Here is a 72,089-nt window from a genome sequence, read left to right as displayed (position 1 = left end):
AAAAGTTAATAGCGGGTGTTATGTATGTATTGTTAATGTCCAGTATTATTCAGTAGTATGTATCTTGTGTCTTTTTATACATGGAATTCCACTGCATATTAATGCTTTGGAACCATGAACCGCGTTATAAATATTTCTTGTTTTTAGAAAGCGAGAGCTCTGTAGAAGCTTTTAGATTTCACTGATAATGTATCTATTACAAATAGAAGTAACATATTTAACTGTTGTGTTTCTGATACAGGAGGCTGACAGTGGAGAGGAAGAGTGCCGGTCTCAGCCCAGAAGGTAAGATGAGTATTTGGAGCGTTAAGGCATGGCCTTATGTGTGGTATATGTTTGTTTTTGTTTTTAATAGGTGGTTAATGTATAACTCCTAATAGAGGTTTGGCTGCCAGGACTTGGCACGCTGCTTCGAACTGCCCCGATTTAAGATTAGTTTTCCTCAGTGTCCTCTCTTTGCCCTGTTGCTGTAAGAACCTCCTTCACCATACGTGGAACCTTCCCATGGGGTGGCTCTCCTCTCGTGGGGAAGAGACATGTGAAGGGGTAGGAGAAGTTTCTCATAGGGGCAGCGCTATCCCCAGATGGCCTTTAATGGCTGGGAAGTCCAGAGGAAGTGAGTGAGGAGTAGGCAGGAAGTGAGCAGGGACCGGATGTGAGGAAATGCAGCTCTCCTGCCCAGAAAAGTCACCCATGGAAGCAGTGCTTCACTCGGAGACTCGGGGTCAAACCCAGAGACTTCCCGGTATGAGTCTCACGATGATATAGAATGCCTTGAACAAGCCCTGCCTCCAGTGTGCGTCGCCCCTGTTCATGTAATGGGACTCCAAATACATGGAGGATGTATACAGCTGCTAAAGTTATTTATCAAACAAAGGAGCAAGACAAAAAAAAGCAAAACTCATAACTTCTAACACAAATCCCGTGAGTTTGTGTTTCACTCACGTGCTGTCGTATTGAGCATACGTCACCTTATATTTATTTTTCATGTCGTTAATGGTTACTCCACCTTTAAGTACTCATGATATATATTTACTATGAGGAACTAGTGATAAAAAGTATAGTAATCCAAGGAATTGCTGATTCAATGAGTGTGTTATCAGACTGGGTGTGAGTTATCTTGTCTGGTTAATATTTCCCTGCTCTTGTCTGGGAGTTTTGGAGCCGGCAGTACCGCGTAGTGATTTAGTTCATGGACTGTCCTCTCCTGACCACCAGAAGCTTTGCGCAGTTTCCGGTTTCGTAACGCCCAGACATCACCCGTCCGTGTTATTCCTGTCCTGTTTATTATCACTTTTTTTGTTCGTGATTCCATGCCAGGTGATAAAGGTGCTTCTCAGAAATCCAGAGGCTGCGTTTGTACTCTTTTTTCCGTGTTGTAATAGAAAGGAAACAATGGAAGTTCAGTTTAGGAGAAACACCCAATCCATTTTATCAACCCCGTTCATATGCAGTAATTTCAACTATATATTTCATGATAAATGGAGGGCTGCCGAATGTTTGTAAAGGTAGTCGATCCTCAGGTTAAATTCTAAATATGCTCTAATGACCACAACAACCAATGAATTCCGCTGGTTGCTATGGCAATAGCACCACTTTATCAAATTTGGGATTAAAGTCGCCTTTTTCTGCTTAATCCCCAGATGATTTGAATTGTTTGTCTCAGAAGAGTATAGTTTATAGACATATTAAAAAGAACAGCATTAAGAAAGTTAACTATTTTTTACAGAAATTTAGGCTGTAATTAACATTCAGTGGAATAATAATAAAAAAACATATTTTATTTCTATTATTTATAAGACTAGCACAATAGCTGCACTATATATTGTGTTCTACATGAGTTAACTATGTAATATCTGGATGGTATGTTAGCACCAGTAAAATAGCAAAAAATAGCTACATTTAAATTTAACTTGAGGTTGTCGGGAGTTTTGGACACCTTTGTACCCATTGTGTCGTAGTCTTGGCAGATCTGCTTCCTAGTTTCTTTAGCCCAGAGGGACACGTACCCTTTGCCAGAGGTATCGCAGGTATCATGTTGCACAGTCAGGTGCGTAGGTCTTGTCTGGGCTCCTTGGGGCAGGGTGGGGGAACCTTGAACCCTTCTTCTGTTGTTTAGCTACAGGTTCACATAATTCAGCTTGAACAGCCGTGCATGAAGGAGATCAATCATTTACCCAAAATCTTACATTTTATACTCTTTTATAAAACTTCACACTGGGTTTTATTCTCTATATAGACCCCCGTAGCTGTGTCCAGCGGCCGTGCGTGGATATCTCTTTGCATGAAGGTGATCTCTCCCCTTTAGTTAACTTGCTGATTGTTATTGATTGGGTCAGGCAGCCTTTCTAGGCTGGGGAGAAGAAAAAATTGATGAGATAATTCTGTCTCTGCTGTTCTGGGACAGTTTGTAGCTTTCAGGTTAACCTTTAGACTACAAACAAAAGTGCAAGCTATCGGTTCTTCTTTACATTGTTTTTTATTTTTATTATATTATCATTATTATTATTGTTTTATATAGCGCCATCAAATAACATTTGACAATTTGACTTACAGAGACAGCAGGTGAGGACGGCCCTAATGTTGAAAGCTATCACAGCGACAGCATTCAGTTAAAGAGACAATCCCTTTTCCTAGAAACCAGTGCTACTAAGTTTACGTCGCTATCCGTGACTTTCCTAGCAACGTTTCAGCGAGAAGTAATGATTGTTCAGATGCCTGCTGCCATTGTTCCTTGTGCGTCTTTATGTCCCTTTCATGAATTGGCTCCGCGCTCTATACGCTGACATTGGCCTTTAAGGAGCATATAAATATAAGTTTCATGTCAAATGTAATTATTTGATCATTGCGTTAAAAGCCATACAAGATGGCATGATTGTTTCATGTAGCCTGATGTAAACCTTTTGATGAGAGAATGCTGGCCAACACCCAGTGATGAAGGCCTTGCATACTTTACCAAATACTACTTTAATAAACTTTAATTAAAATAATATTAATATTTATTTCTAGGTTTCTGTTGAGCGGGCATGCTTAATTAGCGGTCACATCATTGTTTTTGGGTGTCTAGACATCCATTCCAGAGTCCTGGCTAGCATTTCTCCAACCTGTCCTTGAGGACCCCATAACAAACCTGGATTTAAGGAAATGCCTGATCGTGTGTGCTGTAGATAGGATGTGTGTATATATATGTATATGAGAGAGAAGAAAAAAGGAGGGATTTATCTGATATATGGAAGCAGTGGTTTTCCTGTTTCTCTGATAATTTTACTTGTGAAAAGATCATAGATGTTGCTGTAGATAGCGCTGAAACTATCCTCTACTTAGAAAGCAAGTTAACTGATTCCAGAGACTGTATCTAGAACAATGGGTATGAATCTACAGTATGAGGCACGTTATATCGATATTTATGCTTGAAATGTTCCCGTACCTTTTAGAGAGCATCTATTCACTAAGCAGTGTTTAGGATGAGATGAAAGATTCCATCATGATCTCCCCGGTATGACTTTGCATTATGAAGCACCAAACTTATAGAATGTCTCCTGTAAGAAGCTCAGAGCAAGTAACACATACGGAATATTCCACTTTAACGAGTGATCCTTACGTCTTCACACAAGAACGTCCTAAAAGTCTGAACTATTTAGCCAGTGTATGGAATTACCTTTAATATGTTCTAATATGAAAAAAACATTGGTGGTTGTTGTTGTTTATATTTACTTATTTTGTAAGTCGTATCAAACCGAGCAAAACAAAAAACTAATTCCAGTTGTCACACATGTCGGGTGTTCGAATATCATCATGTGAGCTCGTTATGTTGTTTGCCAAGGTATTACAACATAAAATCAGGAGTGTGTACCAAGAGGATTCACATTGTGTCCAGGAAATCAGGATTAGATTACATGTCAGCCTCAGATTATGTTTATTGCTTACTGCATTTGTAGTTTTTATCTTGCGTAGTAAATCCTTAATTTTTTGTAGAATTCTTTGTCTAGAGGGCTTTGTCTAGTTTTATCCAAAAGTGTCTGAAGGTTTGTTTGGGTGAAGCATAGGATCCATCAAACTTCAACTTGGTGAATAGGTTCCTATGTCTGCTCAGTTTGTGTGGCCATTAGCCCATCAGAGCCTTGTAACAGTTGAGTTGACAGCTTCCAGGTCTTAAGTGACCAGGTAGCCTCTTGGTGTACCTAGCAATTAACTGATATTTTTAGAGGATGATCATTAAAGAACCAATCTCCCTCAAAAAAAAAAAAATCAAGAACCTTCTGTACTTGGTCTGGCTTGAATAATTCCTCTTTTCATCTTGGTTCCTTTTTTGTGTGTTTTTGTTTTTAATGCTGAATAGATGTATGAAAACTATATGATTGGCCATTTTTGGGGTTATGGTCCATGGACCAGAAGTTAGTTTCTCTGAATGCAGATTATAATTCCAGGTTATCGTTAAATATAATTAAAAGCTGTTGTGGAGTTATGGTTTTCACAGGCCGTAATATAAGCCCATCCTGTGTTCCAACGAGCCTTAGGGGTTCCCAAATTTTTATTTTGCCCTTTGCGTACAATAAAGGGACCTTCACCTATTTTGTACATTGAACCCCTTTAATACTTCAACCAAAATGCAGGATTTTTTTAGGAAGGAAAAAGCTCATTTATAAGTCTTTATTTTCACTGTAAATTGCATCATGTATGGTGGTGAGGTGTACCAAACGAGACATGCCCGTAGCTCCATTAGAGTTAACGATGATGGTGCCAGGGTCTAGGAGTGCTTCACAAACTGTTCTGTGCCTTGTTGTATCAGCACAGTGGGGGATGGGGGGTGAGATAACATTTCTCTGATGTGTCAGCATTTCTGTTCCCCGGGTAAGTGAAGCTTGGGGAACCCTGAAAGGCAGCGGCATATGAATAAGAGTCTGGCACACCTATTAATGCTGCTGGCACCAGGCCCTGCCATGCTGTTCCATCTGTTAGGCTTGACTCAGCATGCTGGATTCCCACAGGAATGTTCCGCACCACGCTGGCCAAGCTAACTTTCCCATTCATTTTGGGTTAATTACAGTCTATCGGAGAGACGGTACATTTACTTCTTAGTGAAATCGCACCGCTCACCCTACACGTATTGATTGTTCTACGCTCTATATATCCGGATCTCTCTGCACGCGCCCCCTCCCAGTCAGTGACTCTGGTGTGACTTTATTTACCTGTTGCTAGTGGCCTTGCTGTGTGGGAGACGGAATGTAACTAAAGCAGACAGACTTGGTGCCAATAGCTAATACAGCCAGAAAATCGAATACTTTGTTTCCCTGGTGTTATGTGATTAGAAAAACGGCCACTCCATTTGCACAGCTGCAAAATGAGCTATAGTTTTTTGCCCCCTTTTGTTCCAATAAACTTCTTTTACCTACAGACCTGGATCATCCTGTAATCACACTGAGCTGATTATTAATGGCCATGCTAATGAAGTCCATTCCTCCTTAAACCTTCATCAGAGTGACAACGTGGGTGATTAAAACTGAGCTATACTATAGTATGATAAGGAGTCGTGGTGTTTATCTAGGACGCTCCCCTAAGGTAGCAGAGCTAAAACGTGGACAAATGTCTAATATGCAGCTGCCTGGAAACATTACACAAAAACTACAACTACACAGAAAAAAAAAGCATTTTAAATGCAGTACTAGTAATTAAGAAAAAGAAAAGGAAATTGTGAATTCCCCTGTAAAACGTTTGTCGGGGTGTTGGTTTTGTTTTACACAAATCTTCCTATTGGTCTCTCCAATCGCTAACTGTAATCAGAGGAGACCCTATGCATCTGCAATAATATCCAGTAACAATTTACTGAAGATGCAACGCGGCGTCACAAGCACGTGCTTATTATTTGCAATCAATAAGACATATATATATATATATATACTTCCCCCAAAATGTACATGCATTGCACTAAATCTAGATATTTATATAAAAGTACTTTAAAGTCAAGGCATCAGCGGTAACAAAGGATGTGATGGTCCTCCTTTTCCTTCCAGATGATCTGAGGAGCATTGTGTGCTTGTGTTGTTGACGCTAAGCGTTGGGTAAAGAGATGCACGAAAAAACGTTGTAACTTGAAGGTGAAATGTCCCACTGGCACCAGACACCAATATTTGTAACAAGTAGTAAAACAAATTACTTGAACATATTTCATCAGAACAATAATCTGCATTGTTGGAGGAACATGAAAGTACCCACTTTCCAAACACATGGCAAAGCTAATTGTCTTTTAAGTTATGTTTGTTTAAGTGTTGTGTAGCTTCCTCTTGGAAATTTGTCAAGTCTAGTATGTCTGGGAAGCACCAAAAGCTTCTGCAGTAACGGTAAAGAAGGCTTAAAATAATGAATTGAAAAATACATTTTAAAAAAAGTGGATGTTGCGCATACCACCCATATTTATTTACAGTATATTAAGAGAAAAGTCCCTGACCTCGGCCCTGAGGAGCCTGCAGTGGAAAATACTTCTGAGGGCATAGGGTGAAATGGTCAGATGTGAACACGTAAGATCGTGCACTCCTTCTGTCCATCTTTGTCAACCAAGCAGACATGCAAAAGAGATCTTTCTTCCCTTGGAGGATTTGAAGAATGTTCGTGAACTTCGTTTGACGCTGAACTGAACATTTCTTCCCAGGACCCTCACCGCGTCTGTTTTTATTTTGTTGTTGCTGACTCAGACCATCCAGCAACTTAACCCAACAAGGAGTGTCCAATTATTTCTGTAAGAGTTTGAACGTCCCGGGTTATTCGACTGTCTCCATCTGTAATCCTCATCGCCTCCTCAGATTCCATCTTGAGTCTAAAACAGTTTGCCCAAGGTTACTGGGACGCACCCCGGTGAGCCATACCGTATCTTTCAACCTTTATAAACCGACTCATGCCGAGGGAAACCTATTTAGCTTGAAATGAAAGCTGCCACGGACAAGTGCACCAAACCAAGTTTATCATTTCCAAAAAGGATCTCTGGCATCAAATTGCGTAATCTATTTACCATCGTGTACCTGACCTTGTGGCTTCTAAATTTGCATTTTTTTTTTTAAAGTATTTATATTCAGTCCTGAAATCTAAGTTTAGGAGATTAAAATTTGTATAAATCTTATGGTGTGTGATATGTATGTTGTATGTTTCTTCTACCACTAGTATGTTATGTAGATTGTGGGTGACCTTCTAACAGGTTGTAAATACAGCGTGTCCCACCATGTCCACTCCTAAATGATTTTTTAATGGACTTGCCTCTCCACTTGCTGATTGAGTGAATGCTTTGCCTCCACCTGTGTAAGTGTGCTGTTTAATGAAGAAGAAGCATATGATTTATGTCGCCATTACAGCACGGTGAGCTGTACTCTGTTGTCAATAGACCGTTCCTCTCCTGTCTAAGCCTTGTGACTACATGTGAGAGAACACTTATTATCTCTTCTCCAAAGCAAACTGCTGGAGATAAACCATTCAGTCAGGAGATGAAACCCCAAATCCACCACTAATTATATATTTCTCCAGTAAAGTACAGCCCGCAAGCAAGGTGATGTTCGGTAACTGCTTTTCAACAGGTGGAAACTCTCTCTATTTGTTATGCGTGGATTTCTTTTGCTTTGTCTTGCACGGGTTTATCGGAGAGCAGACAAGTGCATCGCTCACCATGACTTCCACGAGCCAACCCCCGGTGCCAATGTGCAGCGGCTACCTACAGATTGAAAGCTCTCGGAAGTTTGAGTCTGGTGTCTTGTAGGACATTTGTTGGCGTTTTATTAGTAATAGTGGAATACAGTTTCTAGGCCAGCATTCTACAGCTTTTTGTGAATGAAAGCAAATGATCTATTGGTCCTACAATTCCAACGAGGGGTAAAGGGTTCTCAAACCATCAGCTTCTTACCCGTGTCCTAGCTGAGGGATATTTGTGTGGGACATGTCCCTTATTATATGGAGATGATTAGCTAATTTGTATTTTGTTTTATGTTGCATTTGAGCAGAAAACTCTGTAGGGAACGTTATCTATACTACTATATTTTACCGGTTGCAAAATACGAGCTAATAATTAAACTCATTTACATTTCCTGTTTTGCACAAAGGGAGCAGACAGACGTCACGCGTTGTGTATATGGAATCAGAAAGAAGCTTGTGGTTAAGGTGAAACAGGAAGAAAAGTCCGATCTGCACATCTATCACAACATAAACACTGCTTTGAATATGCAAAGAGAGCGCATTGAGTTATGAAAGCACAAGCCGCGTGTGCATGACATTGTTAAGGTCTGTCGGGCGGCCTTGACTGTACTTTAGTATTCTCCCCCTGTTTGTGACGGCAAACAGCCAGACCCCGCTAACACTTGCTGTGCTCCTTCAAGGGAAGGCATGCCTTGGGAACTGGCATCGGCACAGAACCGGAGTTAGTACATAGCCTTCCTCTTGGCCATTTATTCCAAGAAGCGCGGATTACCAGCTGAGATAACACCAACAACTGCCACAGATCACGGCGCTACCCAAACCTTCTTCTTCTTAGACAATCAGCGGCTAAACGTATAGAGGACCAGAGGCATACATTATTCTTATACGTCACGATGAGCTTCACACCTGTACAATTTGTTTTCTGAAATTTTAGGAGCCGAGTTCCTACCCAAACTAAGGAACTTTTTTGCATGTTTTCCACACAGTGTGTTTAGGTTTTCTTTTTTTGTATTTTTTTGCTTCCTCTGTTGAAGGTCAGACATTCTCTCGGGAAAACCCCTTGTAGTGCAGGAAGTGCATTTTTGGCATGTTTTGCTTTTTTGACATGAAATTGACATATTTCCCGAGCTTTACCGTGTGCTATAGCACTGTGCAACCCCCTTGTTTGATTCTAGATAGGCCAGCAAATCATTTCTGTGCGTTCTGCTCCAGTGATGAAATGGTTAAACTCCCTGCCTGCTTTTCCTGCTGGTGTTTTGCTGGATTTCTGCTTTTTGCGTCCTGTACTGAATAAAATGCATCTCTCATTCCTTTATCTTATCAGCGGCTCACATGTGGTCTTCTAAGCCTACATTGCTGCATTCTGGAGTCACCTCCCATGTTCTGCGGCTCGGCCAGACCACAGATATCTGCAAATGAGGTTTGACACCGAGCGCTTCTCATTTCGCTTGTTTTTGCATAAATGTGATACTTTTCTCCTGCTCAGGGTACATCGTGCCTCTATTTACAAAAACCGAAGCTGCTGTTACAAGCAGGGTGTCTGACTTAAAAGCAGATGCGCTTCTGTAATTTCCAGAATGGGTTACGCTCTGGAAACGGCATCGAATAATTTCTATTCCCCCAAGGATACTGCTCTTAGTTTGCGGTATATCCAGACATATAGTTTCTCTCCACCCCATTGTGTTTCCGTACATAAAGAAGAAATTCCCTTACAGAATTTGCATCTGGAAAATGAAGTCATTCATTTGGTAAATAGGCTGTGCCGGCTTTAATTACACCAAGAAGCGTAGATCCAAACGGCACATAAGCAGCTTGTCTACACTATGTTGTTTCCAGAATATATACATTATGAATATAAATCAATAGGAGAATGGGTTAGTTAGTTTGTTTTTGGTTAATAAGAAGCAGCTTTCTACATTTGCCAGACTTGGGTTGGATTATATTACATTTATTGATGTAGCAATACAGATGCCATAGCACTAGTACAAGCGAGCTTACAGTCTATTACACGTTATTATACATCATTAATTGTACAGCTAATTTAATGACGTTTACTCTATTCTTTCCAATGGGTGGTAAAGTGGTACTGTATTTGCAAACCTCTGCGGCCTTTAGCATAACCTATATCTGGGGCAAATTTAGGGTGTTTTGTACCAATCATGTCTGGGAGAGATTCAAGGAGAAGGATGCATAATCCTCCAGGTTGTTTATGATTTTTCAGTGAATTGCCTTTCTGTATATTATAGGTGTTGGAAGGGACTGGACAGGTGTGTGTTGCTTGCCATGTAGGCTTTGGGCTATTTTATTACTGGGCCATTTGGCTGGACTTGCCCCGGGCGCTGGCCATTGCCGTCCTCCCCATGTCACATCTGAGAAAAGGTAACATGTTGTGACATCTTTGGGGCCACGATGGTGGCTGTACCTGGTACATTACAAAAGGTATGAATCCAAGGTAATAGTTGCACTGGTAAATGGGACATTGTGTGTTCTGTGATCAGCTTGTGAGTGTCGTATGCGACATTGATGATAAAAATCATCTATTCCTCCTTGATGAAGTTGGTATGTGTTTTGCGTTGTTTGAACATGTAAGCATTCAGTGACATGTGTCTGAGGGATCATGTAGAACATTGCATCATCTTAATATTAGACTAATACAGATGGGAAACCTTCTTCAGTGCTGGGCAAGTCCTCCATTACTGTAATTAAAGATCAATATTTAAGACCAGGGCTGGATTATAGTGTAAGTTAATACTGTAGCTGCCTTGACTAGGGCAAGTTTACCACTTCTGTGGCTTCCTCAGTGTCTAGTTAGGGCCAGTGTTTGACATTGTAGGAGAATAGGGTGGCACGCTGTAGCTTCTATAATCAGTTTTGTTGGTGCGTTAGTTGTGTGTCCTGGTTAACGCTCCTCCTGCTATAGTAATGGCCAGCCGATATCACGGCACTGGTTATATCACTGCAGTGGTATTTCGGCTGGGGCTTAAAATCCGGCCATGCTTTTGGCTTCTAATTCGGTTCAGTACTTCCAATATGAATAGTTGAGGCCACCACAGCTTTTTCCATTGTGGTATTCATAAATAAGTCTCTTTCCAAGTTATTTTTATCTTTGATATGTATCCGTGTGTCCCAACATGAAGCATCTGCAGAGCATTTGTAGTGCAGAGGTCCATCTGCATCTAGCAGGGCTTGTGCTCGGTGATAAAGTGTGGCAGATAACCTCCGTGAAACCCTTATTTCCTCTGGAACATGGAGCTTCCTCAAAGTCAGGACGGCTTGGTGGTTTTTATGGGTGTGGGTAACCAGACAGGATGCGACTTGATATTCCAGGGTCACAAGTTATTGTGTGTGTGTGTGGGAGAAGACACTGTTGCATCACAACAAGAATGTAGGGTCAATATTGAGGACACTTTCCAGATGTGCTAGATCTGTGTAAAATATTTTTATGGGTTGTAATCACTGGTTTTAGCAGCGCATTATAATATTAGGGATTGTGACATGGGGGAGCACTCTTTTTAGGAATTGTAAAGTCTTTCTGACTGTTGCCATCCTCCCAGCATTTTATTATCCTCCATGGAACGTAAAATCTGTCAAAGCGTGCACCGCTGACATCTGTTGTACAAAGTAAGTCCTGGTGTCTGTGGCCCAAGAGGATGGGATTCTGGCACCATAAGGAATACAAAACGTATAAAGACCTGTTCTGGCATTAAAGTCATTGAGGCATTTATTGATATTTGGAGGTCTAGAGAATTACGGGATATCATTTCTGCTGTTGATCTACTGTTAAGGTAGGAGAACTGTGGCGGGACCAGCTCTGTGCGATAATATCTCAGGTCCCACTTCCACGCTGAATTTGCCCACTCTCATGCCCATTGTTGATCTAGTCCACTGTTGAGAAAGAAGAGCCCAAAGTCCTCTGGGGCACTGATCTTTTCTGCCTGTATCGCCTCCTGCCAAGTCTGCTCATGTGTCTACCTCCCCGTTGTGAGAAGAAACAACAGAAATAAATTATTACAGACAAGGTAAATGTTGAGTTGTGGTTTTGCTTGTTCTTCCTGATTAAAGCAAAGATTTATCAAAGGCTTGTCGGAAAAATAATGTTTATTCAAACATTTAAAAGAAAAAAATGGCCTTTCGATATGTCTATAGGTTTCAAACCTCTCACGGTTGCAATTATTAAAACACGTTTATGTTCATTAGAGCTTGAAGGGCTACACGGGTATCTTTTCTCCTTCACTAATGAGGTTATCTGGCCAGATAGTTAAAACAGGACATGTGTGAGGAGAATAAGACCATTCCTAACGGTGCTGATCATGTATAGAATTCAGGGAACTTGGATTACAAAGTCAGGTGTCCGTCATCTCCTTGTTTAAATGTTACATCAATGCTAATACAATATTAGATAAGTTAATTAATAACTATAGCTAACCGATGCTGTGCATATACACGTTTAGCATGTGTATCTCACACTCTGCACATATGTTCTTTCCATCTTCCAAGTACATGTGTGTCTAATAAGATCAAGCTTTTAATTGTCGTTGAGACATCTGCAGCTCATTACTGGTAACGTGGAACAGCCAGAAGGGGGTTCTTATATGTTCACTGGTGTATGTTTGGATTGGATGCTTATCATTGTTAAAGGAACCCTTCAGCCATCATATTCACTTTAATGCGTACGATAGCTTCGTGGTCCCTTGTGGTACGTTTTACAAATGCATGGGTAGAGAGATTCTGCAGAATCCCCCAAAATGCATTGTTACATTACAATTGTTTATATAGCACCAGCAGATTCGGTAGCGTTTTATAGTCGGTAGGATAAATGTATTATCTTTCTGCAGGAGATGTGGTTATGTGATATACTCACCTCCAGCGATGGAGAACGATCCATGCACGTGGAAAGTGTCGCCATTGATTTCAATGAGTGTAGCTTCCTGCCACTGATTGACAGCTTCAAGCAGCCAATCGGTGGCAAGAATACACTGACTACTCACAAAAAAAACCACCGGAATCCGCATTCCCCGCCTCGTCGTGTTACGTGGCATAGTGACGTTGCATCATGCCTGCCCACATAGCATGCTATTTCTACACCTGCATCAAACATAGAACTGCGCGTGCGCCGCGTACTCGGGTAACGCACACACCTCACAATACAAAGCTAACACACCAGTAACAGTCCATCCTAATATCCCTTCAGCCTTTTTTAAGCTAAATAACAATCGTTCCAGCTAAGGGTGGTGGGCCAACATCGCTCAGATAAAAGACTGATAAGGATTCAGATTTTGTTTGTTGATCTTTCTGCCTTCCCTAGAAATAAAAAAAAAATAAAAAAATAGCAGTAATAAAGTTGGGTTTATTCGGCTTTTCTGTTTCCGTTTGCTGCCGATTTGCAAATGTTTAACTGCGTCGGCAGTTGGAGGCTTTGAATCTGCCGCTATCCAAAGTACTGCTTTTAGTTAAGAAAAACTGAATAATGTGGGGCTTGTGAGTGTATTGTGTAAATAGATATACAATTAGCATAGATAAAAGGACTTTGTAGATTAGCTGGAGGGTAGACGGGAGGTGTGGTGATTCAGTCATTACAGGGCCCCATTATCTTGGTTAATGTTCCCTGTATAACATCTTGTTAGTGATTTCTATGCTATTGTATACCCCAGCAGATATAACTGGTGCCGCTTAAATCAGAATAGTGCCATAGGTCTGGTGTGCAGGGAGGCAGTTGGGGTTTTCTGCATTGGGCTCACATAATACAACGTCACGTGGGAGCAATGCCAAGGCCACATGCCACACAAGGTACGTTATATATGTATATAATTGAGTGAGTGAGGGTAGTGGGGCTTGGTTTTACTTGCCCCTTGTGCCAGCCGTCTCCTCATAGGGAATCGTCCCAATCCAAGGTAGATGTGGAACCCAACTAAAAGATGAAGAATATTTTCTAAGGTTTCTCCTGACATTCCCAACACACCACGTTCTAGGGCTGATCTCCAATACTTGAAGGGCTGATAATATAAAGATCGAGTGACCCTTCCGTTTCAGTAGAATGCATGATCTTTACATTACATTTATAGAGCACGTTACAATAAGGAGAGTCAGTCTGCAAAACGTATTTGTATAATGTGGTATATTTATAGTATACTTACTATGGCCCACAAATATAATGATGCCGATCACCAGGGGGTGGTAGACCTTATCAATGACTTAAAATGTTTCAAATCACAGTTTGGTGAATAAACGCCTCGCCGTCTCCCATCACTGTTGTTAATTGCAGGGTATTTCCTGTACAATCCAGGCACTTTGTGGTATATCCTCATGTAGCCCAATGTCATCACATCAGCTCCATCAGAGCGGAGACTCCTCATTGGGGAACTGGGAAGTGATTACAATAAAGGTTACCATTCTTTTTAAATCTCCATGGGGAAAAATTTTCGTCCTGCAGAACAGCAACCTAGGAAGAAAAAAAATACATAATGTAATTAGTACAGTAATAATCCATTTTAATATCCTTTCAGACTTTTTTAAGCTAGATAACCATCGTTCCAGTTAGGTTGTAGAGGTTAAAAGACGGGGTTATAGAAATAGCACGCTAGTTCATCTGTTTAGTTACTCCCATATTTATTCCATTATTTGTAGGATGAATTTCCAGTTCTGGCTCAATCGCTGGCTCTGTATGTTTAAAAATCACCCGATAGTAAGATATTGTTCCTGAAGCTGCTCCGCTGCCCACTCGAACCAAAGTATCTTGTAAAAGAAGCCTACACATTCTCTTCTACCGATTTATCTGAATGAAAACATATTGTTATACATTACAGCTAACACTGAGATAGGAGAAGACTTGTGCCCCAGAAAGACTCTCTGGAACCAGCAAAGCTTCCCCTGTGATCACTGCTATCCCACCAGGGACAGATTATCATTCATCAGAAATGTCAACTGCTTTGGAGACCACCATTGTGTTACACTGGAATACCCGTGATAAAGGACTTCTGTTTCACATGATGTAATTACAGTAATAAGTGAACCTTACATGATGTAAATAGATCCCCGTCCCTCAAAAACCCTTTGTTGATGATATTTCAAACCATTAACCCATACATTACTTGGTGGCCGTGAAGTGAGTGGATTTAATCATGCATAGTAATGCTTAATAATATATATAATATAATATATATATATATATATATATATATATATATATATAATAAGACAAGACCAAGGACTGATTGTGGTCCGAGTCTTCACAGCAGGAAAAATGGGCAGACCAGATGAGCTGAATGGTTCTTATCTGCAATCAAATTCCATGTTTCTGTGTAAAACAATTGGGCTGAAGGTGTATCTTAAAGAGAGCACAAGAGTGGCATTGTTCTGCTGACCCACTGCTTGATGGAAGCCTATTTCGTATGCAGATGGTCGCAGTACAGTGTGACGTAGCCGCTTTGAGTTGTCTGGCCTTCAGTTTCTGTTGCATGTGTGACATATGGATCTTGGTAATCAGAAATACTGGTTCTGGTACTGCTTATGTTAGAGCAGGTTGGTGGCTAGAAATAAAGTCCTGTTATTTCATGGCCATCATGGAGCCTGGGCAAACCTGTTTATTTCACGACAGTTGAGTCACTGGTTTCAGTTGACATAAAAGTAGTGTTCAGGAAGTCCTGTGATCTTTCAGTGACTCGGCCGTGGCCCCTGTGCTCGGACCGAGCGGAACGTTAATGCTGTTTACAGACCAGCTGAAGAACTTGTCAAGGCAGTACCGCCATGAAAAATCAATTCATTGAGGCAATTGTTTCCACCACGTGACAGATTTGTGTTCTTCGACCCCTGCAAAATGTGTTAGCTCATTTGAATGAATAAATAACTGTAAATGAATATGTGTGATCCGTGTGTGTGGCAGTGCTTGAGCTCAGACATATTACGTTTTAGTTACGTAGAGTATTCAAGTGTAATATTAACATGAGGTTTACGCAACTTGTTGATCATTCCGAGTGAATCACTAACCCGGCTGACCTATTGGGAAGGAATGGTTTAGAGTCCTAACCCCATTCCTCCCCTTCTCGTTTTTATTGATTCCATGCGGCGTTATCGGAGAGCTGGGTCATAGACACGCGTCGAGTGGGACGTGGCTTTGTCTGCTCTCCAAAAAACAGAATCATCAACGTGAAATCTCAAACTCTGACCAGATCGTCAGTTCACAAACAATGTGTCGGTGTGAGTGTTTCTTGCTTTGCGATGTGACTCACACCATCGGCGCAGGTGCACCTGCATGGACGGTATACCAGTAGGTACACCAGACACACCTGTTTATTAGCCCCGAGCCAAAACAGGATCAATAAACGTCCAGAAGCCGGCAGCTGCTCATTCTTGTCCGGGGATGTGATTGTCACTTTGTTTATATGTTTAAGGATCATTCCTTGAAACTTGGCAACTGTCGCTGTTTCCCATCAGTAAGGACAGACAACCTCTGACAGTCCAGCCCCTGGAAACAGCCCATCATACTGTGACAGACAGCGGCAGTCCGTAGCAGACGGGGGCCAAGCATCCTTTATGTTTTTTGTGTTATAGTTCATTTTGTATATTGTTTATTTTGTATTCTACCCCGTTGTAATAGCGCTACGCACTCTAATAGCGTCTTACAAATAAAATATAGCATATATATATATACTAATGCCTGCAAGTCGCCAACTGATGAGGGTAATTTTTTGTTATAGTTTTATGGCTAAATGGTTTAGGGTGTGTTACCGCACCAATAATGGGGAGAAAAAAAACCACCCTTTTCCCAGAATTTGGGTTTCGAGCCATCCTGACATGACGGCGCTATAGAAGCAGAAATGATTTTGTGATCCGATTTAAGTCTGCCGCTATTAATCCCCGTGTGTGAAGCCCCCGGTGCCTTGCAGCCCATAAGATTGGAATGATCACATAATAATTGAACAGTCCAAGCATTCATTACTGATCAAACTGTGACCCGGTGTTTACCCGGGCTGAATGTCTGCTGATCCTTGTATTGTCTTAATGTAAATGTTAGTTTGTAAAGAGATAAAACTATGATAATCCAGCCAGACATGCTCCAGACAGTCATTTCACGTCAGAGCGCATGTCTCTGGTGCCATCCTTTCATGCTGGGAAACAGTGGAGGGCCAGAGAATCACAGCAAGACCAAATGGTTAATGCCGCTGCAAATGGGATCTGCGCCTGGATGTGTTTACAGGGAAAAGCTGTTAACAACATGCATGCATCGGGTGGATTAATAGAATAATAGCATTATTACATGAAAAGAAATGCTAATTGGTGTTGACCTTATATACATTGTTATGTAACACATGAATTAGCAATATTGCATGTAATGTAAGGAATACTTAGAGGGTGCTAGATAAATTGAACAGCCTCCCAGCAGAAGTAGTAGAGGCTCACACAGTAAGAGAATTTAAACATGCATGGGATTGGCATAAAGCTATTCTGAATCTAAGACGAGACCAAGGACTGACTAAAGTCTGAGTGTCTACATCAGGAAATATAGGCAGACTAGATGAGATGATTGGCTCTTATCTGCCATGAAATTCTGAGTTTCTCTATATCTGGTTATTATGGATCGGTATTGAGGTTCCTTTAATTCCTTAAACAAACTAATATTCTAAGCAGAAGAACACCAGGTACAGAGGGTAGCTACATTTTAATTTGACTGCACCTTTTTGTTCTGCTTGTACTATGTTTTGTTGCTATAGCACGCTTTTTATAAGGCGTTTAACAATGTTAAGCTTTGTGTTATGTATCCGGTGTTCTTGTTGGGTTGTGCAATCATAAACCTTATCACAGCCTTAAATAAAACGCATACCGTATAAAATCCAGTTAAAAAAACAGTCTTCCTATCCTGTATACCCCCCCCCTGTTAAAGTCTCATCGGCCTTGTCTTATGTTCATGATAAGTTCTTTAAGTCTATGCCATCCATGTTTAAATAGTGTTTACTCTCTACCACTTCTGCTGGAAGGCTATTCCACTAACCTACCACCTGCTTTACAAGCCAATGAATTGCATTTCACTTTTTTTTTCTTCTTTGCATAATCAAAGTGTCTCTAAACAATATAAATGAACCTAAAAATTCAGTCTATAAACATACTTGGGACCAGGAATTTGGAGTCGCTCGTACTAGTCATCTCTGTAATAAACGGTTACTTTAATCAATTTACCCCGTGGCACCTCTAACCTAAATTAGATAAATTCTCAATAATTGTGATACTGCCCTCCCACAGTGTTACGTTCCCAGAGATGGTCCACTAGAGCAGGTAGCCAAGAACCTTCGACTGCCACAAACTAAGGGCGGATGACTCTTGTGGACATTGTAGTCCACGAACGCCTGGATTCCGTCCTACCGTGCCGTCTAAAGGCTCTGTGCCAAGGTGATGAGTACTATTGTGTAAATAAAGATTTTTCAGGAATAAAATGTTCATGTGTGTCTTCCAGTTTTAGGATTGGACCCCCCTATAAACATATGCTAATGTGTAAGTGTTAGTGAATAACAATAGTCATCCATGAATTTGTGTTAGCATAGATTTGCATTCGCTTTTGCCATCAAAAAAGCTCATGCATTAAAATAGAGGGGGTGCCAAGATCCCCTGCCTAGGGGCATATGACATGCAAATCAGGTGCTGATTCAAGCGCGCCCCTGAACGACATACCCCCTTACTAAGAGTTTATACCTATTATTAATATTTATTTATATCACCATCATATGCCTCAGCGCTGTACAGTGGGTAATCGGGACTTAACAAGTAGCGTATAACATAACACTATTTACAAGACTTCTATCTCTTCATGTTACTAATATAACTCTTAATCTCAGATTTCCATGGGGAAGTTCTTTCATGTAGTGCTGATCCAGTAGAGGACAGTGAAAAGATTTAACAAACACCATCTAACATTGATAATAACATTTAATATGTAGAGACATGTTGGTTCAGAAGAATAAGTGGCCCTTGCCCTTGCGACTTAACCATATAATTTATCTTATAGCTTTTCTTCATCGTGAATGGTAGTAATGTGCCAGATTTGCTAAAATATTGTTAAAAATTTTGTTCCCAGGGTGCTTCCAACATTTAAAAAAATATATATATTTTTTCTTTTAAAAACTTTGTGCTCACCAGTTTTCCAGGAAAAGTCTGCTTTTCTGGGCTCGTGACCAGTGTTACATCATAGTCATACTACTTTACATTCCCGTCTTCCCTGACAAGTGTGCATATACGGTAATATGAAGCGTTCCTATGGGGCACTGTATAGGTCAGAGGCACGGATACGCATGTATTATATATAATGGTATATAATAGGCTCTTCCGCGATCACCGTCCTGATTAAGAGTCTTAAAAGTTGAAAATTAATATTGATATCTGACCCACATTATGTAACGAGTGTGGCATTTTTGGAAGCCCTGTGTTATTGTAACTGGAAGAACGCTCATGCTAACAGTTTAAGGACAAACAGCTGTTCCAGTTCCATTCGTATTTTAACAAAGCCCACACAACTGGCTGTTCCACTTTGTGTAACTTTGGCAATATATAAATAAGAAAATTACACACTAATAATGGGTTTTGCTTTATTAGGGTTTTTGGATAAGTATTATGATGCCTGGGATTTGTAAGACATTCATGCCTCCCAACTGTCCCGTTTTTCCACTCTATTCCACCTATCAGGACAGAGGTAGAGCTCAGCAAGATTTGGGTTTCATGCTTTGGTGTCTTGGACAGCGGGGATTACATATTGTGCTATCAGTGGACACTCTACCTGCCAAGCTTGGCTTCCTGATTCTCTGGGGGGTAGAAGTTGGGAGGTAGGGGCATGTAGACACCAATAATGCATTTTAATTTTAAATACATCTTAGTAAGAGACTTAGTCTCTTAGTGGAGACTCGCAAGTATCTTGTCCCTTCATTTTTGATTTGGTTCCCTGATGACAATCTGGTAAAGCTGTATGGAGCCTCAACAGCCCCACATTCCTACCTTGAAAGCCGATGCATGTTTTTCAAGATAGGGGCAGGGGAATCTGTACTGGGGGTTAGCATGATGGACTGTGATGGGATGGGTACCTGTGCTAAAGCTGATTCTAGACTCCAAAATGGCAGGCCTGTTTGGGGACAAGTGGCTCTCAGTTTCCTATTAGGTAGCCTCATGTTATCCACGTGTATAGTGTGTCCTGCTCGGGCATGCCCCGCACCCCGCTGGATGACCACTCTCGGGGCCATCCTTTGCAGACAGCATCCAAATACAAGTGTGAAAGAGTACTAAATCTCTCTTGCATGTCCATTCTTTTCTCATAGTGATTGCACGAGCTTTGCCGGTTGGGGGAAAAAAATCTTCCGGACTGTCTTAAAGAGTAATTATCGAAAGAAACTGCAAATACACCGTTATTTCAGGGTGCATTGAAGGCGTTTCTCTGGGAAGTTGATCTGGGGAGGGTCAGCTGTTTGGGAGAGTCCGGCCTGGGGCCACGTGCTAAACATGCACTGGCAGGAACCGCATAACACACGGATATTTTAACGCAAAGCGAAATAGGATTTGTTTTGAACCTTGCAAACGGCGAGCCTAATGACCCTTTAGCCATCTTTAATTCTAGTGGTCTAATTCTATTTCAGATGGATACAGGGGGAATTTAAACATGCAGGGGATAGGGATGAAGCTATCCTGTCCCTCAATCAGAAAAATCTAGAGGGGCCGAACGGTCCTTACACGCCGCAAAATTCTGTTTCTAATACGTTGGTGTTCTAAGTGGTTAATTTCTGGATAGGGTTCCAGATTGCCTTAAAATAGTGTCTGTCGTCTGCCTACGGACCAGTGCATCCTGTAAGGGACGTGATACGATGCTGTGCAATCCAGTATAACTTCCAGATGGTGGTCTTAAGAAGAGCGCCTGCCAGCCATCGGCGACGTCACTTTCTAATACCCACAGCGGCTGCTGATTAAAAACATTGAATCGCACTCTGCAGGCAATCGCTTTCTGTACTTCTACCGATCGTTTGCTACACATTTTCACAGGGCGCAAAATGTTTAACCTTTTGAACGCCAGAACTCACACCGATACATCGACAAAAGCCTTTGGCTTGACTGAAAGTTATTCAGCATGGGGTTTTTTTGAGTTTTTCTTATATTTCAGTGAGGAAGGTAGAAATGTCTCCAATCTGTGACTTATAGACCTACACACTTAGATATCCTGAGATGGGATAATTGGTTGATAGAAACAAGAACCTTCTACTCCAACATTCACTAAGCCGAGGCGATGCCTGCCCCCCAGATGTGCCAGGCTGAGCTTTGGGTTGTGCCGAGGCATACCCCGGCCCGTTCCTCTGTGAATCTGTCATTTCATTGTTTCTTCATTTTTAACCAGTTTTTTTTAAAAAAGAAAAAAAAAAGCACAGAAACCTTTACTAAGGTTTTTTTTTTTCAGAATGGAATCCACTAGTGGTTGCTTTTGTGTCACATGACAATTAAACATTCCCTGAAAAATACTGAGGCAATTATTAAGTATTCCTGGGAAGAGTTTGTTTCTAATGCTGCCGTTATACAAGTGTAAAATTCAGCTGAACAGCACCTTTAATCGGTCAGATTGTGAAGGTATTCTGAATTAGCCAAACTAATTTACTTCCTGTGATTTTGGCACTGATGAGCTTACCTTGGCCACCTATGGTGCTGATTATCTGATTCCTTGGTGGTGGATCTGAGGACCCCCGGACCCCCGCTCCCCAGGCCGGCAGAGACAGAATTGCAGTCTTTGTGTATTGGGACGAGTATCAGTCTCTTCTACTGTGGAGTCCAATTATCACCTTCTAATTATTTTTAGATACAGTGAAAGTGAATTGTAACCAAATAGATGCCTTGGTTTGTGTAGATCTGTATCATTTGGTTCTATGTTGTAAAGTCATTTAGCGCGGTAAATGTCCCATACCTCCACTGAATGCATGTTAAAGTATGCCGGCCCATTATCTTAACTTTGCTGAAGCCCTCGCAGGAGTTCCCGCACGTGAGGTCTCGGTACACCCCTCTGGCACTCTTGCGGGAGCCGAGGGGTAATGAGTTTACGGCGCAGGCACAAATACATAATGGGGGTATTTTTCCAGCATGGTTTGGATTTTGATGAATCCTTCCATTCTTTTTCAAGGGGGAAGTCACAAAACTGGGGCCAGTCAGCTGCCATATGCATTGAGGTGGGTGTGATGGCGGAGCCCTGTCTGGGGTTCATTCATTCTAATGAGTCTACGGGAGAGTTGTGTCTCAGCTCCTTGACTTCACGATCTATGAGGAAGGACCATCCCCATTGAGCTTCTGCTGCTGGAACAGCTTGGCAGGGCCTGTATAATGTATAATTATCCGCAAGATTTCCTCAGTCTCCTCACCCATTGAATAATACATTATACAGGGCCTGGTCCGCTGGAGAAACCTGCCATTGTTGGCCCTTCGCAATGAACAATGGAGGAGTTGAAACCACAGCTCTCTCTTTATTAAGTAGACCCCTATGAGACAGGGCAGAGAGCACCGTTCTCCGGTGATATCGCCTAAACTAGTGTTGTGCCTACTGATTTTACATTAATACACGGATGCAGGTGTTTGCGGCTGTGTATGTTTCTGTCCCCTATGGACGGGGTGGACTCCGGTAATGAAGGAGTGCAGCCTAAGGGCCGGATATTGCTGGACAGTGCTCTTTTAGATAAGAAGAACACAGCCCTCCTATCTGTCTCCCTCCCCCCTCTCCACAGCAGGCAGTTTATGAAACAATCCAATAGTCTCCTGTAATTAAACAGCCTTTACAGGGATAATGGTACCGGCTTACTAAATTTACTAAAAGGATCTAATCCACTCACCGCCCACAGAAACATCAGTAACGTGTTATCACGGAGCCCCCGAATAACCGCCCTGTTACCCGAAAGCAGCCAAACATTGGGGGGTTTGGTTAATTTTTCAGAACTTTCCTGTGAGACTGTATGGTTTCTCCAAGATCAGCCACAGAGACGCAGTGTAACCGTCAAACTTCACCAACATCCAAATATATCTATATATCCGTTAACGTCATTCCACCACGTAGACCATTCCATTGGAACATTTACTAATGTTTTTACATTTGAAGTAATTTATACTAACGGTGAGTGGCCTTCTTAAAGATGGCCGGCCCAGGACAATTGGACAGCCCTTTTTTTTTTTTTTTTTTACTTAAATGTCATTTTAAACGGAACTATCTATTTTTTATATTAAATTTTATTAGTATGTTTTTAAAAAAACAATTGTTTAAAGTTTTTGTCCTACTGAATGTATCTCAATTTTATTTACGAAATAGTATCACTGTATGTATCATCAGCTTTTAGTCATCAGATGTAGATTTCCCCCCCCATCATAAGATTTTAATGATTTTTTTTTCTCCAGTAAATGTTGATATAGGAAACAGGAGAAAAAATAAAAATAATCTAAAAGAATTAATGACTACACTTATTAAAGAAATACTTTTAAATATAACCAAAGCATATGCAAAAAAACTACAATAAATAACTTTAAATGTGGATTTGAAAGGTAGTGGAATGTTTTAACGGTCCCAGTGAACATGTCGAGGCAGCTCTCACAGCAGGCACAGAGAGGGTTAAAGGGGCGGTGCTTTTGAGAAGCACGTTGTTCGGCGGCCCCCGCCTTCGGGCGGCGATAAAGGCAGAAGGAAAGGGGCGGGGCTAGGACACACATGTGGAGTCGCGCATGCGCGGAAGCTGGCAGCTGTTAGTTGGGTTAGCAGGAAGCTCAGTATTGTATGGGACCCGGGCTCCAGCTGGCATGGGTTGTTAGGGGCTTTGCTCGGGTGTAATAAAGCCCTCCGTAAGGCACATCTTTAAGCACACGGCTACCTCAAGGAGCTTCATTACAAGTCATTGCACTGACTTACAGGAGGTGGCAGACAGACACCCGGGACTGCCTTGATTGACACAGAGCCTTTTAACTCGCGAACCCCCGTTTTCACTCGAGTCAGTGGAGCAGGTTAATGCTCATGGAGTGATCGGATGTGCCGGTGCGGTGAGTGCACTGCGGGCAGCGCTAGTGGCCGGGTCCCGATGACACTGAGCACTTCTGCCGGGGACAGCAAGGCAGGAAGCGGTGAATTCTGCGCGTGTTGCGGCGTGAAAATGATACCTCACTTTTCGGAGAATGCTGTTATATCTCAAAACACCATCAACCAGCTGTGAGTATCAAACCGTGTGTTCTTACGGCTCGTGATGAGCTCGCCAACTTCCCGGGCTTCACGGGGTTAACGCGACTGATTAATCCCCCAGCCGCAGACATGCTACTCGTGTGCGCAAGATTTGCTCGCATCGGAGCTGCGGGGACCCTTTAGGGTCATTTAAATAACTGATGGCTTCTAACTCCCATCAGCCCGAGTCACTTAACTGACTGATGGATCGGGGAAAGTCTGTGGGCATGTGACCCCGCTGGGCGCAGTATAGTGCTTTACGTGCCCTTAAGGGTTATTCGATAATCTTCCCTTAATGGGCTGTTGCCCCATCCTCTCTCTGAGCATAGAACACAATGCCTTCTCTGCTGGGGGGCTGCTCCTTTGTGCCACTTCAGGGACTCTTGCCATAGGCAGTGTTAATGCACAGCTTTACTCAATGGATCTGCTTGTTCCATCCTTTTACAACAAAACAGGCTGAGAAGCGCTGTAATAAGCAATGTGACATTCATTATGCCGGGAGTATGTATATATATGTGTGTGTGTGTATATATATATATATATATTGTATGTGGGTTATTGCATTTTAGTGTACATGTTTCTGAAGTCCTAGCGGCTGTCTCTTTTGTTGCCGAGTAGTTTATTGGCTGTTTTGTTCCAGCGTGGGGTTCGTCTTCTCGGTGCAGCGAGTGTTCTTGCGATGTTCTGCGAGCCGCACTGAAGTTCTGAGAACTCTTCCAGGCAGTTTTCGGAAGTTCTGGCAGCACGTTAACCCCTTGCGATCAGTGTGTCGCTGGCCCCTCTGGCATGGGAAGGATATATGAGACTTCTGTGTACTGTGTTTTTTGTTTTTTTTTGTTCCTCTCGTTTTTGTGTCTGTGTTGTACCACAGCTGGTATCTTTTGCTCAGATGGACTGTATTAACCCATTCAGTGCCAGAAACACCGCAATGCTTTCCGGTGAGCGTGAGTGGGGCATCTGATTACATGAAGCAGTGGGTATCCTTATAGCAGCTGTAAAAATGGAGTTTAGTCCTTCTAAAGCTGTAAAGCTGTTGATGCCGTTTGTACCGTAGAATGGGTAAATGGGTAATTTGGGGACTACAACTCCCATCATGCTTGTTAGTCATAACTGAATCTGGGGAACATTTTGTAGAGTGAGCGGGATGAGCAGTGTTATACGGGCAGCGTGTGAAATCTGCTTTATTGATGGTTTTGGAGGTATGTTATTGGGTGAATTTTTGTTTCTTTGTTTGAATAATTCCGGATCGTGTTAGTTTTCTATTTCTGATCCAGAGATGTGTGAGCCTCCCGTTTCCTGTACGGCCCTTTGTTTGCAGTTTGGTGTCACCCGCGTTATCTGATGTCATTCCCAGTGACCTGACCTCTTCCCTGGGCATTAGTGACATTGCTGAGGCACAGAGAAGCCGGCAGGGCAGGCGGCCTAGCATCCCGGCGGCCGTCCTTATCTGTCCCCAGTTTCCTGTTTATGTGGAGCCCGGCAGGGGTTTCTTTTCTTTCTACCTAACTGAGAATTTTGTTACACCAGACTTCCTCCTTCCTGCACACGGGGACAGTGTGTGTGTGTGTGTGAGTGAGTGTGTGTATGTTGTGTGTGTGTGTGTATATAATATAATGTGTGTTTATACATAAAGCAGTAGTATCTTGTTGATGTTCCTTCTTCGTTCCCAGCAGACAGGTAAAGCTGACCTTGCTTTTCTCGCGTTTAATCACGTCTGTGGGATTGAGGTGGCGTTATGTATACTCACTGCCTGAAAGAAGTGTATGCGAGGTGCCATAGTACATTTCCTGCTATTATGAGTATATCCAAAGCTGCTGGAAGGCTATTCCATGCGTGTACTGACACCCACAGAACACTGCTTCTGCTGTAGAATATAGGGATTCCGGCTTTCCTTGACTATCTGGGCCTTTAATGCCCCCCCCCCCCCCCCATTGTCTCAAGTGCAATAGCAGTACATCTGATGCTATTGTTAACCCTCTCTGTGCTGCGAGGAGTTTGCAACAAGTGATGAATTCATAGCGGGATGCTTAGCATGTGTTAGATTGAAAGCACAATAAATTATCAAGCACTTTGCAGCCCTGGAGTTTTAGATCCGCTCCCGATCCATAATATCTGGGATTATTCACTTGATAGTTTTCACAGGCCGGTTTTATTATTGTTGTTATTACTATTATATCTCTGTAAGGTCAGAGCGTTGTGCCTTTTGCGGTTTGTCAAGGAAGTAAGCAAAGAGTGAATGGCGGCAAGGAGAGGGTGAATTCGATGTGTGGGTGACGTATACACTGACACATCATGTTTTGTGGGTCTGCGAGTCGTTGGCTGGTCTGGCGCTGGAGGAGCGCGCTGTTTACGTGTGTTTTCTCTGCGCTCCGTTTCTGTTACCTGTATCGCGTATCCAGGTAACACCTGCTGGTAATCTGTGTTTTATGTGGGATGGGCTCTGAGGTGTCAGAACTGTAGCATAACTAACAAAGGAATGAGCTGCAAAATGGAGAACGTCCTGACCCGTGCAGGAAATGGGGGTCTCTGTGACAGGTGCGATCAGTCGGCATTGTGTAGGAACCGAAAATTACGTTGTATAGTATCACCAGCAGATTCTGTAGCGCTGTTACTATAGGGGACAGTAAAATGGATAATTTTAATCACAATGGCATTATCACACGCTGGTACAGAAGGAGGACACGGCTCTGCTCTCATGAGCTTGCAATCTATTGGCTTGTGTAATGCTCTGTCCGCGCTTTCTGTTGCAACCCGTGGTCAAGCACTTTCACAAGGACGTCATTCCAAAACTTTATGAAGGACAAAAAAGTCAGTGACGCCTACTGATCACGGCCGTATCATCAGTGCAAGAACCAATGACCGTTACATACGAATCACTCAGTATTGGGGTATGAATGGGAAACGTTATCTCTTTAACCGGTTCAGATCATTTCTCTAATGGCTTTTGAGTAACCACATATGTCTTCGATCGGAGTGTCGCCGGCTCCGGCTGGGAGAGGTGAAAGGAGGATTTCAGAAGAGGAAACAATTTGATATGCAAAGCAGTCACGCAGAAAGCTGTACATGGTTTCCCTTTAAAGGGTTAATGCTACCGTGCCTGTTCACAGGTGGTCAGTTTGATATACCTGTGTTCAAGAGTCTTTATCATAATATCAAAATCTTTCCGTCAGTAGAACGAGTGTTCATAAACTAAGAAATATGCTGCGTTCCACTAACCGGTTTCTGTTTAAATGACAAACGACCTAGCTGGTAACGTGAACGTCAGACGGCACCCGTAGCTCCTTAAAACATTTTTATTTCGGTATCCCTATAGCGCCATATATATATAATCACGTTTTAGGTTGTTTTTTGTGTATGCAAACTTTCACCTTGCTATAGCAGACCTTGTTAAGCTAAAGGGAAACCGTTACCATCGCATCTTTTATCATAATTCTGAAATTCTCTTCCTCCACACCCCACCAGTACAAAAAGCTATGTGAACCAACCCGCGTGTTAGCAGTATGGCAGAAATAATGTAACGGGGAGGAATAATGAAGGTCCCATTGTAGAATATTCTAATTACATGTAGCCGTATATTGCTTATCTTCACATGTTTGGGTTTGTTTCCTGGATAGAATTGTCAGATTCGGACCACAGGTTGTTTGAGATTTTTGGGGTTTTGTTTATTTAAGAGTGTCATCCGTAAGCAGATAAGGAAAGTGTAGCAGGCAAAGTGCAATAGAACCAATTAGCGGGACACTGAAGAGCCACATCAAAGACGTGTTTAGTGGTTGCTGTAGGAAAGAGGATGTTGTGAGGTCGTAAAAACGTATGGTGACTGTTACTGGCATCTCCACGCAGCCTGTTTGAATCGGGTTCCTTCTGAAAGCAAACAAGTTGGTTTTTCATGTGAGAGGCATTACCTCGAGTGCGAGGTCTAGGCGGCTCTTAGTCACCCACGGTCTCCGCTCGGGCCTGGTGTTTACACTTTGAGTTGTCATGAGGGACACGTAAGTTGTTGGCACACAGCTAAAGTAAACAAAACTGTCTGTCGGTTCCCTTGCACTTGACATCTATTGAGACGCTATTAGCCTGGTCATCTCCCGTGTCCCGAGAGCTTACAGAGACCTGTTGACTTAAGGTCTGGTCTAAGGACGCTTTACTTATAACGCCCAGCCCTGCTGTCTCCCGGATGTCTTCTGTTACCATGCAATATGGAAAGTGATTGTAGTTATGTGTTGGTCATCCTTTGTAAGCAACACACACCAAACATACTGACGTTATTTCATGGTGGATAAGTCATCAATAGCTTTCTGAACCGTTTCCAGTGATTATGTGACAGTCATAATTAAGGTTCTTTGTTAACAGACCTGTGTGTAGTCCCTTCTTCCATCTATTCGTTCAGGCTGGAAGATGGAGACGTTTAGAGGCTAATTGCCTAATTTACATGTCATGACCCTACCTAGGAACCGTCTCTCAGGGTTAAAAGGAAGTTCTGGAGAACATAGTATGTAGAAGACTCCCTAATACTCCGCCATGATGTGATGGTATCTGAGCATCCCGACTGGTGCGTCTCACTGTGATTTCACAGAAGAGCCTCCTGCATGAATAGAGATGATTTAATCCAACCTTTTGTAACATTCTGATTAGCGATCATTTCTATAAGAAAAATGTTTCCGCTATTAGCAATCCACTACACTACTTTGGGGCGAACTGCTAAAGGGTCAGTTCATCTACAAGGTTCTCAGGGCTTTGCTGTGTAGATTAAATAACAGGGTCAGCATTTAATTGTGGATTTATGTCAGATCCCTTTAAAGTTTTTCTCCTTTTCTTAAAAATGTGACCCTGGCCACGCAGGCTGGGCCGTATGGACTTAATTGAAATCTGTCATCCCCCAAGGTCGCCAGAGGTCCCCTCGCAGTGTTATTAAGTAGTTACTATTAAAGAGAAAAAGTGAACCTTAAAATTACATTCTATTTATTTCCCCACATGGGGTAACTTGGAAATTGTGTCGGCACCAGTAAAGCGCTATTACAGTGTAAGCAGGCATGGCTAATACTTTAAGTCTTTAAACTTCATTTAACAAAAAAAGCTATTTTTAGTACCCATCACCTTTCTGCCACTGTATGGGGTTGGCGTGTTTATATCTTGGGACTGGATCTTATCATATAGGGTAGAACCTACACGATTCATAAGAAAAGTTTTGGAAAGTTCCTTTGTCTTAAATCCTAGTTGTCATTTACTTCTGTATATCTGGAAGCTGATGATTCAGTAGGCTGCTTGCGGTGTAGCACTTAGTCTCGTGGTCAATAAGCCGGTTGATATACTCAGAAATCCGAGTGGGCACTGTACAAAGCACAATGGCTTGTGGGTGTTTTTCAACTCACACTTGCTCACAAACTGCCCTCTCTAGCTTGAGTTGTCCAACACTCCAACCCACGTTTCAGATTCCACTTGAAGACCCGTCCGTCGCTGTGAACTGTGGAGACTCTTTAGTGTCTGAACAATGCCTTTTTTGTTTCTTTTGGGAAAGAAAAAAATCTTTATTGTCTTGTACGTTGTGAAGAGATACAGTGGAGTTTGGTGTAATTGAACACATTGACAATGTTCTTATGTCTTCTTACCACATTATGTATTCATTCTTGACTGTGTTAGAACTTTGTCGATGTTTAGAATCTTCTTTTAGTGAAAATCTTCGCCGTTCAGCCTGCCTCCTGAGCGCCGTTCAGCCTGCCTCCTGAGCGCCGTTCAGCCTGCCTCCTGAGCGCCGTTCAGCCTGCCTCCTGAGCGCCGTTCAGCCTGCCTCCTGAGCGCCGTTCACCCGCTTGCTATTTAGCTACTGAAAGGGCACGGAACCAGTTGACTCGCTTGTGGTTTTATGGATGTCTGAGTTTGAGAGCTTGCTCTTTCCAGCGGCCCTGATCCGTAGCGTTGTATGGTAAGTGGAATCTCGAGGTTTACTCCTGTCCATGCGCAGGCACACATTTAAGTCATGGTTTAAATACAATAACATTTCCCGTGGCAGGCTTGTAGTGTTTACCCCAGCGAGTTTGGCCATTGCTTTATCTTCTTCATGTTCCCGGTTTCTCTGGGTCCCTTTGGTGTGTAAGCTCATCTGTTGCCTGAGGTATAAAGTGTTTTTTTTTTCTGCTGTGAAATTTGCTGAAGTAGGGTTAGGAGACGTGAAAGCCTCCAGCTGTTAGACTTCTCCTGCAAGTGTCTGTTTTCAGCCTGTTTCCAGCTATTGTTCCTGCATGTGAATAGTGTAATAATGGGGACTCAGCAGGTTGGTGACTAAGGGATGACATTTGTTTTTTCCAGCTAGGCTTTCCTCGTCCGGGTCTGTACCGGCTGCAGGGACTGCTTTGTGTCTCCTGTAGCAGAGTAACATCTGTGCATTTTATTCCACATCATGTGTAAGTTGCCTCTTTAGACCATCATTCCCGAGGAGACCATTGTTCAGATAAGTGTTGGGTTTTAAGGGTTAACCTCGTCAATCAGTAAGCTCGTACACCGTGATAAATGTGACTTGTTGCCTGTTAGCAGATTATTTTTGCGTCATACAGGATACACAGCTGTATGAAATCTGGGTGTTTATGGATTATCGGAAAGTTATAGGGCTTAACCCTTTGAGTCCTGGTGAAGCAGGCCAGCACGCATGATACAGAAACACGGCAGGTTGAAAGAAACGTCTCAGCGGTACGCCCTGCTTTCTCTGGACTGCTAGGCGGGGGCGGACAAATATATTTAGAAATTGGATACAACTGTAGAAATAGATATAAAATGGCACAAAGTTGGCCGCAAGCAATGAAATATTAGGAGCCTCGGCTATGCGGCGTTTGGGTTTCTCCCAGCCTGTTATCACAATTCTTTTTTTAATTTCATATTTCATCATCTTTAAAAATAGTTTTTCCCTCTTTTGTTATACCTTAATGTTAAGCAGTCCATAATTCATTCGGTAATTGTCGTGGCGCATGGAACGCTCTCATGTCATTCTGATTTATTTGTATATAATAATAGGTCAAGTCCCCTTGGTCTTAATGATTTCTAAACCGGGAAGACCTTTACACATTCTTCTTCTTTTTTTGTCCTTTATCGCATGATCCCTCGGTGAGGATTTGAACCCTACTGTCAACACAGTTGGAAGTTACGGCACACGTCCTGTCCGGATTTGCTTTGCGCATGAGCCTCCGGTGCTTTACATATTTACAAGCGTGCAAAGCTATAGGAAAAAGGCAATGCTCGCAAACAGCAGAAAGTTCTTGTACTAGCTACGTGAAATGGAAAATAAATATGATTAATTTGCTGTATGTATATGTGTAAGAAATGGGCTCAAGTGTTACGTTACCTCTTTAAAAGACATATATACTTCTATTGCTGTGGATGGTATTACCAACCTCTGTGCATTCTTTAACCTCCTTTAGGTGTCAGGGCTTGGCGGTGGCGGAAAAAGTTTAGTTATATTACTGTAAGGGCTATAAAAAGACTGTGATTGATAGTATATGAGAAGTATATTGGCGCGCCCGCCGTCTTAGGACTTGTACAGTATCAATCTTGCCCCGTGGAGCCGTGAAGACAGCCCACCGCCTAATTCAGACAAAGTCAATGGGGCCAGATTCCTTTTTCATCGGGGACGTTCTGGACATACCATGGCTAAGTTTAGCCTCCTTACACTCGACTAATATGGAAGAGGACAGTATATGGATCTTAGCCATTCACAGCTATGCAGAGTACAGTAGACATTTGGTCTCTTGCCCCCCCCCCAAGAGCTTCACACGCTGTCCTGGGTTTCCTGTAAAATACATTAATAAAAAAGATTGAAATGCAAATATTGAGATGAACATTTTAACCCACCCCCGGCAATCTATTTTTAATGCATTTAGTGAAGATAAGGGTTATCCTTTGTTTTATGTCAAGCCATTAAGAAGAATAAATGATGATCCATTTAGCTTTTCTTATTTTTTTTTTTTATCATACTTGTTCGCTGTTAAAACTGTTGAACAAGCAATGTTAGCAAGAAAGAAATGAGTTTCTGCCCAGAACAATAGCGATATCTTTTTCTAATACTTTAGTCCAGTTTGCCTGCCGTGTGACCTTGAAGAAACTTTTATCTAATAACAATGTCTTGGACGGGGTACAGGAATGTGGTTCGGTTATGGTTCGCGGTGGCATCTGTTCGTTTTAAATGGGCTTGTGAGCTCGCGGTATCTTGTAGAGTCGTGTCATTTACCTAAACATTGATCCATATACATCATGCCAGCGTAATTTATAGATATCTTGTAGATTTCTAAGAGTTTGGGATTTTTGCATGGCAATCAAAGTGTCAAATTCTAAGAAAATGGGGGCATTATATAGTATAAATATTGTGTTGAATTTCATCTGATACCGTTTGGGCGTTTAAAATATGTAGTGGTGTTTTTAAGCCCCTAAAGGGTTAACGTACAGATGAACTTTCTTTGTAAGCGCAGCTTTCGCTCGCACGCTGAGGTCTTTGGCTCACAGATGTTTCTTTTTTTTAGCATTCTGTACAGTGTACGTTCCCACGCTTGGGTTTTTGAAAGATGTTTCATAATCCTTGCACAATAGACTGTCCCCTCTTCTCCTTCACCCGCTCCACTCTTTGCTTTTCATCATCCTTGATGTCATCTTTTGGTGACACCAGACCTTTTGAGGCTAGAGACGCGTTGCGCAAAGCATTATTATATAGGATTGCGTTATTGACCGCAACCTCAACACTAGTAAGAGAACATGTATATACATTTCTAATGAACCCTTTGCAGACCTTGATGATCGCGTACTAGCGGAACAGATGATCTAGCACAGTAGGGTCTAGATGACACTGTCCAGAAATCCTTTAACACCACAGGAAGAACCCAGACTCCAGGCCTCGGAAGCAGAAAAATATATACTATTCTGTAACATTGTGTGAACCCTTAGAGAGGAAGCAGGCCGATGACCTGCTTATCATCATTTCTGCGGAATAAAAGGCATTCGAACAATTCTGCTCCCGGTTTACGGAGGAGCATCTTGTGTAAGCGTCCGGTTTGACCACAAGTTAAGATTTGGAAGCATGGTCCTTGTAGACACCTGCATGATTACCTAGATTGCAAAACAGATTTGATCCAATTGGTGTTTACTCTTAAATTGAAACAACTTGCAAAATGTTTTGTGCCGTGAAACGGTTTCTTATAAGGCTTGAGGGAGCCTGGACGTTTTTCCCAATCTCTGCTTCTCTGCTGTTTTTGTCCCTCTTCTGCAGGGCAACAAGTAGTGGCCCGAAAGTGTTTTTTTAATGAAGATGTTGGCCCGATATATCTGCACGCTGTGCTACGCGCTAAGCTTTGGCTTGGTTCTGTGGAAAGCGAGCTCCCAGGTGCCTGCACCGCACCACTGCACATCGCTTCCTCTGCAGCTGCACCAATCTGATGCCCGTCTCGGAGGCAATCGGATATGGGAACCCTTTCATGTAATAATGTAATCGGTTTCCTTTTTCTTCGGAACAGTGTAACGGAAATGCATCATTTCTGGGCCTTTGCCTGTTGTGTTGTGGGTTGAACTCCAGGTTATGAAAACGCAAGGTGCAGGTGTGGGTTTTAAAATAAGGAAGTGGCTACGAAAATTAAACTCTTTCTCTTGCTAAATTAACAAATGCAATCAGAGTATTAACTGTTAGGGCCTTGTACATGATATAAAATCAACATATAATTAAAGCAGGAGCATTAATGCTTTTCGTGCCTGGATTCTAATCTATATTGTGCCCCCCCTTAAAGGAACGCTCCAGCGATCATATGCATGTTAAAGTATATGCTAGCTGAATGGTTCCTTGAAATGTTTACCGTGTGCAAATGCATGGAGGGGATTCTGCAGAACTTCTCTATGTATTTACCCCGTTCCCCAACCCCAGCTATTTTCTGAGCAGGAGGGCACGTGTTTGGCACGTGATCCAGTTGGCTCCATCACTGGCTCGGTGGAGGGTGGGGGGGCTGTTTAGATGTGGGTAAGACCTCCTGATGATTTCAGTGGGATTGCTTTCTTTCCTCTGACTGGCTGATTTAAGTAGCCAATCGGTCGCAAGAATCGCTGGACCAAGTGAGCGGGGCAGCTGCATGGCTGCGTTTTCATTTTTTACTATGCATTCTTTAGTGGGGCTGTCGGGGACATTAAACTCTTACATTTAGTGTATAATGAAACAAAATAGTTTTTTAAGCTGACTTTCTGAAATTTCTTTATCCTGAATAGCCAGCTGTTTTTTTTTTTCATTGATACATGAAAGCCTTTTTGCAGTAGTGTGCGATGTGGCTGACACCTGCCACGTCTATCTGCTGGTGTCTTGATTCTGCGTGATTAGCGATGAAGGAGAGCTGCTGCTTGTTGTTGCTGTGAATCGCCAGGCAGCTGCGATCCATTCGCTGCAGCGGTTCATGTCCAGGACACCCTGACTTAACTCCAAGGCCTGGGAAAGATTGTATTTGCCATGTTTTTCTTTGTGGTTAGAGGAGCCGGTATCCCACATTACAAGAGTCCTCGTATTTTGTGGCTACTTAATTTGTTTTGGTTGCGGTGAAAAAGAATTTATATTCGCAAATGAAAAACTGCTGTTCTGTTCATGTTACTATTTAGCTTTGTGTTGAGGTGCATCTCTATTTCTAAGAAGGTTTTGGGGAAGATAAATGTTAGAACAAGAGGTCATAATCCACAACTAGAGTGTGAGATGGTGGTAGATAAATGGGACAGTCACCCATCAGAAGTTCTAGAGGTTAATACAGGGGATCTAGGACAAGACCAAGGACTGGTTTGAGTCTCTACAGACTAAATGGGCCGTTGAATTCTGTGTTTGTTAAGCATGCGGACTGGGGCGCTTGGCTCCTTATGCTAGTCATTGTTTCAAGGAAAGTGTGAAAAGGGGCATTTCAAGAGTGGGGGTTGTTCGTAGAAGATGCTGGGATATCGTGGGTCAGTGGATTTGTTCTAATGCACGTTTGAGAAAATATTTTTATCTTTAGTTTACTTCTCACATTTCTTTGTGGTTTTATAGTGAAAGATTGTGACTTTGTGGAACTGGGAAAGGTTTGCCGGGATTTATCGTGCAAAATAAAAGCTGAGACACATGAAATACCGCTCGGTAATTGCTCTGTAACTCCGATGCCCCGAGCACTGGGAGAGCCCGATGTCGTAGGAGGATTGTCACTTGAATTTCGTATAATAAACAAAGCCTGTCAGGTTAATGTTTAAAAGTTCTTCCCAATAACACCTGTGAGGTGAGGTTCAATCTTTAAGTTGCTATTTTTAGAAGTTGGTGGCCCTTTTTATTTGTTTTTTAATAGATATATATATATAATCTTGGTTAAATCGCTCATTTTCTGGAAGAGCAACATTAATAAAGCAAACACAGTTGGCTTCATTGATGCCTTAAAAAGAAACACAAAACCTTCCATTCAACCAACGGCTTATTCCTCTTGTCCTTTACATGCGATGGTTGAAATGTAAGTTCATTTCTAAACTAGAAAAGGCTACACGATTCCTCGATACTCCACACCATTCGCAGGAGTCTGTGCTACAGCCTATATAGGCCCAAACGGGCCGTGCTGTAGGAGTCACTAATCCAAATGGCAGATCCTCCTAGGCTTGTCGTGCAAACACGAGAGTGCAGAGCTTGGACGGCGTTTGCCGTAATCTGTGCCTAATTTGTTGTCTTGTGTAAAAACAGGTCCTTTCCATGACTCATTTATTTGTGACATAATTGGTTTATGTTAATTATTGTTAATCATCAATTATGTCTTCTTTTAACAGCATCAGTGAAAGTTTCCTGACGGTAAAAGGCGCAGCGCTCTTCCTCCCGCGTGGAAATGGATCGTCTACCCCGAGAATCAGCCATAGACGCAACAAACATGCAGGTGAGTGCTCTTTGTAGTCTTTGACAGCTGAAGTATTGCATTCAGTAAAGAATTAATTCAAATAACTTATCTGCCTGAACAATACAGGCACGGTGACGCTAGTCATAACCCAGTAAGAGAGAACACACGCTGGCTGTAAATAGAGTCTTATCACATTTACATCCTAGACGCTCTGTCTAGTCTCAGATCTCCCATTCCTGTAGAATATCAAGAGCGCAGAGATTAACGATCTTCTACCAACCTCTGTTAGCTCAACAAAACCAAACCTCAGAATGGCAGATGTTGGCTGTGCCGGGTAGATGCTCCATGGGGGATTGGTAACATGTTAACCCATTTAATTTGAATGCTTATAAATACCGCACTAAGGCCCGACATTGTGAAACTTCTGCCCAGCATTATTCATAAGAATTGCTCGTATTGTACCTGATTTAATACAAAGTTGTATTCCCGATACTTTTACTCTTGCCCCATTGATTTAGTGTGATGATTAACATGCCACGGTTTAATTTACCAATCCTTGGCCAAATGTAGGATGTTTTTTTTAATGCATGTTTCAGCAAGCCCAGGGCTTGTACACTGTCCTAAACATGACTAATGTAAGAATAGTGAAAAAAAGAAATGCCTGATGATCTCAGGACAGTGTTAACTTTTGCTGAACCCAACAGAGCTTAATCTGAACAATAAATTATAAAGAATTCTGCACCCACTCGTCGCCACTTCAGTCTGAGTTATTTGCATTTCAGGCACCTGCTTGCATTGTTCTCAATCTCACTTGAATTTGCTTTCAGAAAGTGAAATAGTTCTGGTTGGTGAACCTGAACTTAATCTCATGGTATTGAACCAATGAAAATTATCATTTACAAATCTAATCTGTGTGTTCGTTCTGCGTGTGTGTGTGTGTGTGTGTCATTTGGGGATCTGGTCTCTTGTGGTCTGCATACGGTGCCTTAAGGACACGTAACCTCCCGCACATTCACACAAACACACTAATTCTTTTGTGTATACGCAGCCGTTGTTTTACTCGTCCCCACCATGGCCGGTCAGCTGTTTAAGGAGTTGTTACAATCAACCTATGAAGATCGTATAGAGGTTTGTGTTAGGCTGCTGTGATCTAAGAGTAAGCTGTCATATCGCCTTACATTTTCTGTAGTTAAAGGGACACTCCATTGTCCAATGCTGCCCCACCAATGAAGAATGCATATTACAATACTTAGTACTCGCGTGCATTGGCCTGTAAGGGAAAAGTAATTACATTTAAGAGAAGATGCAGCAAACCCACGCTGTCTTCAGTCACCTTCTTGCAATACCCTTTAGCAGCTGAAGCAGTCAATCAGTGGCATTAAAGCATTGCCATTAACACCAATAGGAACACCTTCTTAACGTGTGTGGGGGGGGTGTCTTGTTAGACTCCCAGAAATTCAAGATGGCTGGCGGTGATTATTGCGCATGTTTGATTTGGCAAACAGTTTGGCTACATGCATCTTCTGCAAGTTTAGGAGACTGGAGGAGAAAAGTGCGTATTATGGCCGGAGTGGCCCTTTACAAATCATCATGTTTTGTTAGCCACTTAATGTTTCTGAGAACCTGGCATTACACATAGAATGTCAAAACATCACGTGTTCTGAACATGTTCAAACTATACACGTTACTATTTATGTGTAGAAAGGGATACATCTAACTTTAAAACAGCACTTTACTAGATATATTTTGATTAAGGAGATCTTTAGTAAACCACATTTTGATGTAACTCCTTGTCGCACTCGAGGGTGAGCCGGTATGTTTCCGGTCCGTGTTGAATCCGGTGGTTTGGCTTTTAAAGCAGTGACAGGTGTGTCAGATACGTGGCCCTCTCTACTGTTCTGTTACAGAATAGTGTATTGTGATCTGTTTCAGGTCTTTCTTGACCGTATAATACCTCCCGCACTAAACAATCATGTGGCCTGTTATTCAGCGACTGGTGTAGTGGACGATTCTGGCCGGTGGTTAGGGTGGGACGTATCCAAACAAGAACCAGTTCTGCAAGCTGCCTGCTTATTTCTCTTTTGAAATATTGTGTTTCAAGGGCTCAATATACATATTATCTTTCTGGCCTGAAGGAATACAATTACATTAATATATAATCGGGTCCTTCACATAAAGGCAAGTGATATTTAAGTCTTTGTTAACTCATTGAATGCCAGTAAATGGGCACTTTTTTAGGTGTTGTAGAGTTAAAGCTTCAGCATGGTTAGGTTGGCGTGGGGGTCACCATGATTTGGGCAAAGAAGCTAGAAGATGTTTAGACTTCTGGCAGCTATGCTCCTGTGTCTGTCTCTGGGGAAGCCCTGAACGATGAGTATCTACATTAAAGGGGTGCTTTGGTGCCCCATACAGCCCCACCAGTAAAGAATGCATATTACATTACTTTGTAAGTACTTGACTTTAGGAGAAGCTGCAGCGCATCCCTCCTCTGCAGTCCAGTTCTGCTTGAAGCAACCAATCCGTGACTAATTTAAATTGAAGGGCCTGCTTTCTGCGCATGCGTGCAGGGGGTCTCTTTGGAGCTGGCCTGCTGTTAGCAGGAGATGTGCTCATCCATGGAGAAAATAAGAATTGATGGGGGACATCCGGCTGTGGTGGACCGTGTGTGTGGCTGCAGTGCCCCTTTAACTTGGTAAACATTAAACTTCTTCAATTGCAGATATAAAATCTTAGTAGCCAGCAGCTTTTGCCTTTGAAGTATGTCTACATGTGTGCGGAGTGCGACCCCGCATCGCCCCCTGATTATGCGTTCTAGAGCATAGAACGCCACATTGGGTAAAAATATACCCTCAAACACGTGTACCCAACTCGCAGAACCGGTCCCAGACCTCTCCGCAAACTATCATTATGAGGGGTCAGTAGTAACATTACTCTCTCTCGTCTTTGCAGGTGATCTCCAACAGCACCTGCAGGCCATGTTTACACTCCTCCGCCCCGAGGACAACATCCGGCTGGTGAGTACCAACACCCCAAATTATCTGCCCCTCCTCGTTTAATTCCCATCGCCGTGAATGAGAGACACCACTGTGTAATCGTATACCTAGACTTTTTTGTGAAGTTATAAGAAGGCTGATGGATTTGCAGAAATGATTAAATGGGGTTCATAGATGAAACATTTTAACTGATTAGTATGATGACGTACTCCGTGTAACATTATTGCGCAGAAACATTTTATATGTTCTACATGTAGCCAATAAAATGCTTATGTATGCACATCTAGAAACAACCCTACTCTGAAGCCACACACAGGTTAAGGATCCTACGCTGAGACATGCAAATCATAAATATACCTTTTTTTTTTTTTTTTTTTTTTAATTCCCATCTCAATTGCTACCATGTTTGCACTTGTCTAATTGCGTGAATCATAGCGTTTTATATAGTTCACTTTGTTTGGGTAGATATTATATAGAAATGTTACCAATATAATTTATTAAACTCTGTTCTTTAAGACGATGCAGGCCTTTGTCACACCTGTTCTGTGAATGGGCTCGTACTGGATCTTATTCATAGAGGGCAGGAATCCCTGCCTAAAGCGCCCTCATACTGAAATAATCTCTCCTTATGAAAGAAATGCCTTTGAAGCTTCAGACTCACGTGCCACGTTCCGTTGGAACTTCACCGATACATAAACCTGCCCGAGGTTACGCAGACGTCTCGCAGCTGCTCGCACGCTCTGTGGGGTTTTCCTGCTGGCAATCGCAGATAACACGCAGTACCGGTGTTTTTACAGCAGCCATAACCACGGAGCTTATTTTTTTTAATTTATTTTGCTTTGCAGAAAGGTGTGACAGCTGGTGATTGCAGCCCTGTGTGCTCAGCTGCCTTGACATGTGCTCCTCTGCGTGATAACAAGCCGTTTTATGACTGGCAAACACCGGGAAATTAGACCATAGTATTGATCAACGATGGTCGGCAATCATTTCTTGGCAACGTGCCTGCAGAGCGCTTGCTTTCACCTTTGTTGCTTACCTCTCCGCTGCCAATATGTGTGCGGGACTTGGTAGATGGGGATGGTGGGCATTTTAGATTTTGGGTGGCATATATTATAGGCTTTGTTTGTAATAAGATACGTATAGATTCATCTGCTGTGAGTTTGTTTGCGGGAAGTAAGTGGGCTTTTAGAAGCAGAGATGCTTGAATTAATGGGGAATATTACAAATGGCCCTTTCATGCCCCGATAAATCACCACCTCGCTGTCCATGTCGAAGACGTGATTCCCAAGCCTGATGCCTCCGATGTGTGTGCGTGATAACATCTCTTCCTTTCACTTGTAAACCAGGCACATGTTTGATACAATGAGTCATTTCTCTGAGATCAGTGACTGTATTGTGTGGTTTGCTGAAAAAATGCTTACTTTTACAAATGAGAAGCAACTTTGTTGCGAGAGACACAACTTTTTTTTGTCTAGAAATGCATTTCTTACAGCTGCAGTCTCTCTATGACCCCGGGTCACCAGTGTATTGGAGTCTGACTTGACCGCAGTCAGTAGGGGATGCGTTTCTAGCTGTGTGCCATCACCCCGGTGTTACTGGAAGGCTTTTGTGAACCTAACTTATGGGGGGAAAAAGCCTTTGACATCTCCATTTGTTCCCCTCTGCTCCAGTATTAGGTTGCAAACAATTTTTATCCAAGTTAGTTATAAATCTGACTTCGACTCTTTCGTGCAGGAGATGTTCATATGAAATGTTATCTAATCCAGATTATTTTGGGTTTGCCCCTTGGGACTGTACACCCTATTGTTTGGCTAGAGAAGGGTAGGCTGTGGTTGAATGGGAACTGCGTGGATCTCACCATGTATATTGGAGGTAAGAAGAGGAAGAGGAGGTGTTGGAGCTTATTTGTATATTTCTCCAACGAAGTACAGGAGGAAACTTTATTTCAAGGGATTCAGGATGAAGAGGTCATCATCTAAAACTGGAGGGTCAGAGGTTTAGATGAAATGTAAGGAATTTTACAATGAGAGGGTGGTAGATAAATGGAACAGGTTCCCATCAGTGCCAGAGGCCAATGCAGTGAGGGAATTTAGACATGCGTAGAATAGACAGAAATATATACTGAATTTAAAAGACCAAGGGCCGATTAAGGGCTCTACATCAAGAAAAATGGGCAGATTAGATAGAAACATACTTGACAGCAAATAAGAACTAACTAAAGTATCAAGACCGGTCCTTGAACCTGCACTTAAAGCAAAGCACTATGAGAATTGTGGTGCAATGTGCCGTACATATTGGATTGCAATAAGGGAAGCTGGCTCAAAAGACCAAAGGGCTTCTGTACCGGTCATTGAATTACTGATCTTTTATAAAATTGAATCCCTCCCAGAAATGTTGTTACTACCAAACTCACCCAATGCCACGTGTTACAAATATCTGCCGCCTTATGGAGAACACTGGCCTGATAATGATTCTTAATCCTTTTCCTACAGAAATAGAGATTCACCCCACCTTCCAAGAACTGTACCTACTCCTAGACTTCTGTAAATCTGACCGAAGATATACTTTCTGTCTAAATAAAGAGATTGTGTTATCTCTCTGGTCTATGCATGCTGCTGCACCTACCCAACCAGAACTTGCCCCCGGGTCCAGCATTTACTCTTTTAGATAACAGATAATGTTAAGCTACAGTTGTGGTTGCGTTGCACTTCTAGAAGTCCCCAAGCTTTGGTTGGTGTAAAACCTTTGAGACCCCACTTCATTTCACCGGCCTGGCTCCGATGACTCCGCTCACCAATGTTTTTGTCCCTTCTAGCTTCCCATTCTGTAAGTAATGCGGGGAATCCCAAGCCGGCTACATACGGTTTCCCGAAGTCTTGGCAGACTTACGGCAGCTTCTGTTCTTGCGCCGTCAGCCCTGACCGGGCACGCTTTGGCCGAGGCAGAGCTTAGCCAGCTGATGTCTTATGTTGAATGTGAGCAAACAATAGCTTGTAATCCCTGCGGCGTCCCCTCTGCAGATGTCCTCTTTGATATGGCACACCGTGTCGTGTAACCAGCACTATAAATCTAGTTCTGAAGAGAGGAGTTGGTGTAGCTTACATGTAGACTGGGGTTACCTTTACAGTATTACCGTGTTAGATCCTGCAACCATGACCCGTAATGGAGTAAGGATATCTAACGTTCCCTGCACCCCTTTATAGCTGAACCCTTTAACGTCACAGTATTGTTTGTGTGAGTCCCTCTAGACTATAAGCTTTCTAGATTGTGACAGTTCTTCTAAGTCTACCTTTTCGATGTTTGTGCATAAATAGTTGTATAAGCATCGGTGGTTTTCGTGTTAAATGTGTAACTTTTATGTTTTTAAGGAATGTGGTCCTGTTGAACACGCAGTTCTATGTACGAAGCAGTCGCGGTGCAAATTGATAATATACCGTAGTGCCTTTCATCAAGGTCGCACCTGGCTGACAGACAACCCGGCAAGGGTTGCATTTGAAAGACATCGGTGTCCTTTCTTGTGACCCGTCTAGAGAGTCGTGTGTGTTTCTTGGCATGCTTGGTGCACGAGATGTCTCTTAACACCCCAAACGCTGACCTGGATAAACTGTCCTCCACGCTCAGCCCTGCTTTTCTTCATTTGCAGCGGCGTAGAGCTTGAGGTTTATACGGACTTCATTCCTAATGCGTGTTTATTAACATCTGCCCTTTGATGCCGTGTTGGAGACACACGTGAGCGCGCCAGCTGTTCACGCACACCGCGGTTTGTCTGGAGTAATCCTGGTTTTGTGCAATAGAGGTGGGGCTGTCAGCTTTCTGATAAATTACTGCAGAGACGGAAATCTGCGGATTCCTGTAGCGATGGGACCCACGGAGGAGCTTGCGAGGGCTTACCACTTCTGTCTCATCCATGTATTTACAGTGGAGAAGGTGCGCTGGGCTCTCCGATGCAATATGAATGTATATAAGATAATATAAGATGTGCAAAACACCTGTGATGATCCTGCAGCCTTTATTCCTTTAGCAGTATTGCTGAACATTTAGTGACCGCGCAATCTTTTTCTTCTTCCTAAGGCCGTGAAGTTGGAAAGCACCTGTCAGAACCGCACGCGTTACATGGTCGTCGTTTCTACCAATGGAAGACAAGACACGGAGGAGAGCATCGTTCTAGGGATTGACTTCGCTTACAACGACAGGTACGGCGACCTTTTATTAGCATGCCGAGTAGCTGCTGTCTGTACGTCGCTGTTTTATCTTTAAAAACGACAATAAGAAGAAGAATTGTCTGTTTTAATCTGGCTCGACCTTTGTTTACATGTAACTACAGCCATTTAATAATATTTAGTTCCAATACTTACTGATATTGATACATTATTGTTTTATGGGGGTTTACACATAAATATTGAGCAGAATCCAGATCAGTAGTTTAACTATGCATTGTGAAGGGCCCCAGGGAATTGGTTTACGGGACCCTGTCCCCTAACACACTCTTACGCATACATACACACACACTCTTATACACACACACTCTTACACACACACTCAGATTTAGTGTGATCTTTGATTATAGGAAGATGGAGCCCATTTCTCTACTTACTGGATTTCTGTTCATATTGTTCATGTTTTATGGCCTCTTCTCCCTTTTATTTGTCACTTTCTGCTTCTAAACCCCCCTTTTTTTCTGGGGAATTGCTATGCCAGGAATCTCAAGCACAATGTTATTTGCAGGCAAGCAGTCGCGTTACTGTGGAAAATATTTCTCTGCTAGTTTAGAAATCCCACCTATGTCTGGCGAAATATCTGCTGCCCTCCTGTCTAGGACGCAAGATTGGCGTGTGAAGTTTCTTAACCCCTCTTCATAGAGGAAGCAGCTTTTGATGTGCGTGTTTAAGCGTTACTCAATGTTGCCATTACCAGGAACTGCAGCCCCGTTCATGGTTAATGAACACACAAAATGTTTTGGTTGCACAAAGCGATGCAGGGCTTGATCTGGGAGTTTTTCCAAGGTTAAGCTCTGTCTCCTGCCAACATGCTCTACATACAGAGTGAGTATCTACATACATGTACCCTTACGTACAGAGCGAGTAGTCGAGTACATACATGTACCCTTTCCTCCTGTCCTCTTTGTTTTGGTGAAAAAGCAGCTTAAAGTGTCTGCTGTCACATGAAAGAGACCGCCTGGGTTTACAGGGCTTCCAATCGTGTTTGCAAAGTAGGACACAGCTGTGATGAGAGCGGCCATGCTTTGGCTTTGGTTCAGGTATTGTAATCCGGCCCCTGGGTTCACGGTACAGTATGTCCAGCTATCGCTTATCAAAGCATGCTGCCGTTTTGTTTATGTAGGAATAGTCTTGAAGTTTTGGTATGTACCTTGCCTTTGTGGGGGTCTGACTCCCCACCAGCACCCACATTTACCGGCAGGTCCATGCCTGCTGCACGAGAGGTTTAGATTTCACGGTCTCAGCCCTGTTGGCCCGGCCGCTACAAATTCGCAGGACTTTGGGGAGAGCAGAGAGGAAACGGTTAACAGATCGTTCCCCATGTACATTGAAAGTTAGTCCCTCAGTAAATTGTAGGAGGATGCTTGTCCCTTTACCAGTCAAATATGTAATATAAGTTATTATGTTTAACTGTTAAAAGGAAAAGGACCTTACTCTGCAGAATCCCCCCCATGCAAGAGGGACAACGTGAACATTTTAAAGAGACCACTGAGCTTTCATATGCATTAAAGTGTCCCTTAAAAGTCCCTCCATTCTTCATGTTGGGCCGGTAAGGCAGCAGATATTCTGCCGAATGCAGCCTGGATGAGTCTTTTCATGCATTAGTCTTGCAGTAATTTAAGTTTCTATCCAATTCTGTGTTTTTGGCAGCAATATTATAAGTGCGAGATTAAACTAAACTGGCCCATAGCATCACATACGCAGAAATCCAGTGTTTTTATCAATCACTGCGGTATGTTGTGGGTTCACTACTGTAGTATATAATTGGTGGAAGCGTTAATGCGGTCCTGTATATGTAGGGTCCTTTGTCTGCAGAGCGTCTGACCTGGAATAACGCGGTTGATCTGTAGGTTGACGCGCACCGCCATCTTCCTGGCGACACCGTTACCAATTGGTTTGTCTTTTCAGTAATTCTAGAACGATCAAGTCTGCATCCCATTCTAAATCAGGCAACTTAATCTTAAATAGATCGAGATACATACACACACACATACATACATACACACATACACACACAACATAGGTCGTGTGGTCTTGGCCGTGTCCTTTATGATGACAGATGTTTTAGCAAACAGGGCAAATACAGAACGCACAGAGACGGGTCCATTTTTAGCTCCATGGCTCGGGTTTCTTAGGCGTATGACCCTCAATATTTATGACACGTTTGTAGATGGGTTGCTAGGCTTCCTTAATCAGTTCTCACTAAAAATATCCCTCGTATGCACCGAGGTGTAGTGGGACTTGATTCCATCCATGCGCAGTCCTGACCTGACTTCAGTTGAATGTCATCTGACGCAACTGCGGGGGGAAATAAAACCAATAAAACGAGTCCAGCGTCGTATGATTATGGTGTATGTTTTGTGTCTGTATTATCATGCATGTTTAGGGGTTTCTTTGTTCTTTCTGGGATCTTTAGTTATGAAGTGAATATGCGTCCTTTCCTCAATACCAGTAAAATTACAGCTCGTCCGCAGTTATTTATCAGCATTATGATTTCCATCATCTTTATCACTTTTACTGCTTGTGATAATCTAGTTGGGGAGGTTCCTTTAGCTCCTGTGTGTAATCTGGTTGGGGCGGTGGTTCCTTTAGCGCCTGTGTGTAGTCTGCTTGAGGGGGGTCCCTTTGGCTCCTGTGTGTAATCTGGTTGGGGCGGGGGTTCCTTTAGCGCCTGTGTGTAATCTGCTTTAGGGGGGTCCCTTTGGCTCCTGTGTGTAATCTGGTTGGGGAGGTCCCTTTGGCTCCTGTGTGTAATCTGTTTGGGGTAACTATTTTTTCCCTTGTTTTTCAGCAGTACGTGCACAATGGGACTTGTTCTTCCTCTGTGGAGCGATACTCTCATTCATTTGGATGGCGATGGGTAAATATGATCCATTTTCAGTAATGTTTAATCAAGTATCTATTGTAACATTCCATACGCACTCTGCCCTTTTACACCTTCCCCGTGAGCGCAGCTCGGTGCTCTGCAGCGCCTCATGTAACCCCTGCTGTGTCCCGGCCTGTCCGCCACATACGGTTCCAGCATCCTTGTCAGTAAAGCTGAATAAACACAGCAATTATTGTATTGCAAAAGGCTTCTTCTTACCATCCAACAGTGACGTTAAATTGATAACTATAGGTGTGCCATATGATTTGGATGTACATTTGGGCCAATTTATTTCTTTTTAAATATTTAATTTCTTGGAAACCTTAACTGACAAACATGTATTTAGTAGCATATTGTGTGCCAAATTCTGGCTCCCTCTCACCACCATATTTATTGTATGTATTTTTAAGCATCTGCGATGATTTGTGTATTCAACACGGAATGTTTCTCACGCTTATTAACAGTTGAAGCTGAAAATAAGTTAAGCTTAATAACTTTTTTTTTTTTATAATTCTGTTGTAGGGGGTTTAGTGTTTCAACTGATAACAGAATTCACGTATTCAAGCCGGTATCCGTTCAAGCCATGTGGTAAGGCTTTCTTTTAGTCTTTCGTAATCTGTTTGCCAGATCTCTCGCTCTGGATTTTGAAATGCCATTTAATTCTTTAAATTGCCTTTGAAGGTCCGCACTGCAAAGTTTGCACAAGGCCTGCGAGGTAGCCCGTGCTAACAACTACTACCCCGGCAGCCTCTTCCTCACGTGGGTTAGTTACTATGAGAGCCACATCAACTCCGATCAGCTATCCGTCAATGAATGGAACGCAATGCAAGATGTCCAGTCCCACCGCTCGGACTCACCGGTGCTCTTTACAGACGTGTAAGTTACACCGTGACCTCCTGCGTAGTAAACCCCTGCAGTGATCAGCCCTACTGGTTAACTCGGGACTGGAGAGCCTGCTGTACTACACCTGCTACTGGGTCTATAGGTCTTGTAATGCCGATACTGCTTGAGGATAATGGGGTTGTAGTCCAAGGACATGATTTAAGTAGCCAAGCTGCACGCCTCTATATTTTGTCCTGCGGGTGATTAGCCGTGCTATTTCTGCAGACAGCGATAAGGCGGCAGGCATCGGGCTCAGTGGAATGCTTGTGGTGTGGGGCTTCAATCCAGAACCATAAATGGACACAAAGAGTTGATACTATCCCTGAAAAGGTAGAGGGGCAGAGAGGTCCTGATGAGTTCTAATGCAGATTTCTCTAGGAGAATGTGATTCTGGTGTGTACAGCATTCGCGTGACGTGTTACGCTGCCTCCAAAATAAAAGTGTATTAAGTGCTGCAATTGTTTTGTTTTTTTTTCCAGCCCAACTGAACGTGAACGCACAGAGCGTTTAATTAAAATTAAATTACGAGAAATCATGATGCAAAAAGACCTGGAAAATATTACGTCTAAGCAGGTGAGACAAGCTGGTGTTTCATTCCCGGAATCTCCTCCAAGTGTGTATAAGCAGTGCTGGTGCTAAGCTCGGCCCTTCTAGAGTCCAGGGTTCCTTGTGATCTCCTGATGATGTACCTCTCTCGATGATCCTCGGACTCGCTGGTTTTTCATACCTTGAGGACTGAAGTTTGTTGTCACGGTCTTCTGCAAAACTCTTTGAAGCCCTTTAATACTCGTATCTAATGACGTGTGTTCCGGCAGCGTTCTGGACACACCTGGCTTAGAATAGTGTGTCCAGTGTGTGAACGGTAACGTGTTACCCAGGATGCCAATAAGCCAAGCGCCCAATACTTTTCTTACCGCTGTCCTGTTCCCTTTTAGATACGGACGGAGCTGGAGATGCAGATGGTGTGTAACCTGAGGGAGTTTAAAGAGTTTATCGACAACGAAATGATTGTGATCTTGGGCCAGATGGATAGCCCCACGGAAATCTTCGACCACGTGTACTTGGTAAGCGTCCTGTTATTACCCGTGTCGTCATTCACTTTGGAAAGTTTTTAAAAAGGTGTCCAGCCTTGCCTTTTGAGGTTTCTGTTCAGGCACGTTCGACATCAGTGCGTGACACGAAGAAATATTTCACCGAGATGAGTTATGCAAAACGCCTGACCTGGGCGTTCAAACCTACAGCCGGCGTTAATATCCAAATCTTATTCCGCGTCCTTCACCCCGGGGAAACTGATCTTTCTGTACAATATGGGAGGTGAAGCCGAGGATTCTAACTGTACAGCGTGCGCAAAACATATAAAAAAAAAAAAGGAATCAAATGCGATGTGATGCACAAAAAACTTACAGGTGACTAATCGAGTCCCAATTATATTAATAAAGCTCTAAATGTGGAGAAATCGTAGGAACGTATCGCTGGTGTGTATGTATAAGTGTTCGGATGCTGTGCGTGCATATACACTCACGCATACACATTTTGTCCCTTTACTGTAAATGTAGGGTAGCAGAAATGGCCGCAGCTCAGGTGGCTTCACTCCTTTGAGTGAGCGGGGCCTGTGGCTTGTTACATTACTCGGGAGGGCATTTACATTTCATGCAGCCGTTTGGAAGCTGTGTGGGGTTAATGGCGGTCGATCATCAGAGCCCCATGAGTGGCTGAATTAATGTTGGGTACGGGGGGGGGGGGCAGGTGGCGGGCTGTTGTGGGGGCAGCAGGCATTATTCCGAAAGCTAGAACTACAGGGGTGAGAGAGATCCCTCACTGCTTATGATCAAACAGTCCTAAACAGAATGAGGTCTCACTAATTTACACCCAAATTATGAGATTTCCTTAATGGGGGGGGGGAAATGACACATTTCTGCCAAAACAAGATCACTGAGACTGACGTTGGGGTCTGGAATGTACGCTTTTTGTTCATTAATGGAAGCTGGCTGGCCTCCTAGCGTTGATCATGTGAGGAGAAAAGATGATATTTTTTAATATTCATGATGTCACATAGTGTAGTAGATGCCGTCCAATGGAAACAAACCTTACGGTAATTCAAATGAAGCCATTCTAGTCCTACGAAACCCCTTTGTCTCTACACTTATCTGGGTGATTGAGACCGAGCCATTCTATTGTTTAGCCTGTACAGTGTTACATTAAGGAGATATATTTTACACACACTTTGTATAACACTATAGTTTAGGACAGATTTGGTAAGGTGGTGCTTCTTGGCACAAGCACAGTATTCCTCCACTGTTTTTTTATTTTTTTTGTAGTATCATGTTTAAAAAAAAATAAAATAAAAAAAGATCTCATACATGTGCATATTAACCGTTCATATGCATTCTAGCTCATTTTAGCAAGTTATCTTAGCTCAGACTACTACATGACTTTAGGTGTATAGATGGAAGTTTTGTGCCAACCTTACTGTATGTGATCGCTATTAAACATTTTTGGCAAGTTTTGGGTTATTACTCTTGCAGCCATTGCACAGTTAACAGGACTTGGCCATATGATCCCCAGAACGGCTACATATACCTGGTTTGACAAGTTGTTCCCCGCCCTGGGAAGGGCTTTTCACATGGGTTCAGTTACGGCGTGAGGAGTGAAATCATCTGTTTGCGTTCATGTCACAGTTGTGTGTATTACCCCAACCTGACAAAGCCTTTTGCTTGCAGTTAAACCCAAAGATGTCAAACTGATGTTATCTGGAGATCTTTAACATCTCAGTTGCCGTCAGAGTTGTTCCTCCCCATACTCACACGTGCTGTTTTGCTATATTATGCTCAATACAAAGTCACCAAAAAATGTTTCATTTCTAAAATACAATTTCAGCAATTAAAAAAAGAGAGCGACGCTGAATGTGAAACGTGTTTTAAAAATGAGTCAAAGTACTGCGAACAGCTTTGTAGCTCTCATCGCTGTCTAAATGATGTCATTTGACCTTTTTTGGTGCCAAACAATGAAATTGTTCAGCGAGTTCTGTTTTATGTATTTTTGCTGACATTTAGGGAATTGCATGTTTCTTTTTCTGTTGCTGCATTAATTATTTTCTTTTTTCCAGGGTTCAGAGTGGAATGCTTCAAATCTTGAAGACTTGCAAAACAGGGGGTAAGAAAATACGATATGAATTAAGACAAAGACAGAGAAGCCTAGCATGAGTTTCCGAGACTTCAAACTGCAGTCTCTGCTTGTGTGTGTACATGTGTTATTATTATTATTGTTGTTGTTGTTTTATATAGAGCCATCAAATGCCGTATTAGATGCATTAAAACGTTTGAGTTTGAAAGCGGTACAGTCTCAGGTGAACGGCTCATGTATGGTAGCTGAGAACTGCACTTGGTTGCTGCAGCTTCCATTGATTTCTATTTGGAGCACAAAAGAAGCTGCCATGGGGGGGGGTGAATGAGTCCTTTTCTAACTCCATTAAACAGAGATTGTATGCACTGATTTACATGCCGTAAAATCCACTAGCGTCCATGCAACATAAATAAATATGCATGGAAAGTTAGAAAATAAGCTTTGGAAACTATCTTCAGTTCTGAGAAACGGCCAAGAATATTGTAGGTTATATAGTTAAAGGGTCTGTGTCTGTTTTGGGGTACTTTGATTACTTCTCCTGATAATCTAAGTATTGGCTGAAATCACCTGTATCTAAGTTAGATAGGAGTAAAATTTCTGCGTATGGAAAGTTATCTTTTGGAGTCATTCTGTCCAGGAATTGAGCCGTTTGCTATTCCCGAGATGCCCTGCAGCGTCAGAATGGGTTTCTGGAGGTTTTGTTGTTTCACATTACAGTGGGTCCAGGAATAGTTTGTTTTTATTTTGATCTCAGAGCCCCTTGAGAGGATTGCCGCTGTGTCTTGTTAGGCCACAGACTGGTTTGGCAACAAAGATATTTTTAAAGCAATCCGTCTTGTTTATCTCGGCTTCGTGCCATTTTTAAAGGGGGAGAAAGCTGCTTTCCTTATTCCAGGGGCATCTACCAGCCACTTCTTAACCTTTTGCTGCCTGGCTACCATTTATTAGCCAATCGTCAGTAGAGTTGCCACAGTTTTACTGATCTCACATCCCTTTGATGTGAATGAGTGGTTGTGGTTGGCCCCTTCCACAGATGGCTCTGCAGGGGTCAGTGACCTTTAACTTTTCACCCTTTGCTATCCCTTCTTCGTGGCCAGGTTTGCACATGAATCTTGCCAGGCATGACATTTTTCTAAAAACATTAGACTTGAGTCAAACCGGCTCTTCCACTCTCATTAATCTGTCCTATTTTTGTTTTGGACAGGGTTAGGTACATCTTGAATGTGACGCGTGAAATTGATAACTTCTTCCCAGGAGTCTTTGAGTATCACAATATACGAGTGTATGATGAGGAAGAAACGGACCTTCTAGCATTTTGGAATGACACCTACAAGTTCATCTCTAAGGCAAAGTAAGTGGACATATATCCATCGTACAGCGCTGTATAAACCAATTAATCAGTGCATGCAGGCCAGATACAGTCCTTTGCTGATTCTCATGCAAGTGATTAAATAGCGTATGACTCCCACCTTGTGATTGTGTGTAATATATACAGCCTACTTCATGAGTGCTAACTTACATCTGTCTGCTGAACGCACCTTTAGTTCTGTCACTGTGCTATGTATTTAAATGTTTCAGAACATTGTTTTCTCTGGCAATTATTGACTTTCTAAGACCAACATCATTGCGGAAGGAGGGCTGGCATGTTCCAATCTCCATGGCTAGCCCAGTCCACATTATATTGGCCAGAATTTTTAAATACGCTCTAGCACAAAACATGTTAGCATAACCGCTAGCCTTTTTGTTGAAAATTGTGCCAAACAGACGGTATTCTCGCTGTTTTGGTTTTCTTGTTAATGATTATCGTCTTTGTTTTCAAACAGAAAGCACGGTGCTAAATGCCTTGTGCACTGCAAAATGGGGGTCAGCCGATCGGCTTCCACTGTGATTGCGTACGCCATGAAAGAATATGGTTGGAACCTGGACAGAGCTTTTGATTATGTGAAGGAGAGACGTACTGTTACCAAACCCAACCCCAGTTTCATGAGGCAGCTTGAGGAATATCAAGGCATTCTGCTCGCCAGGTGAGTCCCTTCTCTGCACTGCAAGCGTCCCTGTTCCTCGCGGGTTCTGTAGCATCACATGTTGCCGAAGGTTATGGGATTTATGGTGAAACTGCTGAAGACCTGTTGCCTACTTTTGAGTAATTTCAGCAATCCCCCTGCACTGTTTTAAATATCTCGGAGTACATGGAAGACCCTTATGGATTGTATACTTTCTTTTTGGTTTTTGGTTGTGATCTGGTGGCAGATAAAGCGAGCCTCGCACGAGCCATCTTATGTTTTTTGCATGGATTTACTCCAGATATTTTTTAATAATTCTGGGTAGTGGGCATAGTGTTTCTGGTCTCCTCGCTTTTCCATGAGTTTGACTTTATATATACTATAGACTATAGTATATATATATATATATATATATAGATATGTGCATTCAGCCTTATATTAGGCGGCATTATGGGAATAAATAATGTAATAAGTCCCGCTATAGCCCCATAGGCTCCTGTTTTTCCCTACAGATTTGCCCCGGGTAACACGTGTCTGCCTAAAACTGAGGAAGGGGATACCTATGGTGAGGCATGCTTTGGTTTGTTTAGGCCTGAATTGTACCTGCTGTATCACATTCAAATAAAATTCACCCTTTTAACTTCATAACCACCACTAACAAAAAGGGTTTTTTGAGATAGATATATATAAAGAATCCTGTAGTTGTAATTTATTTACTAGAGCCATTACAGACCGAGATCCTACAAGAGTTTCAGATTAACCTGTAGTGAACCCCAACACCATACGTTTGAGTATTGTGTTTAGGTGGCTCTGCTTTAGAACACCATATCAGAAGACCTGTCTCTTAATTTCCCTTTTCTAACCCGTTTATTAAGCTCTGTGCTGGTTGTAGTGTTGCTCCCTCTGCTGTTGGAATGTGAGAAGCCCAAAAGAAATGCATTTGGATAGACTATCTATTTACTATAGGATTTCTGACACCTAGAAGGTGCATCGTGTACCCCGGCGAGTCTCTTTCCTGGAAACTTAGTACCTAGATGTATGACATACAGAACAGATGGCCTTGATCATCTGTATTTGCTCATGTGATGGTTGCTTTTTTTAGCCCGTTGTCCATGGAAAAGCAACATGTCATCTTCACCATGCAGCTGGGAACGTAGACCATTTACCTGTCTGGAAAAGCTATTCTATTCCCTTAATGTCTTTATTAGAACTTCCATCACATCATTAACTTTCCTTTTTTTGAAACCTGAAGCTTTTCGAAAGTATGTGCGCTTGATTACAAATTGTGTTGACTTGTGAACAGTATTGCCAGCGCTAGAATCGCTTGTTTAATTTCCATATTTGACTTGTAGTACTTGCATTATCGAGCATGTGCTCATGTTTTCCTTTTATCTGGTGATAACATGCTGTATAAAAATGTTTGTCTAAAGACAAAGTAAGAATAATATCTTCATGATAAATTGAATTGTCTTTTTATCCCTGCAGCAAGCAGAGACACAACAAGTTGTGGCGTTCTCACTCCGAAAGCGACCTGTCGGACCATCATGAACCCAATGGGAAAACTGGAATGGAAATGAATAAAAAGGACATCACATCTTCAGCAGAGCAGCTCTCTGACATGCATCATTCCTTTTCTCAGACTGAAAACCAGAATGTTGATTTCCCAGCTAACAGCACTTTGTGTAATAAATCCCGAGCACGTTATGAGTTTACGCCCTGTGACTTCCACGCTGGACAAATAGAGGACATCTTAAATCTCAACACCATGAATGGATGCCCTGCACGCTGCTGCTCTGAGGAATCCCAGTTTCTTGACAATTGCAGAACCGAAATCACACTAAATGATTTGACGCAGCATGCAGAGTCCTATAATGATCCGCCTGAAATCCCTGAACTGACTCTAGAGGACATGGAGAAAGATGCCTTGAAGAATGAGGTAAACTGCCATCTTTTGCCCATGGAAGAACTTGAAGCAGATCTGAGAGACTTGCCAGAGTCCCCTGACCAAATATCCCTAACTTCCCAGTCTGAGGATATGAGTGCAGACAGGATTGATTTCCTTAGCGCACTGGAAAAGTTTGTGGAACTATCTCAGGAGCATCGGTCCCGCGCATGCTGCGCCACCCGGGTGGACGAGCAAACAACCAGCGTCAAGAATGGTGTCTTAAAAGGTTCCTGGCCCGAGACATCCTTAAACGAAAGCCCAGAAGACAACACAAGGCTGAGTTCTGATGGAAATACACCACAAGGCTCCGAAGAGTCCTCTACTGATGAGGATCAGCTGAAGGTAAGAGTACATCGTATGTTCCATGGAAAGCAGACTGTATTTTGACTTTATTTTGTAAGTAAAAGGCGCATAATTTTACATTAAATTGGCAAATCTACGTATGTCAGTTAATCATTACAATAATACGATATTCTACTATTATGAAAGTTTCCACTTTGAGATAAACTCGTTTAACAAAAAAAAAAAAAGTAGTTGAACGTCTGAGCTATAGAGTTTGTTTAAATGTTGGACCTTAAATATTTTGTTTCTTTTCATCTTCAGGAAGTTTCTGGACAGACAGACCAAGATAACATTCTAAAACCACACACTGAAAATGCAATATCTGTGAAGGAGATTATTACGGAGCTTGAGTCGTTTAACCAGGGAGTAGGTCAGTGCCAACAGAAATCAGACAATCTGCCCAGCCAAGCACAAACACCAAAGAGAAACACAATCCACGAGCTGCCAGTCGAATCTGCCTGTGATTTGGAATCAAACTTTAAACAGGAACAGAGTGAGGGGCGCCCAGCGCAACACGACAAGTCAAAAGACCCAAAATGTCCAAGCCGGGAACGTAAGCAGACTTGCCAGGAAAGTTGTGAAATATATGATGCGAGTGAGCATCAAGAACTCTCAGGCCCAGCACCCAAGTGGTGTTCCGGCTCTGTCCGGAGAGCCACAATGGAGTTCGAGGAACGCTTAAGACAGGAACAGGAACAGCAACACATCGTGTCCGTGCCAACGAGGAAGAACTCAAAAAATGATTCCGTCTGCGATGCTGCTCCAAAGGGAAAGCCTGAAGAAACTTCATTTGACGCCATACATGGGGATCATGAAAGGGAAAGAAAGGTCAGAATAAAAATCTCGGAGTCAGAGACCACGGAACCTCAAAGAGCTGAGCCATCCACAGATTTATTATCCAATCAATTGCCTGACGCGCATTCTGTGCAATTCAAAAATGAGTACCCCTTTTCAGAAGTTTCACTAAAAACAAAAGAGATTGCAAAAGAAGATGGGACACTTCCGCTTGAATCCCCGGAAAAAAGTGAGCCAACGCAACTTCCAAAGAGCCCAGAAATGGAATGCAACAAATGTGTTAGATCTTCAGATGACAATGACAATGATCTTAACACTCGCGAAGCTAACTGTGGACAGGAGATTCTAGCAAATAAAACTTGTAATCTTTATGCAGAAACATCTTTAGATGTCTGCTTAAATGTGTTAGACCACTCTTCTGCACATATGGAGAACATTTCTTTGTCCAGTAGCTTTCATCTAGGATTACCAGTTATGTCTTCTTCAAATGGGAGTCCTTGCGAAGATGACATCAGTATCATAAACACAGAAAAAAATACTCTTCCAGATCCAGATACATGTTTGATCAGCCCTCAATACCAGGGTACTCCGTGCTCTTTCACCTTAGAGGGGGTCACTGAAGAATGCTCCAATATAGATGAGGATCTAGGTGATATGTTGAATTGCACAGTCCATTATCGTAACGATGGGTATGAGGAACTTGGTGAATTGCACAGGGAAACTGACAGTGCCTTGTCTCAGCTCAGTAGTGAAGACCTCAGCTTAATTAACAAGCTTACAGAAAATATACGAGAGTTACAAGAAGTTTTAGAAGTTTCATTTGGCCTTCCCCATAGCTCAAGTAGTGACAGCATCAAAGACATGAGTAACAACCCTGGGGTTGTTAAGCAGAGAGCTAAAGAAATAGAGGCACGAATTCGGCAAGCAGGTCTTACCACTCCGTCCCAGATGAAACGCTCTGCCTCTCTTGCAAAGCTAGGCTGTTTGGAACTTTCTAAAGACGATTTGTCTGAGAGGGAATCCGTTTCATCTGATCTCCAAACTTATCCTGACCTGCTTCAGACCTCCCTTCATATTGTGCCAGGAAACTTTCACATGATTTCGGAGATCAAATCGGAAGACCCACCAGAAAAACTCTGTATCATCTCTATACAAGCTTCTTCGGAACCAGAGCCAACTAAACATCTTGTTGAACAGATAAAAACTGAAGAGCGTGTAGCGCAAAGCAAACCTGTGGAAAAGCCTCTTGTGCAGTATGCCAAAGAGTTTGGTTCAGCTCAGCAGGGTTTATCTTCTAGTACTGAATTAACAGCCTCACAGGAACACCTTCCCCAACCTGTGCTACTAGATGCCTCCACGCCGCTGGTCACAGTGTCCCCCAGGCATGAACATGGTAGAACTCATCCCTTGAGGAGGCTTAAAAAGACCAGTGAAAAGAAGAGGACAACCAATCCACTGTACAACACCATGTGATCTTTTGGACTTATTATGCATTGTTCTTACAAAGGGGCAGGTGTAATATGAGAGGAACGTGCACTTTATTGGTTCATTTTTATATATTTTGACATTGTTTTACTGTTCCTGATGCATGTAAGGTATGGGCTCCCCTTTTCTCCCTTTGTACGTGACTCCTGATTGCACACGTCGGTGTACATATATATATAAATACATGTTCTTGTTTTTAATCTTCGAAAACCTCAAACTTGTTTTTAAAAAAGACGTTTTAGTAAAAGAAGGTGGCTGACTTTAGTTTGTCCTACTCTGAGTGGCAGTTTCAATGCTGTGGGGGGGCCCAGCACACCTTCGGATACAATGCGTCTCAGGGGTCTCCCCCAAACTGCTCCGCACTGCCAAAAGGCAGACGGTTCCCTGATCTATACAGCAACTGTGAAAGCAAAATGTTTAACGCCTCTCGGAGGTTTAGCAGTCAGTTTGCTGGTGCTGCGGGGTCCTGCAGTCGCCATTTCTGTTGTACATAACGTTTTTATTTTTACAGCTTTAAGTTATTTTAGAGTTCCTCATATACCTGTTTTTAAGAGTCTTTATTTTGATAGTGTTTATATCCCTGGATCGACTAGAAGTTTCTGCATTCTGAACCGAATGCCTTTAAAAAAAAGAAGGAAAAAAAGTAAAGAAAGAGGGGCTCAACAGTTCATCAGGGCATTAAGTTGAAGAGGGTTCAATCTAGGTCGACTTACGACTGTTGATTTTCTTTTGTAAGACTTACCACAGCTTTTTGCACATTTGGTATGGCATGACCTTCAATGACATGTCATTCAAAGCTAGATGAGGCAGGTTTCACAGAAAATATGCTTCTAATGCATTTTCACCCATTTATTGGCATGGCCAGTCATATGCAAAGTCAGGGTGTCTCCGCATGGTATCATATCACCAAGATGGGTAGAAGAAGGCCGCTCGTGTAAATTGTCATGGGCTTAGTAGGGGCCGTGTTGGGCAGCCTTACTTACTTTTGACTGATCTGGTCACCTTTGTGCAGTTACAAAAAAGACTTAATGACGAGACCATGTATAAATGGAGTACAAATCATCATGGAAGCCCAATCGTGTACGTCTGGGGCTGTCTTGGTAGTCTGCTTGGATAATCATTGCCTTGCTAGGTCCCTTTAGCAGTATCAGCATGTACAGGGTTAACATGAAATATTTAATAAAAACCTCCAAGTCTGTTTGGATGTGCACCTTTAAGTACATTTTGTGGGGTCAGTCCTTACATTACTTGAATACTACTGTGGACCTTCAGAGTTTATGGCCATACTAATCGTTTGCCTTGCTTTTTTAAATCCCATCACTCTCTGCTCCATACGCCTTTACTATTCACTGTTAACGTTCATCTTCATACCCTTTTTCTTAGTGACAGACTAGAAGCGCATTGCATCTGGTACACACTCCTGGCACTTAAAGGGTTTTAAACCAGTGGTTCTCAGTGCTGCCTACTTTTTTATTAATTAAAACAATATAAATGTTACATAGTGTGTGAGTTCTATTCTCCAAGAAGTTTGTCCTTCCTGGAACGGTGTTCTGTCTTATAAAATGTGTGACTTACATGTATATATTTTTCTTTTTAAAGCAAGACTGCTTGCAAACTGGAACAACCCCTTCAGTTTAATGTTCTAGAAACCCACATTTCCTTGAAGCAGTTGATTGATTGATATATTTTAATTTGCTGCTAATTTCACTGTGCAAAAAGACCTTTTTAAAAATTTCAGATTTAAAGAAAATTCCGCCAATCTGAACAATCCCGTCCTAACTTCTTAGTGTTGTAAAGTCCCAGCTTCTGGCTACGTCAGCCTGGTGGTTTGTTACACCTCGCTCCCCCTTTCACATCTAACCCTGGGATTAGAATAATGATGTACACAATTGGAAAGCAATTAAACATCGCCATTAACCCTTAATGCTACAGGCTGCCTCTTCCCTAGGTAACTGGATACCAAGACATTACCCAAAAATGTACATATTCTACATATTTAACAGATACATACGCATGGTTGGCCCATGCAGTGAATCAGTTCTGCATTAAATGACTACCCATAAATGAGGATAAATAAAGGATGAATAACTGATGTAGGGCACCAAATCTATTCAATTTGTGCATTCCGCAATAATAAACATTTTTGGTTAAGTAGCCTGATCTTACAATTTAAGATACCTTTTACCATATACTAACTATTCTAAAGTCAAGGATTTTCTGTGTTAGAGGCAGCTTCCAATGCAATAAGAGTTAATAGGTGGTGTTTAATAAACTGGCAATTGGAAGCAGTTCATTTTAGGTACTGCCACGTTTTCTGCAGTTAAAGGGGAGAGATCTTGTAAACCGTCTCGTTGACGAACAGAATAATTGTGCACAAGTCACCTGTTCGTTAGTATTAGCATACACCACAGACACTCGTAGCCACTTAGTCTTGACATGTTTTGTAAAATGGAAAACCCACAAAGTTGTTTATTTTTTTTGTTTGTTTTTTTTTAAGGGCATTTTTTGTATAAATGTTGTTCTTTGGTCTTCTACAAAAATACTGTGGTTGAGGAAATTTATTGTTTACATTGTGAATATTAAACATGAACGAGTAAAAATATAAACGTGGTTTTGTTTGTTCTGTCCCATACTATCAGCAGCATAAAAAAATGTCAAATTGATTGTGACTCTTTTGAGCCAAAATTTAGATTGCAAACACAATACGGTTCACAAAACTGGGATTTTACAGGCGAGTTAAACATTTCTGCCTTCATGCTATCACTGTATTACAAGTGGCAAACCCTTACACATTGTGAAGGACCAACATGGACCTTGCTGAAGAAGCTCTTCATCTTTATCAGTAACCTGTAACATCTGCCATGCTGATACATATGCCAATTCCTGAGAATATTGAAGAGGTTTTCATTACAGCTAAACCTCCAGATTTCAAGTTATAGACATGGCTTATTCTTGTCCTATAATTTCTTCTCTTTTGAAATCCTTCTGCCATACACCGAAGCCCTTTATTCTTCTCCAGAATATCTCTGCTACTGTAAAAGATTGGGTCGTAACCTTGGTGAGGTCTTACCACCATCACCTGACTGGGGTTGCCACCTTTCTTGCCAAAAAATACTGGCCATGCTAACTTGCATGATTATATATTTGCGACATCACAGAAACATAATGTGCATCTACCCCCCCCAAGTATTTCCTGTCACAGAAACATAATATGCACCTACCCCCCAATATTTCCTGTCACAGAAACATAATGTGCACCTACCCCCCAATATTTCCTGTCACAGAAACATAATGTGCACCTACCCCCCAATATTTCCTGTCACAGAAACATAATGTGCACCTACCTTCCCTCTCCCCCCAATATTTCCTGTCACAGAAACCTATTGTGCACCTACCCCCCCAAAAAAATATAAAAACAATGTGCACCAACCCCCCCCCAAAAAAAAATATTTCGTGTCATAGAACCCCCCCCCCCCATATTTCCTGTCACAGAAACATAATGTGCACTTACCTCAGTTTACTGAGGCAGGAGTAGGTACATAAGGCTTTTTCCTCCGACTTAACAGGCAGCGAGCTTGCACAGGCCGGCCGGTCTGCGGGTGCTGCCAGACTCCAGGGCGCTAGGGGAAGTGACATCATGAAATTAAACATCACTTCCCCTCAGCGTCCGCCAATCACGCCGTCGCGGCACGTAGCGCTGCGCTAAAGACAGTGGCAGGAGGGGGAGCGCTCTAAAGGGTGCTCGAAATACCGGCTGCGCCGGTGAAATACCGTCCAGGTTGCAAGCCTACACCTTGCTGCTGCTACTGCTGCCTTTCACTAGAACAATGGGTGTCCTACTAGGGTTTTCTGTTCCTTTGTTTCATTGACTTTTACATCACCAGAAATAACGCCAAATCCCTTTGGACTGTTTGTATGGCACCATTAATCCTATATTCCATATATTTGAATTCACTTATTTGGCATCATGTAAGTCTCCTAATGATACTTCTGTCATAAAATTCTAAAATGTCCTAAAACTGACACCATATTCTTTCTAATCCACAAGCACCTTTTTTTTTTCCCTTTACGTTTTTAGTTCAATTCTCAAAGATTCCCCCATGTTACATATCCCATTAGCCTGTGTACCCGACTTCATGAGAATGATATATTGTGAAGGACCAACATGGACTTTGTTGGAGAAGCTCACTGTGGTTCCTCCTTCAAAATGTAGAGACTTCAGGGTGTTGATGGCTCTAACTCTTCTACAGACACACAGTTTAGTGAATACAGAGCTTGGCTTCCTAAAGCTTCTGCTGTATGAAGACTCGAATTACATATTGAGAAGCTGCGCTGAATGTGAATTCTGAAGGGATACATTCCTACTGAAGGCTTACAATTTTAAGCTCTTCTTTATTAAGGCATGTTGAACATCAGGCCTTAAGGGCATCAATGTCCGAGTATTCTTAAGTACGGCTGTACTTTATTATTTAGTTTACTTTGATTGAAATGCCAGGCAGCTGGAGTTTAATTAATCTTACAGCATCACAACCATTTTAAGGACACTTATACAGGGATGAACAAAACTGCGTGTGTATGTAAGGTAAAGGGAACAACTGCTATCCGTATCCTTACAGTATATAAAAACTTGGGTATAAAAAAAGTTTTGGAAGAGTCCTGAAGAGGTGGATGCACAGATACCAGAGTAAAAACTTAGATCTGATTGTGGCTACATTTTTGTTTTTATTTTACACTTTTTATTTTTAACAATTTTAACCTAATAAATTGCTAGCTGATCGATTAATCCCTTGACTCCAATGTACGTGCCCATCACGTCATGGAAAATCGTGCTGTTAGTGACAATTGACATGTCTGGCACATCATGGGGTTAAAACAAAAAAGCTTAGAGGCATTTAGCAACACCAAAAAAATGTAGCAGCCCTGTATTAATAGGCTGTATATAATTTGTGTAAATGAGAAGCAAATTACAGCTGAACTCAACCCTGCTGAAATGTTAAAACAGCCATTGGGTATGAAAAAGAAAAGAAAAAAACCTTGACAAGAAGGGGTTAATGTCTCTAGGCCACTGATCATTGACTGGTCTTGCTGATCATCAGCCAGTGACCTAGTCTGGAGGGTGCCTATTATACTCGAGTACTTCTTTTAAAGTTATACCTGTGTATTATACACAGGTGCGTTTTATACCTGAGATTTTATGGTATAGGAGTAGAGTTAGACCAGGGGTTCTCAAACTGCGGCCCTCCAGCTGCTGCAGGACTACATCTCCCATACTCCTCAGCCAGCCCCTTAGCTGAAGGAGCATTATGGGAGATGTAGTCCTGCAGCAGCTGGAGGGCCGCAGTTTGAGAACCCCTGAGTTAGACCATCTAGTTATGTCGGCTGTAATCAAGACCCAAGCTAGTGTTACGAGCCTGTTTGCACAACGTCTATTTCAGCAAAAATCTTTCTCATTAGTCTGTGTGCCCAACTCCATCAGAAATAAAGCAAAGTAATCAGTTGTAAAAGTTTCCACCTGATTTCTTTTATTGGGTACTATACAGGGATTAAAGGATCTGCGTCTTCATGCGCAATAAAATAACGATCAAAGTCCACTCTGCATAAAATTTACATTGGCACATTTTGTACATATAACCGTTATGCTCTTTAGGGTTTCAAGCCTCACTGAGGTTGGATAGAGATGTACAATATGTTTAAGGGAGACTGCAAGAAAAAAACAAAAACTTTTCAAATGGCATCTATAACAGTTCCCCAGAAATATATACTGCAATACTGCAATATATATGCAAAACTAGTGTTTATAGATTAAAATAAGATTGCATACAAACGAAATAGCCGTCTTTCCTGTTTCTTCTCTCGCCTGGCATTAAGTTAGGTTCTTAGGTCAGGCGGATTTAGTAAATTGGGATACTATAATTTAATAGTTCTACCACCTTTCAAGAGGTAAAATAGTCAAACTAAATATCTCAATTTAATTATACAGATTGCAGAACAAAAAGCATCTTAGAAATTAATTTAGTTTTGTTAAAAGCTTCTAGTGACCGTTTCCCTTTAAGCTCATATTATAAAGCATATATAAAAACGGTCTTGTGTATCTACACACAATGTACTTTGTTAATGGAGAAATGGCAATAAATGTATTGCGAACATCCACCAAATCCACTCGTCAACTGGACACACACTATTCCGTTTGCCTAGGAAAGAAGTCAACGTAAATAACTTGTTATTTTTAACATTGCTGTTAAATTTACTTTTTCAGAAATTTGCACAGTGATTGTTCTATTATTAATAATAAGTGTAGTATCAATGGATGTTATAAGAATTTTTCGATCCAAAGTAACAATAGAATTGAAAAGGTATGTAAAGATCAAGGGTTTGCAGTAGGTGGTATAGGTCAGTGCAATAAAAAGCCTTTGTTACAATTGTTAACTAGCAAAGGCATCTTTTTTTAAATAACTAGCGTGAATAGTTCATTACCCCATAAAGCCTCCCCCCAGTACCCCAGGCAGGGCTGTAAATCCCTATAAATCAATCACATAGCTATAACTTGATTTAATAGTCCTGTCGGAGGACATTTTATTTGTTATAGACCATCATAACTGATGTAATAAAGCCAAGATGGAAATGATTGCATTTAACCAAAAGCCCATATGAAAGCAGCAGGGTTCCCCCGTCTTTCTTAGAATTCACCCAGGTAATTACAGTGAGTTTTGTGGTACGGAATACACTGATCTATGGAAATGGGAAGTGAATACTTACTGAAAAGACCCCTCGCGAGTTTTCATGCACTGAAAAAATAAAGCTTCTAATCAGTCAAGGTTTACCTGAAGGTTACAATTTACAAACAAAATCATGAGCGGTGCTGAGCAGCTATGGGTTTTACATTCCGGTGATCAGTGATGCTTAACCATTTTTTTTTCCCTTGTGGCCACATTAGCAAATAATATGTGCGTATGGTACTGTGTTATTATAACCACATTTATCCTGACTACTACACATGTTTTATATGATCTCCATGCAAACAGCTCAAAGGCATAGTATAGGGACCGTCCAGCGATCATTCACATAGTGGCTCCTTTAAATAATAATTTTTTACGCTTGCAAATCCACAAATCCCTTGCTATAGAGATTGTCTGTTCGGCCAAACTTATATTCTGCTGGCCACCACCAGTAAGCTTCTGAGTTCTGGGGAAGGGCAGGTTGAAGAAGACTTCCTTTTTTTAAAATCAGTATTCAGTGTTTACGTCTTGTATGGTCACACTTTACTTAAATAAATCCAATTCATGGAAACCTCCAGAGCAAATAACCTTAACTGTGGCATCGGTGTTACCTAAAGCACTTGCAGCCATCTGTCCAATGTGCCTCTTTAAGCTAAATCAAGGCAGATGCATGTAAATGGATAGCCGTGTTTTGTTCTCAAATTTCAGTCTTCTTGGATGTTATTCACAATACATTATTAAGGGCCAACTTCAGTGAGCTTCTATATATAACTATATCAACTATATTGTCTTTTTCTTACCAGGCATTATGAGTCCGCTGTGAACTAGACATTAAAGTTGGGTTAAACAAATGGCACTTTGAACCAGGTGCACTTTCAAAACGTACGTCCCACAGGGCGCTAGAGATTTTAAAAGCAGATCTGTGATTTATATTTTCTACAAGCTTCCTTGTAAAAGGAGGCATCTCATCTTTTGTACACTAACCCCAAAATTGCTACCAAGTTAATGTTTATAGTACATCACCACGCAATGCTGTCAAAGTCTACCTACTGTTCACGGGGCTTGTAAAAAGTCACACCTTCCACATTCCGCATTGTATACAGGAACAGCTGAGACTCCAACCTTGTTTTAGGTTTTAAACTTTGCACTTGTATGTTTTGATTTGTCAATAAGATTATGTACAGATGCACCAGTGGGTGCGCAGACACTTTTGTTATTTTATTGTTATTATTCTTGGGAGATTTGGGGAGCTTGTCTAAAATTGTACACCGCTATGGAATTTGATGGCTCTATATAAAACAATAAATAATAATAATATAATCTAGTTGTATGCTGTAGCATTAAAATTACTCTTCAATTGATCTAAGGGGCCAAACTCTGAAAAACAGCACCAGATCATTATGCCGCCACCTAACTTTACAGCAGGTGCTATGCATTCTGGTGGATAGCTTTCTCCTGGCATCCAACAAATCCAGATTCAACCATCAGACTTCCAGATACTGAAGCGTGACCCATCACACCAGAGAACGTGTTTCCACTGCTCCAGCGGTGGTGAGCTTTAGACCAATCCAGCTGGCACGTGGCATTGTGAACATAGCCTTGTTTGCAGGTGTTTGGCCATGGAAAACCCATTTCATGAAAAAAGTGTTTATTCTGATGTTGCTTCCCAAGGCAGCTTGAGCTCTGTAGTTAGTGATGCTACAGACGGCAGGCGATTTGTACGCTCAGCAGACCCATTCTGTGAGTATGCATGGTCTACCGTTTTGTGGCTGAGATGTTGTTACTCTTAGATGCTTGCACGTTGGACCTGGGCAGAAATGTCATGAACTGACTTGTGGCAAAGGTGGCATCCTTTGACCATGTTTAAAGTCACTGAGCTTCTCAGTAGGACCCATTCTACTGCCAATGTTTGTCTATGGAGATGGCTGCCTATGCGCTTGCACCAAGTAAGCTCTGAGTAGATCAAGCTACTGTTTGCAGAGTTAGTATTTTACCACTTAAAATAAAGATTTTATTTGCAGAACCAATACTTACATGTTTCAGTATTTTCTCTCTCCGTGCAAACATTCCAAAAAGCATGATAAGGGCTCCCACCACCACTGCAGCTGCAATCGCTTCTATTGGGAGCACGTCCTTCCTATCTGGATTAGAGGGAGAATGCCTTATTTTTCAAATAATAGACAGAATAAGACAGCCACCTTTAAGGGTTCTGTTCAGCAATGGCTGAATTGTGCAGAGAATGTTAGGTTCCTAAGTAGCATAGTTTAGGCTTCTGCTTTTGGTATTGTAATAGTGGTTGCACTATAGTCATGAATACCTTATTATACAAAGCATAGGCAGAGGTTTTCTCGGTGCATCTCTATAACTCCCTCATATGATTAGAATCAGAGCAATAAAAAAAAACAGATTGATTGTCATCTCCATGGTTATTAGACTATGCATTTTGCATTAGAAAATGAAATCTAAAACTAGTATATTAAATTGAAATTCTAAAAACTGATTTGCATTCAGGGGTAGGAAACACCTCACAATTGGTTGTGGACATTGAATCCAGAAGCAGACACATTGTTTGTAGAAGGCCTATACCAGTCATTTGTGTCTATGGTATCCTTATGAGATCGTCCACAACAAACCATGTTTCTGCCCAGCCCTGTATTGTACCCAACAGTTATTAGGTAACCACTTGTCTCGGGGAAACAACTCACTAGTTGGACTGCTACTGGTTACCAATCCCTGTTTCCAATTTACCTTCCACCACCAGAATAAAATCTCTAGTAACTTCCTCCGTGCTAGTGCGGGCCAGGCAGGTGTATATCCCGCCATCACTCTTATCCGCATTGCTAATGCTGAGCTTCAGGGAGTCACTGGTCAGGTACTGAGTGTAGCGGGATTTCACCATGGGGATAATATTTCCATTTTTCCTCCAGAACATGTCAGCCAGAGGATTGGCATAGAAATTACAAGTCAATTCTGCTGTCTTCCCTACTTCCACTGTCACATTGTCATCTCCACTCAGCATAGGGGAAACTGCAAAAGTATGGGAGAGAATTGTGTAAAAAGTGTTACAATGTATACAAATTTTTTTTCCATTGGGACTTTTATATTTTAATCACCTACCCAACAGGCACCTTCTCAGGAACAACACTTTATCTGATAAATCAAATAATGAAACGCAAATGAAACACCTTTATAATATACGTTCTGCTACAGATTACGTATAAACAAACCAATACTGCAGAAATGAACATTAGGAAGAGAAAGATGAACCAAGACGTATCTAATACATGGTAAGACAGCTTTGTTCCTTTGTGTGATCTTCTAGTTACAATCTCTCAACAGGAGTATGAGAAGAAGTATTTTTATTAGTCAAGACCGCTTGTTGACGTATGAGTACAACCTTTAGTTAATCATTATAGCTGCAAGTTAAAGTGCTCAGTATAAACACCTTGCAACTTAAGAAAATATTTATCAAGGACACCGTGGCGCTGGAATTGTTATAATTCTAAAATTTACAGGAGCACTTAATACTGACACCATTGTGTGGAATATGTAACAAATAACCAATACATGTGCAAATAGTGATGAAAACATGGAAGGGGTTGAGCTATTGAGATGTCGGGAATTTGCCCTAATAAAGCACCCAGCATTAAATGTAAAGTATATGATAATATATAGTATGGGGTCTTTGTGAATTGCTGCAGGGTTTGATCCTAGAGACAGAAAGCCAGGAGGTATGTATACCAGAGTATTATATTGGTAGTCCTCAGCTTCTATGATGTCCCACCAACCAAAAGCATACTCCTCATCATAGATTGTATTTTCAACCAGAGACCTACACGTGTCTACAAAAAGATTCTCCCACATGGACGAGCTTCGTACACACCTGCTGGTCTCCTTTTACAATTTCATGAACACAGAAAGATAACTAGAGAAAGCGTTTAGGAAGGGACTCAACTCACATCTGATGTCCAACACTGCTGTCACTTTGATTGTGTTGTTACTCTGTAACAGACATGTAAATTTGACTCCATCGTCTTTATGTGTTGCTGGAGAAATGCAGACGTAGCTGGAGTTCACACTGTTTTCAGGTTTGATGTCCACCTGACTCTTCTCGCGATACCAGATCAGAGTTTCGTTCTCAATATTGTTGAATACTTCACAGTGCAGGGAAATCGTGTTACTGACATTAGTGGTCAACTTAAAATTGTTGGTGTTTTTATTGATCGACACACCAACAGCTATGAAAAAAATATTTAAACAAAGTCAGCGGTCATTCATTTCTTCAAATATTGCCGGTTGTATATACCTAAGGTGTCTCTCGCTTGCCTCTAGAACACCCTGACTTGTTTTGCCCAGAGCTGCAGAGATGAATATTGTATTGTGGTTAGTTATCGCCTTAAGATTCAATTTGGACATGTCCACCATAACGTACCACAATGGCTTGCAGGCCTACTTTCTCTATGAGCTGGGACAAATTACCTTCCGGCTTGTGTCCCCAGCTCTTAAAGTTAAACATTTATTCTTCATCTCTATTACTATTGTTATTATTGACAGTGATATCTCAAGGTTTTAGAGGACCGCCCTGAGCATACAGATTTCCTCTTACATATTAAGTGCTGGAGCCAGAAAATTACAGGAGCGTGGCTGGATATATATATATAGAATTGCACGCCACACTTTAATGTCAGCATGGCCTGTCCAGTTCCTCCATTAGCCCTCTGGAAAAGCAAGTCTAATGCTCTGCGTACTATCAGTATTATTAGTTATGGGTTTATATAGCACCATCATATACCACAGCTGAGAACAATGGGTAAACATTGAATAAGTATTGAACCCATCAAAAACACTACTATAGTTATTAGGTTTTTAAATGAATTAATGAGCCATAATGTGTTTCTATTACTATGTGTTGGTTGTTTTTATTGTTATTCTTTAGTAAACAGTATCAACATTTTATTTTCCCTTTATCGGGCAATTTTGGCTTTTTCTGGTGCATACCTGAGATTTCATGAGCCAAACACAGAAGCACAAGCAGGTGGATAAAGTACTTCATTCTTAAATGTCTGCGTACCCTGAGAAAGAAAAGAAAAGCTAAAGAAAGATGAATTACATTTACCACAGTATGTAGGCTTAACCCCTTAATGACAAAGCCCATACATGTACGGGCTCAAAATGCATTGTTCTCAAGGGGTTTAGGGACTGCCCATTGTCCTTAAGGGGTTAAAGGTAAACCCCCACAGTACTTTATATATTTTACTCATTGTCTTATGATTGTAAGGAATACGCATGTAATAGTTGTTGCAAAAAAGTCTCATAGGTAGTAACGTTATCATTTAATTATATGTTTTCTCGCAAGTACTCACCTACCCACGATTGTGAAGCTAATTTTCACAACCTGGAAGCCTTTTGAAGACTAAAACATGGCACTGTGTTAATATATCTTGGTACTGTTATATTTATATATACTATTTTATAGTATCAATATTTATTCTTCAAATAGGGCCAAATGCCGCCCACGCAAGCCACGTATTGTGACAAAAATAGCAAAATGAATCTTAGTGAAGTACAATGACTTCACGTATCTGATGAGCTCGGGCTCTTACTGTCCTGAAGGATCTGAAGTCCAGCTAAGAAAACTGAGGAAACAGGGACTAAGGGACCTCCAGCAAAACCTCATGTAGATGTTCCTAGTATAATGCTTCAAGTACCAAAAAATTACTGATAAAAGGGTGATCTTCTGTCCCTATTTGTGAGGCAGGTAGGCCAAGTTGGTCCAGATCAGAATATACCATTGCTTACGTATAAACCTTCATTTGGAACTACTTTTCGGGGGGGGGGAATTATATAAATATTGTTATTTTGCAGATGTTAATAATACCGGTAATATGTAACTCAGTTCTAAGAGTTATATTAACAGCCATTAGATTTTAAACTAAGTCTGGATTAAGCAGTTATGCCACGTTAGACATATCGCTGTACCATCATCTAATGATAAAAATGTTTAAATAATTATCAATGCACCATTTAACACTTTGCTCCAGAACTGCCTTGAATAATATAAACCTGAACACCCCAGAGATGTGGCCAAAAAACCTTTATGAAATAGGAATGCACTGACAGTTACCATAAGAATTAGTGAAAGACATGTAAGAACATTTCTTTTAAATCCATGTCCTAAATCTCATATAATGTTTCTTTTGATCACAAAACGTGTTGCAAAAGAAATACAAAAAGTTAATCAGACCAAGCGATAAAACATTGTCTCGTGCACTGCCTTGAACTATTAACTTCAGTACATTTAGTGTCGAAAAAAACACAAAACAGAGGGTTACACCAATTGTTTCAAATTGGAAATGGTAATTGGAGAATACAAAATAAGAAGTAGATTCTACGTATTTACCGGGATTCAAGGTACTTCTGTAATAGAAAAAAAATCACAAAATTGGGTTAAAAAATGATGCCTTTATTTGACGTAATTTTTCTGTCTGCTGAGGCTCCTTCTTCAGGCATAGTTAAACTGTGAAGCATGAAGGAAAGACCTCGGTGTCCTGAAAGCTTGTGTTATATACCGTATATGTTTCTCTTAGCCCTTAAAGCTAGAATTTTTAATGCACTTTTATGATACTGTTCTGATTTCAACTGACTTTTATGACAGTTTTTTAATTACTATCCTTTCCCCTCTACATTTTTACAAAACTTGCCATACTTTTATAATTCAGCATTCTAAAATAAATTACACATTAACGTCTCTTTGTTTATTGATGTTTATTTATGAGACTTACTTCAATAATGATAAATTCTATCTATTTTTTTATCTATCTACCTAATAACTATGCACATATATCAATCCATCGGGAGTGATTATCCATTATTAATTGGTTTCATGGGAAATATCTAATTGACTTGATCCGATCAACCGTTTTATAATCCGCGTGTAGCTTCTTGGACTGTAAAGCGGGATAACTATCAATAGGACAAACTATTTTAATTATTTTAACCAACTATTCTATTTGCATTATAATATCATTTACATTCACTCATTTCCATATTTAGATTGTATTAGCTCTTCCATAAATGTCATTCTTAGTCCAGTGGAAGCATTCAAAAAAAAAAAAGCAGACGTACTGCTCAAGCTCTTTACCTTATAACCGTCAGTCAATATCTCTGCACAACAAATGGATAGATTATAAAAAAAAATCATCAAAACTTTGGGTACAGCGTACTCTGCTTAATCTAGAGCTCATTTTTTGGTAAACCCTACATAGAAGTTACGTATGTTATCCCTCTATATATTACACATCTCCTTTATAGGTTTACTGTGTGATAAAATGTTAAATATGATATCTGAAATATATAACTCAAGGAAAGATTGATTTCTTAATGATAGCCTTTCAGAAGCCCATTAAGTGTATCAGATACCATTTCAGACATGCAATAAGATGGAGTCTTACCCGTACTGATGGCTCTGATGTTCTTATCATTAGCTATCCCCAAGAAATGAGTATGGTGTGTGTGTCAAAAGCTATTCTTATTCACTTTAAATTCTTTATGGATGTCGGGTTCAATGCCTGAGAAGTTACAGGTCAAGGTCTACCGAGTTTTATGGATTCTGAGTAAATATAAAACTACTCTCAAAAGAAAATCCATCTGCATTGGTAAGTGGAGGAAAACCTGTTTTCAGGGTTTTTTTAACGGTCTTGGGTGAGGCCCTTAGCTCACTGAGATTTATATTTTCACTCTGTCAAACAGGGCCGGCCCTACAATGGGGCCGACTGGGGCAATTGCCCCAGGCGGCACTTCAGAAGGGGCGGCACTTTGTTTTTTTTGAAGCGGAGGAGAGAGAGAGGGGCACCGAGTGAGAGCGCCCCTCTCTCTCTCCTCTGCGGCGAGTTTACCTGTTCGGTCTCGGTGCCGGCTTGTAATGCAGAGCGCCGGAAGTGACGCGAATTTCCGGCGCTCAGCATTACAAGCCGGCACCGTGGCAGCACAGGGAGACTCGCCGCAGGACTGTTTAAGGGTAAGTACCGGGGGGGTAGATAATGCCGCCCCCCCCCGGCGTCGGCATTTTAGGGTAAATCAATGTTTATTAAGGTTTTTCAGTTTTATGGGAAATGGCAGGGGGAAGGGTACAGAAAATCAAAGGAATCGGGGGGAGGGGGGGAGGAACGAGTAGGTACAGCTGACACTGCGCACATACAGTTATCACATCGACAGTACATGAGTACAATGGAAAATGATCACAGCATGGAAATATAGCGGTAAAAACAGCACGGCAGGAACAGGGTGCTCCAGAGCAGTAGGACACATAGTTACAAACCCCGTCCTCGCAAGGACAGAGCGCATGAAAAAGGGGGGTGCGTAGACCCTCCAGCATTCGTCACCCAGAGAAGGGGGGGGCCGGGCGTTCCGCCCACGCGCCAGTAGGAACAGGGGTGTTAAGGCGAGGCAAGGAAGCGTCAACATCCCCCGTGCAACCTCGAATGAGCTCAGCGTGATAACCCGCACGGACACCCCCAGCACCTAACCTCAGAGGCAGAGCCCTAAACCCGTAGAGAAGGAGAGCAGCAAGGGTATGAGAGGGAAGGGAAGAAGCGAAAACAGAAAGGACAATCAAACAGACAAAAAAAAAAAAAAAAAAAAAAAAAAAGGGGTGGGGGGGTAAGCTCAGGAGGGAGTGACCACGCCTCGGAAGAAGGTAACCTGGAGGCCGCCGCTCAGGAGGGCGCGCCGTCAAGCAATGGGCGAAGTTGGGGGCTAGCGAGCAATTGCAACCAGTGAAACCAAATGCGATGATGTTTTTCAGATCTGTCCGTGGCAGAATAAATCAGTTCCTCGAGAACTCGGGTCCGCTCCACCCGTTGGACCCACTCCCGAATCGTAGGGGGGGAAGAGGCACCCCAATGCAAGGGGATAAGGGCTTTCGCAGCTGTCAGAAGGTATCGGGCCACTGAATTTTTATACCACGAAACCGGGTAGGGCATGTGGAGAAGGAGTAGGAATTCCGGCGAAAAGGGAATGTCCCTGTCGG

The 72,089-nt window shown here is 41.9% G+C and overlaps 2 protein-coding genes across 2 annotated transcripts; one reads left to right on the top strand and one right to left on the bottom strand.

Moving 5' to 3' along the window:
* Positions 1-23,723: 23,723 nt before the first annotated feature.
* LOC149286081 (protein phosphatase Slingshot homolog 2-like) lies at positions 23,724-56,333 on the top strand. Its single transcript, XM_089494417.1, has 14 exons — positions 23,724-23,851; positions 35,630-35,733; positions 38,644-38,708; positions 42,759-42,880; positions 45,696-45,764; positions 46,293-46,358; positions 46,452-46,646; positions 47,132-47,225; positions 47,588-47,716; positions 49,759-49,805; positions 50,980-51,126; positions 51,599-51,799; positions 53,264-54,065; positions 54,327-56,333. The coding sequence occupies exons 1-14, from the start codon at positions 23,724-23,726 to the stop codon at positions 56,331-56,333; spliced, it is 4,176 nt and encodes a 1,391-aa protein (XP_089350543.1).
* Positions 56,334-63,434: 7,101 nt separating this feature from the next.
* On the bottom strand, positions 63,435-70,542 carry LOC149286080 (transmembrane and immunoglobulin domain-containing protein 1-like). The gene is made up of 7 exons (XM_089494416.1): positions 70,513-70,542; positions 69,462-69,478; positions 68,060-68,133; positions 67,021-67,299; positions 65,810-66,088; positions 65,096-65,202; positions 63,435-63,527 (listed from the first exon to the last, which is right to left on the bottom strand). Exons 1-7 carry the CDS (start codon positions 70,540-70,542, stop codon positions 63,435-63,437), a joined length of 879 nt encoding a protein of 292 aa, XP_089350542.1.
* Positions 70,543-72,089: the final 1,547 nt, after the last annotated feature.

This window comes from Sceloporus occidentalis, unplaced genomic scaffold (assembly GCF_023333645.1).
Source record: "Sceloporus occidentalis isolate IW3139 unplaced genomic scaffold, rSceOcc1.0.p SCAF_72, whole genome shotgun sequence".
Lineage (NCBI taxonomy): Eukaryota > Metazoa > Chordata > Lepidosauria > Squamata > Phrynosomatidae > Sceloporus > Sceloporus occidentalis.
Note: the sequence above shows the minus strand (reverse complement) of the source record. Positions and strands in the feature narration are given on the sequence as shown.

What these genes read in the sequence shown, in the direction of transcription:
- LOC149286081 (XM_089494417.1), top strand. Translation starts at nt 23,724, where the DNA reads ATGACACTGAGCACTTCTGCCGGGGACAGCAAGGCAGGAAGCGGTGAA. An exon ending in CCGAGGACAACATCCGGCTG is followed by an intron (nt 38,709 to 42,758) that starts GTGAGTACCAAC and finishes CTTCTTCCTAAG; the next exon opens with GCCGTGAAGTTGGAAAGCAC. An exon ending in GACTTCGCTTACAACGACAG is followed by an intron (nt 42,881 to 45,695) that starts GTACGGCGACCT and finishes CTTGTTTTTCAG; the next exon opens with CAGTACGTGCACAATGGGAC.
- LOC149286080 (XM_089494416.1), bottom strand. Translation starts at nt 70,542, where the DNA reads ATGATAAGAACATCAGAGCCATCAGTACGG. An exon ending in TTTGGCTCATGAAATCTCAG is followed by an intron (nt 67,300 to 68,059) that starts GTATGCACCAGA and finishes TTTTTTTCATAG; the next exon opens with CTGTTGGTGTGTCGATCAAT. An exon ending in TTTTATTCTGGTGGTGGAAG is followed by an intron (nt 65,203 to 65,809) that starts GTAAATTGGAAA and finishes CCTCTAATCCAG; the next exon opens with ATAGGAAGGACGTGCTCCCA.